Source organism: Dendrobates tinctorius, unplaced genomic scaffold (genome assembly GCF_039654945.1).
Source record: "Dendrobates tinctorius isolate UK_male_01 unplaced genomic scaffold, ASM3965494v1 ptg000035l, whole genome shotgun sequence".
NCBI classification, from domain to species: Eukaryota; Metazoa; Chordata; class Amphibia; order Anura; family Dendrobatidae; genus Dendrobates; species Dendrobates tinctorius.
Genome location: NW_027361703.1, coordinates 8,772,482 through 8,844,570, shown reverse-complemented (window position 1 = coordinate 8,844,570; position 72,089 = coordinate 8,772,482).

The window sequence follows — 72,089 nt, the reverse complement described above, 5'->3', positions numbered from 1 at the left end:
TTGATCACATTGCTGGTGTGTGTTCCTAATTTGCAGCAAGTGTTCCTCTCTTTTTTCTACAGTTACTAGCGTCACCTACAGTCTATACTAGATTCTTGGTACATAGAACTTTCCCGGGGGTACCTGGGCCTTTAGATACAGACTCTCACAAAAGCTGCCATATTTTTGTATGCTCCCCATTGCCCAATCAATCTGGGGTGAATGGAGGCGCAGCCAAGGTAACCCCAGAAGTACAGTACCTCATCCATACCCTCAGAGATTACTAGAAAGGAGATAATCTCCTGATGCTCTGGAGACACTGTGAGGGTAAGGGGTACAGTCCGATGGGAAATTGGGGTTGGCAAAATGTACCCATTAGCTACCTGAAAAGACATGGGGTTAGGTAGCATAACTAATGGGATAGCGTGCCGTTGGGCAAAGGTAGCGGACTTGAAATTGCCCTCAGGCCCAGAGCCATCGGAAGTCTGCGTTGTGAGAGTAGCCAACCCAAAAGTCAGCTGAACTGAATTTTATACTATTAGGATTTGTACTGTGTTTTTATGATACCTGAAGAAGGATATACACTGTATCCGAAACGCGTTGTATCTCTTTTTTAACCTATGAAATAAAAAAATATGGAATATCATCCTTGGATGTGAGTCCTGGGAAGCGCTGCCGTTCATGGGCTGGATGTGCCTTTCTTGATTTAACCCAAAAGTCAGAGACACTCCAAAAGCCAACTTGGGTGACACCTCAACAGGAACTAGTGAACCTCTCCCCAAGGCCACTTGTCGCTGTGACTCTTTCTGATGTTCGGTACATTTATTAGCAAAGTGACCGACTTGCCAACAGGCAAAACAAGTCGGCTGCAGACGTACAGAGCAGGAGATTGGCTCCACTCGAGAGATGTCCATGGGCTCTACAGGGTCATCAACCTAAGTTGGGGGACACATGGGATTGGCGAAGTTCGGAGCCAACAGAACCCTAGATTTAGTATGAGCTCGCTCCAAATCACGCTCAGCATGCCGCAGATCTATGTGAGTGGCCACTGATATTAAAATTTGATGGCAAACTGGCTTACCATGGACGAACCCTGAGTTAGAGCCAGGAACTGCAGTACGGTATCATGGGTTACTTGTGGCCCCCAACAAAACTCTTTCAAGGCCGCTAGAAAATGAGTGGCGTTAAGGACCAGGTGATCATCTTGTTCCCATAATGGCGTAACCCATTCCGATGCCCTGCCTGACAAAAGGGAAATTATAATTCCCACCTGGGTACACTCTGTTGGGAATCGTGAAGCCAGTAACTCCAGGTGGATTGAGCACTGCTTCACAAACCCTCTACAAGCCTTTCTGTCCTTGGAAAATTTTTCGGGCAGTGAAAAACATGGTACAGAGGAAACAGGAGCCGCACCAGTAACCTTAGTAGTGCTACCATAGTGGCAAGATCCACAGCTGAATTAGCCCGCTCGAGAGTGGTCAACCTGCTCTCAAGCTGCTGGACGTACCGCAGAAGACGCTGATCATCCGCCATTGCTAGCCAGGCCCTGGCGCAAGTATACTGTTAGGATTGGCGGAACGCACCAAATGTAAATAATAATAAGGTGCGTTCACAACCAGGGGTCCACCTTGCGGTGATGGCGAAACCGTAGCTAGAGGATAATGTCAGAGCGTAGCAACGAGTAAGCACCGTAAACACACCAAGTTAAACGTCACTCAGTGTGAACAGAGTGCAAAGTGCCTGACTCTGTTACTCCACAGAGCAGTAAAAACACTGAGAGCACTCTAAGCTATGCCCTGTTAGATGTCAGAGGAGCATAGAGGAATTAACACTAGTGGGGTCCCTATAACTCACCCCTCACTACGCTAGTGATTGAACCTGCTCTGATACACGGTGGCTTTGGAGCCCACACCTGAGGTTGCCAGGTGCAGACGCTAAGTTCATGTGTACACCAGTAGTCTCCATAGGCCTAGTTGGAGAGCCAGCAGTAATTACACATACAGCAGGAGCCTGGGCAAGAGGCTGGGACTGGAGTCTGTGCTGAGCAGTCATCCCAGCAGTTGAGCCTGAATGGGAGACCACTGCACCAGACAAGGCTTGGGATCTATCCAGTGCAGCAGGAGAATCCTGGCACCTAACACTACATAGTGTAAATCACAATATAAGGCCAGAGAAACATGACTAAGCTTGAAGCAGAAACTTGGGTACCTGTACTTATACATGTACAGTGTTGTGATACCTGCACAAGTGGAGATGCCTGTACAGTGTTGTGAATTTCCCAGGGGCTCTCTGTCTTGGTGTTGCTTCTCTGATATTCAAGATGGATGCTGTTCCTTGGTGATTATGTGAGTATATGTAGCTAATCTTTGTATGCTAAAATATATGAAAGTGTATGCAATAATACTATTCCTTTAATTTTGTACTTTGAAATAAAATTGCATCATATCGCAAGTAGTAGCCTTCTTTAAAGCCATATTCAAACCTTAGTGTTAAAACCTTGGCATTACAGGCTTGGAAGCAACATCAGGCGAAACATATTCAGAATTGAGAGTCCTCAGTGGTTGATACCTTTTAATGGCTAACTGAAAGGATGGTAACACATTGCAAGCTTTTGAGACTACTCAGGTCTCTTCATCAGGCATAGACTAATACAAAATCTGAAGAGTCACATGTGACTCTTCAGTCACAGGCGAAACAGTGATGGCTGGGGACTGTCTAACGAGAGACAAAATTTGATCACCTGTAGCAGGCCAATTTTGGTTTTTATTTCAAACCAACAAAATTTCACACATTGCAGGTAATACTGTATGCATGACAACAGTCAACTTGTGAAACAAAAATATTTTGTGAACTGTACTAGGCCAAGCAGTATTTAGAAATTTTAAACACCATAATTCTGCACAAAGCACGTTAAAATGTATGGCTGAGAATAGTTAATTTTTTTAGCAAAAATATTTTGAGAACTGTACCTGGCCATGCAGTTTTTAAAAATGTTAAACCACTGTACTTTTGCACAAAGCAAGTTAAACTGTATGGATTACTAATTGAATCCAGAAAAAAAAATGGAACACTTTTTTATAGTGTTACATACCACTGAAATATAAGCATGTAATACTCTATGGATGACTAATTGAATGCAAAAACATTTTGGAAAGCTTTTTGGACTATATATCACTTAAATTTAAAACAAAGCATGTAATGCTCTATGAATGACTAATTGAATCCAGAAAACATTTTGAACGCATTTTTGGAGTGTTATATACCACCAAAATGTAAAAAAAAAAAAAAAAAGCATGTAATACTCTATGGCTGACAAATTCAATCCAACAAAAATTTTTGACTGCTTTTTCAGAGTGTTGCAATGGAGAAAATAAGTATTCGATATACTGACGGGTTTGCAAGTTTTACCACCTACAAAAAATGGAGAGGTCTGTAATATTTATCGCAGGTACACTTTAACTGTGAGAGACAGAATGAAAAATTAAAACCAGAAAATCACATTGTATGATTTTGAAATAATTAAATTGAATTTTATTGCATGAAATAAGTATTTGACCCTCTACTAACTAACAAGAACTCTTGCTCTCACAGACCCGTTAGACTTTCCTTAAGAAACCATCCTATTCTGCACTCATTGCCAGTGTTAATTGTACCTCTTTGGACTTTTTACTTGTTTAAAGAACACCTGTTCACACACTCAATCAATAAAACTCCAACCTCTCCACCATGGCCAAGACCAGAGAACTGTCTAAAGACACAAGGGACAAAATTGGAGACCTGCACAAGGCTGAGATGGGCTACGGGACAATAATCAAGCAGCTTGGTGAGACGACAACAACTGTTGGCAAAAATATTAGAGAATCGAAAAAACACAAGATGACTGTCAATATTCCTCAGTCTGGGGCTCCATGCATGATTTCACCTCGTAGGTTAAGGATAATAGGTGGGAAAACTTGGAAAATTGTCAGCATATCAAATACTTTTTCTCCTCACTGTATATACCACTGAAATGTAATACAAAGTACGTAATACACTATGGATGACTAATTGAATCCTGAAATAATTTTGTACAGTTTTTTGGCCTGTTATATACCAACAAAATGTAAAACAAAGCATGTAATACTGTACAGATGACCAATTCAATCCCAAAGTTTTTTTTAACGCTTTTGAACGGTTTGTTGGAGTGTTATATTCCACTGAAATGTAAAACAAAGCACGTAATACACTATGGTTGACAAATTCAATCCAGAAACATTTTTAATGCTTTTTTGGAGTGTTATATACCACCAAAATGAAAAACAAAACACATACTGCTCTATGGTAACAAATTGAATCCAGAAAAAAGTTTAAACGCTTTTTTAGAGTTTTATATACCACCATAATATAACACAAAGCACTTAATACTCTATGAATGACAATATAATCAATTTTTTTCACCCAAAATAAAACAATGATCACGTGCACCAGATATACATTTAGCAATGGACTGCAAAGCCCTAAGCCCTGCCTAGAGGCTATATTCTGCCACTCTCCCTGCTACTGCAACTGCCCTTAGGCTAAATACATTGTATCTGATACAAACAGCAAAGCACAAGATTACCCCTTAGAAGGACTGTTAGTGTGATGGTTTAGTATCAGCACCAGTATCAACACTAGAAGACTGATAAGTTAAACTTTGCACACACAGGCCTGGATAACTGCTCTCCCCCTCTAATTAGAACCGTCCCTAAGCTGTGAAATGGCATCCTTGAGCCGAGCGTTTTGGCACCAGTCTTTTTATAACCTCTGATGAGGTAATGCAGCCAGCCAATCACAGTAATGCCACTACCAAGATGTCTACAGCATTAAGGTGACTGGCAGGCAATCCCTGCATACTTATTGGCTGCATAAGTGTCGCCAAACATGCGGAGCGGGGATTTCAGCTTCAAATCCAAGCACTGGCCAATGCTCGTCGAGTGCCAAGCATCCAGATACTTGAGTTATATCCTACTATCATCGAGCACATTCTCTCATTCCTTGTCCTCACCTGTCGAGGAGCTGTGGTATGATCAGACCATGTTCCTGCACTGTCAGACATAGCCACTACACTGTACATAGCATGACACAATTACAATATTATTTCAGCGCCGCAACAATTGTTTGACTCATCTGTTTGTGGAACTTATTTTTATTCAAAGATCTGTTGATTAAAATCTAGTTTATTCATGAAACAACAGTTTTAAGGGGAATCAATTGATCAGCATTTGGAGCAATTATACTTCACACTTGTGTCAAATAGAAAGCTAGGTTGTACGTCTGGTTCAGTTTTCTATTTCATATACAAGAGAAGCTGAATACATTCCCAAACTTGAATAGAGATATCAGTTAGTTATTAAAACAATACCTTTAGACTATATTAACCTTTTAACACATATTTTCTTCTATTTTTTGGTATTAGACAAGTTTACTGAAACGCAAAACATTTCACCTTGAATACTCCAATGAAATATCAATAAAAAGTCAGAAAGTTAGTGGGATTTCAGCAATTCAAGCCAAAAAGGAGCTTTGACTGGATTTATTGATTTTCAGATGGATTTAGTAAATCTGCTGTGAAGTACTTCAAGCTCTGAATAAGATTTCACTGGTATTTAAAATGAAATGAATTTCTTTTTTACCATAAAAAATGGATTTGCATCAGATTGAGGAGAAACCTGGCAGAGCAGATTTTTACTGTTCCAGCCAAATATCAGATGAAAATGCATTCATCAAGTTACAGTTGTGGCCAAAAGTATTGACACCCCTGCAATTCTGTCAGATAATACTCAGTTTCTTCCTGAAAATGATTGCAAACACAAATTCTTTGGTATTATTATCTTCATTTAATTTGTCTTAAATGAAAAAACGCAAAAGAGAATGAAGCAAAAAGCAAAACATTGATCATTTCACTCAAAACTCCAAAAATTGGCCAGACAAAAGTATTGGCACCCTCAGCCTAATACTTGGTTGCACAACCTTTAGCCAAAATAACTGCGACCAACCGCTTCCGGTAACCATCAATGAGTTTCTTACAATGCTCTGCTGGAATTTTAGACCATTCTTCTTTGGCAAACTGCTCCAGGTCCCTGATATTTGAAGGGTGCCTTCTCCAAACTGCCATTTTTAGATCTCTCCACAGGTGTTCTATGGGATTCAGGTCTGGACTCATTGCTGGCCACCTTAAAAGTCTCCAGTGCTTTCTCTCAAACCATTTTCTAGTGCTTTTTGAAGTGTTCTTTGGGTCATTGTCCTGCTGGAAGACCCATGACCACTGAGGGAGACCCAGCTTCCTCACACTGGGCCCTACATTATGCTGCAAAATTTGTTGGTAGTCTTCAGACTTCATAATGCCATGTACACGGTCAAGCAGTCCAGTGCCAGAGGCAGCAAAGCAACCCCAAAACATCAGGAAACCTCCGCCATGTTTGACTGTAGGGACCGTGTTCTTTTCTTTGAATGCCTCTTTTTTTCTCCTGTAAACTCTATGTTGATGCCTTTGCCCAAAAAGCTCTACTTTTGTCTCATCTGACCAGAGAACATTCTTCCAAAACGTTTTAGGCTTTTTCAGGTAAGTTTTGGCAAACTCCAGCCTGGCTTTTTTATGTCTCGGGGTAAGAAGTGGGGTCTTCCTGGGTCTCCTACCATACAGTCCATTTTCATTCAGACACCGACGGATAGTACGGGTTGACACTGTTGTACCCTCAGACTGCAGGGCAGCTTGAACTTGTTTGGATGTTAGTCGAGGTTCTTTATCCAACATCCGCACAATCTTGCGTTGAAATCTCTTGTCAATTTTTCTTTTCCATCCACATCTAGGGAGGTTAGCCACAGTGCCATGGGCTTTAAAATTCTTGATGACACTGCGCACGGTAGACACAGGAACATTCTGGTCTTTGGAGATGGACTTGTAGCCTTGAGATTGCTCATGCTTCCTCACAATTTGGTTTCTCAAGTCCTCAGACAGTTCTTTGGTCTTCTTTCTTTTCTCCATGCTCAATGTGGTACACACAAGGACACAGGACAGAGGTTGAGTCAACTTTAATCCATGTCAACTGGCTGCAAGTGTGATTTAGTTATTGCCAACACCTGTTAGGTGCCACAGGTAAGTTACAGGTGCTGTTAATTACACAAATTAGAGAAGCATCACATGATTTTTTGAACAGTGCCAATACTTTTGTCCACCCTCTTTTTTATGTTTGGTGTGAAATTATATCCAATTTGGCTATAGGACAATTCTTTTTGTGTTTTTTCATTTAAGACAAATTAAATGAAAATAATACCAAAGAATTTGTGTTTGCAATCATTTTCAGGAAGAAACGGAGTATTATCTGACAGAATTGCAGGGGTGTCAATACTTTTGGCCACAACTGTATATAACTTGTTTTATTTCAACCATTTAAAACTTTTTTGTAGTGCAAGAAATGTAGTGCAAACAGCTCATGAGACTCCTACAACAATTGAAAAAGCAGAGGACATCGACATCCAATTATCATGCTAGGACCATTCACAGAAGGTAAATTGTGTGCCTTTATCCTAGTACTATCAGTCAAATACAATATCGACTGAGCTTTGTTTTGTATTTATACAGGTTTTCTGGTATGAACGCATTGAAAAAAATGTTTCACTTGAATATATTTAAAAAGATAATCCAGTAAAAAAATAAAAAAAGGTTAAAGTTACAACTTTGTTTGATCCATGGTAAAATTAAGTCATGATAATTAGAATTGAGCGAATTTGTTCGGGTTCCCTCTTATTCGGCAAGTTTGCTGAATCGTGCCAGCTGAACAGCTAATCGGCGTCGCAGCTGCATGTGTCGCGGCTGTGTGATAGCTCAACAAACAGGCTCTCTCAGATTTAGTGTTAGGGACTCGCAAAATTTGGGGACCCTTGACGTTGGGTTGCGAGCTAATCTGCTTTGGCCAAAATAGTAACTAATACCCCATATCCTTTTATCTTTTTGCCATTTTTGCAGGATGCAGCTAGACCTCTTTATGTTGGCTTGGTTTTTTCTGTGTGATGCATATACAGTTGTGGCCAAAAGTATTGACACCCCTGCAATTTTGTCAGATAATACTCAGTTTCTTCCTGAAAATTATTGCAAACACAAATTCTTTGTTGTTATTATTATCTTCATTTAATTTGTCTTAAAAGAAAAAACACAAAAAGAATTGTCCTGAAGCCAAATTGGATATAATTCCACACAAAACATAAAAAAGAGGGTGGACAAAAGTATTGGCACTGTTCGAAAAATCATGTGATGCTTCTCTAATTTGTGTAATTAACAGCACCTGTAACTTACCTGTGGCACCTATCATATGTTGGCAATAACTAAATCACACTTGCAGCCAGTTGACATGGATTAAAGTTGACTCAACCTCTGTCCTGTGTCCTTGTGTGTACCACATTGAGCATGGAGAAAAGAAAGAAGACCAAAGAACTGTCTGAGGACTTGAGAAACCAAATTGTGAGGAAGCATGAGCAATCTCAAGGCTACAAGTCCATCTCCAAAGACCAGAATGTTCCTGTGTCTACCGTGCGCAGTGTCATCAAGAAGTTTAAAGCCCATGGCACTGTGGCTAACCTCCCTAGATGTGGACGGAAAAGAAAAATTGACAAGAGATTTCAACGCAAGATTGTGCGGATGTTGGATAAAGAACCTCGACTAACATCCAAACAAGTTCAAGCTGCCCTGCAGTCCGAGGGTACAACAGTGTCAACCCGTACTATCCGTCGGCATCTGAATGAAAAGGGACCGTATGGTAGGAGACCCAGGAAGATCCCACTTCTTACCCCAAGACATAAAAAAGCCAGGCTGGAGTTTGCCAAAACTTACCTGAAAAAGCCTAAAACGTTTTGGAAGAATGTTCTCTGGTCAGATGAGACAAAAGTAGAGCTTTTTGGGCAAAGGCATCAACATAGAGTTTACAGGAGAAAAAAGAAGCATTCAAAGAAAAGAGCATGGTCCCTACAGTCAAACATGGCGGAGGTTCCCTGATGTTTTGGGGTTGCTTTGCTGCCTCTGGCACTGGACTGCTTGACTGTGTGCATGGTATTATGAAGTCAGAAGACTACCAACAAATTTTGCAGCATAATGTAGGGCCCAGTGTGAGAAAGCTGGGTCTCCCTCAGAGGTCATGGGTCTTCCAGCAGGACAATGACCCAAAACACACTTCAAAAAGCACTAGAAAATGGTTTGAGAGAAAGCACTGGAGACTTCTAAGGTGGCCAGCAATGAGTCCAGACCTGAATTTCATAGAACACCTGTGGAGAGATCTAAAAATGGCAGTTTGGAGAAGGCACCCTTCAAATATCAGGGACCTGGAGCAGTTTGCCAAAGAAGAATGGTCTAAAATTCCAGCAGAGCATTTTAAGAAACTCATTGATGGTTACCGGAAGCGGTTGGTCGCAGTTATTTTGGCTAAAGGTTGTGCAACCAAGTATTAGGCTGAGGGTGCCAATACTTTTGTCTGGCCCATTTTTGGAGTTTTGTGTGAAATGCTCAATGTTTTGCTTTTTGCTTCATTCTCTTTTGTGTTTTTTCATTTAAGACAAATTAAATGAAGATAATAATACCAAAGAATTTACTTTTGGCCACAATTGTATATAGTGCTGAGCAGCCTGCCTGCTAATACTATGGGCGTCATTAATAGGCTGTTCAGACACTTTGCACCACACATATCTGTGTGACTGATGTCCTATGCAAGCCCTATTTGTGTGCATTTTTTCCACTAGGCAGCCAGACCCTCTTGGGTTACTGGCTGTTTTCATCTGTGGTTTGCACCTGTGATGCCCCAGCCTTTATCAATGGAGGTCTGCTGCATCCTGCTAGTGCATTAGTCAGGGTTTGGTGAGTCAACCTTTCAAATGTTTTTTTTTTTAATTTTTGCTAATTTTTTCCTTATGTGCGCTGTACATGTTTAATTAGTCAGCAGGTGGTGACCTTTCTCCTCCTTCCTATAAAAGGTCATCAGCTGCTGCAGATCACTGTTGGTAATACTGGTCATTTGCTAACCAACCTTGGTGAAGACTGGACCTACCTGGTACAGATGGTGATTCATCTTATTTGGAGCAGTGGTGTTGCTGCTGGATGCTGATCAAGTGCCTTTCTCTGCTGCTTGGAGCAGATAAAGCTAAGTTTTCGTTTTTAGTTGCTTTAACCCCGTGGTGTTTGTTTTATATTTTCCATTTGTGTTATTGGTGCAGTTCACTTTATTCCCTGTCTCACCTCCTAGGGAGTGGGTTGTGGTTTAGCTCAGGGCTAAACAGGAGATAGGGACAGGTCGGGGACTTGGGCCTCACTACCTTCAAGTGTACCCCCAAGTTAAGGAAAGTCAAGGCACCTCCTTAGCCTGAGGGGCAGTTCAGGGGCCCAGGTTCCACGTCTTCTGTTTTCCCACGACTGCCCCGTGACATTATTACCAACCATCCCATTTTTTCTGGTGAGCCTTGACCCAAATGCAGACCTGTCTCCAATTGCTGCAGACCCTCACTGAGGAGCGTGGGGTGCTGCGTGGTGTGGTGGAGCAGCTGCTGCAGCAGTTGGTGGGGTACGGGGCCTCAGCTCAGATGCAGGCTCAACCAGAGCCCAAGTTCTCTCTCCCAGACAGTTTTTCTGGAGGGAGAGAGAATGTTTTGTTTTTTCAGGAGGCCTGCAAGCTACACTTCAGGCTCTGACCTCGTTCATTAGGGAGTGAGGTACAGCGGGTGGGATTCATTATAGCCCTCCTTGAGCGCAGCTCCACTCAATGTTTAACAGCCACTGTCAGATACTTCAGTACAGCTCATATTCAAGAGAATAAGAGCTGTTCTACAGAAACCATTCGCAGCCGCCCACCACACATTGAATTGAGCTTGATTCAAACCGTTTAACATAACATAGCATAGTTTTGAAGGCTGAAGGAAGACCTTATGTCCATCTAGTTCAGCCTATTTTTTTTGCAGCTGTTCTGCATTGTTGATCCTGGGGAAGGCAAAAAACCCACAGAGTAGAAACCAATTTTCTCCATGGGGAAAAAAATTCCTTCCCCTAAGCTGGGTCAACCATCTACCTATAATATTCTGTTATCCGTAACCTTCTATACTGTTACTCACAAGAAAAGCATCCATTCCTTTCTTAAATTCATTCAGTGAGTTGGCCATCACCACTTCCTCAGGAAGAGAATTCCAGAGCCTCACTGCTCTTACCGTGAAGAACCCTCTTCTATGCTGGTGCAGAAATTGTCTTTCCTCCAAACAAAGAGAATGCCCCCTTGTTCTTGTCACAGTCCTTGGTACAAACAGTTCATTAGAGAGATCTCTGTATTGCCCTCTGATATACTTGTACATATATATTAAGTATCCCCTAAGTCTTCTCTTTTCTAGAGTAAATAGACCTAATTTTGATAACCTTTCTGGGTATTGTAGTGAACAACTCCATTTATCATTTTAGTAGCCCGCCTTTGAACCCTTTCAAGTTCAGTAATGTCTTTCTTGAGCACCGGCGTCCAAAATTGCACACAATACTCCAAGTGTGGTCTGACGAGTGATTTGTACAGAGGGAGAATTATGTTTTCATCTCGTGTCCCCAGACCTCTTCTAATGCATCCCATGACCCTATTTGCTTTGGTGGCAGCTGCCTGACACTGGGCACTCCAATTTAGCTTCTTATTGACTAAGATGCCTAAGTCTTTTTCCATGTCTGATTTCCCCAGCAGTTTCCCATTTAGTAAGTAATTATAGCATCTGTTTCTCCTTCCCATGTGCATAACCTTACACTTATCTGTGTTAAACCTCATTTGCCATTTTTCAGCCCAATTCTCCAATTTACTCAAGTCTGTCAGTAGTTGCAAACTGTCCTCCTTTGTGTTAACTACCTTACATAGTTTTGTATCATCTGCAAATACTGATATTTTACTGTGTAAGCCATCCACTAGATCATTAATAAATATATTAAAAGTAGGGGGCCCAATACAGAATCCTATGGTACCCCACTAGTAACCCTGGCCCAATCTGAGTATGCACCATTAATAACCACCCTTTGTTTTCTATCACTAAGCCAGCTACCTACCCATCTACACACATTTTCCCCTAGCCCAAGCTTTCTCATTTTACTTACCAATCTTTTATGTGGGACAGTGTCAAATACTTTAGAGAAGTCGAGATAAATGACAATCAATGATTCTCCTTGCTCCTTGGTCCATTTGAGATCTTACATCCTCATAGAAGCTGATCAGGTTAGTTTGACAGGAGCGATCCTTCATAAATCCATGTTGATATGGAGTTAAACATTTATTAACATTGAGATATTCCATAATGGTATCCCTTAGAAACCCTTCAAAAATTTTACCCACAACAGATGTTAAGCTTCCCGGCCTATAGTTTCCAGGTTCCCTTTTACACCCCTTTTTGAATATTGGTACCACATTTGCTTGTTGCCAATCAAAAGGAACAGACCCTGTTTCTATAGAGTCTTTAAATATAAGGAATAGAGGCCTGTCTATCACATTACTTAACTCCCTTAATACCCGAGGGTGAATGCCATCAGGGCCTGGTGATTTGTCAATTTTAATCTTACTAAGGTGGTTCTGCACTTCTTTGTGGGTTAGGCAGGTAATACTTAATGGGGAGTTTACATTATCACTCTGCATTTCCACTGGCAAATCCTTTTCCTGTGTGAACACTGTTGAGAAAAAAGTATTTAAAACATTTGCTTTTCCCACATCGCTCTCTATGATTTAAATCGAGTAGCCACCCTACGAAATAAGTGCTCATCATTGGGGGTGCCAGGCCCACACATATGAGGGAGTGTTGGTCCACACCAATCTTTTATTGATGATGACCTATTATATGGATAAGTTATCAATATATATTGACTGGAAAACCGCTTTATTAATTAAACCAGTTTTATTTGTGAAATCTGGTGACAGATCCACTTCTGTATATACACATGTGGTGAAAATTGCTGGTACTCCTTGTTTAATGACAGAAAAACCCACAATGGTGACAGAAATAACTTGAATCTGACAAAAGTAATAATAAATAAAAAATCTATGAAAATGAACAAATGAAAGTTAAACAATGCTTTTAAACCATGCTTCCACGGAATTTAAAAAAAGATAAAACTCATGAAATAGGCCTGGACAGAAATGATGGTACCCTTAACTTAATATTTGTTGCACAACCTTTTGAGGCAATCACTGCAATGAATTGATTCCAGTAACTGTTAATGAGACTTCTGCACCTCTTGACAGGTATTTTGGCTGACTCCTCGAGCAAACTGCAACAGTTGTCTCGTGTTCGAAGGTTGCCTTTTGCAGACGGCATGTTTTTCAGCTCTTTCCAAAGATGCTCAATATCAATAGGATTTAGGTCAGGACTCATAGAAGGCCACTTCAGAATAGTCCAATGTTTTCCTCTTAGCCAATCTTGGGTGTTTTTAGCTGTGTGTTTTGGGTTATTATCCTGTTGCAAGACCCATGACCTGCGACTGAGACCAAGCTTTCTGACACTGGGCAGCACATTTCTCTCTAGAATTCCTTGATAGTCTTGAGATTTCACTGTACCCTGCACAGATTCTAGACACCCTGTGCCAGATGCAGCAAAGTAGCCCCAGAACATAACAGAGCTTCCTACATGTTTCACAGTACGGACAATATAAAACTGGGGAAAGAAAGAGCGCAATAGGGTCTTATCTGGGTAACAGATGAAATAAATTCAAAAGAATCTACTCACCTTTTCCAGGAAGGATAAAAGCATGTAGGTCAATGTCAGCCTGCTGCACGCCCGAGGTTCACGTCCGTGACCACAGAGAGAAATCCTTTTGGATAAATTATTTAGGCTTACTTGTGCGCTGCTGAGACCAGGATAAAGTCACCACATGAGAAACTTTTTAACTCTTTATTCCCAACGCGTTTCGAAGTGGAAAATCACTTCTTCATCAGGGGATGACATAGAGTCCCCTGATGAAGAAGTGATTTTCCACTTCGAAACGCGTTGGGAATAAAGAGTTAAAAAGTTTCTCATGTGGTGACTTTATCCTGGTCTCAGCAGCGCACAAGTAAGCCTAAATAATTTATCCAAAAGGATTTCTCACAGTAGGGACAATGTTCTTTTCTTGATATGCTTCATTTTTCTGTCTGTGAACATAGAGCTGATGTGCCTTGCCACAAAGTTCCATTTTTCTCTCATCTGTCCATAGGACATTCTCTCAGAAGCTTTGTGGCTTGTCAACATGTAGTTTGGCAAATTCCAGTCTTTTTTTTTCAACAATGGTGTCCTCCTTGGTCATCTCCCATGAAGTCCACTTTGTCTCATACAATGATGGATGGTGCGATCTGACACTGATATTCCTTGAGCTTGAAGTTCACCTTTAATTTGTTTAGAAGTTTTTCTGGGCTCTTTGGTTACCATTCGTATTATCCGTCTCCTTGATTTTTCATCAATTTTCCTCCTGCAGCCTCCTGCAGCCATGTCCAGGGAGGTTGTCTACAGTCCCATGGAGCTTAAATTTCTGAATAATATGTGCAACTGTAGTCACAGGAACATCAAGCTGCTTTTACCTTTAACATGTTTAGCTATAATTTTATTTCTAATCTCCTGAGACAACTCTTTCCTTTGCTTCCTCTGATCCATGTTGAGTTTGATACCCACTGTCATGATCTCAGTGCGGGTTTGACTCTCATACGTGGGGTTAATGTCTGGAACCAGTGCTGATGACTGGCATTTCTGGGGTTAACGGTTGTGATCCCGGTGCAGGATTACCTGCACACCTGGGGCTATGATTGTGGCCTCTCCCTGGTTCTGGGAGAGGCTTCTTATAGCCTCAGGACGCTCCCGTCCCTGTCAGTTATACTCTTCTCTGAATATTGCTTTGGATTCTGCTTGGTACCTTCTATGTCTGTTTGGTATTGACTGCTGCTTGGCCCTGACTATCTGCTCTGTCTCATCCTTGGTACGTTACGGCTATCTCTGTGTATGAACCCCGTTTTGCCTGACTCTGAGTAATTCTGTATAGTGTCTTTCCATCTCACTAAGCAGGACGCTAAGCCCCGCCCCCTTTCAGTCACATGACCGTAGGTCCCGTGTCTGTTTGCTAAACTTCAGCATCCACAGGTCCTGTGCATCGGTACTTTCTGGCTGTACCTGACCCCGGTACCCCTACAGTGCGGGTGAGTCCCTGCTCAGCGGAGGCTGCACGCTGGCGCTGACAGGATCCTGACACTCAGGACACGCGCACTGGCTCAGTGAGCAAGTACAGTGCGGTGTTCCTGACACCCACCATGTCACCAAACAGCACAGTGAGTGTCCGTAGCCCTCTATACAGGCCCACTCACTGATTCCAAGACTGTAGACACCTGTGATGCTAATTAGTGGACACACCTTGATTTAACATGTCCCTTTTGTCACATTATTTTCAGGAGTACCATCATTTCTGTCCAGGCCTATTTCATGAGTTTTATTTTTTTTTAATTCTGTGGAAGCATGGTTGAAAAGCAATGTCTGACTTTCCTTTGTTCATTTTCATAGATTTTTGATTTATTATACTTTTGTGAAATAAAAGTTTTTTCTGTGACCATTGTGGGTTTTTCTATCATTAGACAAGGGGTACCAACAATTTTGACTACGTGTGTAATATCTTGCAGCAAACATCCACCAATCATTGACCCAATTTTCAGGAATATGAAAAATTTGCTTAAGATAATTTTTATTATTATAACTTGTCCAGACACAGATGATTTTGTACATGTATAATATGCAATTGGTTGCGTGTTATTTGAAGAAGAATTATAATTAGCATCTGATTCAGTTTTCAGAATAAAGTACACAGAAATAATAGATGATATGTACCAAACTACAAGATTTCTTTATTAAAATGAATTTGTTGCTTTGGAACCTATTTTTTAGATTAATTTGTTATTTAAAATAAGCTCATAATCTTCACCAGTGGTGTAACTGCATTGAAAACCTAATAATGTATGTCCTGCTTTCATAAGTCATTTTGGGTCTGCTGTGGCCTAGATCTGTCTAAGAAATATGAACAAGTTCCTTGTGGCTACAAAGTAGCCAATAGTCAATCCTTTAGAATATGCAGCTAAGCGACATTTGTGATGTCTCATTAAATCCTTGTAATTACTAATGTAGGTTTAGTACAATCAGCCAACTGAAATCCAGATGTGATCATTATAATATTCTAACTAATTAAAACTCTATTCCTTGTTATGTATTAAATTAGATTACGGAACTTCTTTGGCCTTGATGATATCTAGTCTATTGGACTCTTAGGTGGCTTCTCATATCCACATTTAGTTTCAAATAATTACGTTATTAAGCCTATTCACCATTGTCAAAAGAATGTACATATGTATACCATTGTGCTATATAAATTATGCATTTATCTACTATTTAATATTTGGATGTGGATATTTATACATTAATATGTGAAATGCAAGAATTGACCTTCCATTTTAATGTATCATACTTGTTATTTAAAAAAAGTGAAAAAGCAGCACAAAAAACAGACATCGGGTGCACGCCTTCCAGGTATATACCAAACCTCAAAATAGTCCTTCAAAAGATAAAAGCAGCACACCATGGTAACTTCAATAAAAGTGCAATTTTATTTGCCCATCTGGTGACGTTTCAGTCCCAAGGGTATGCTTGAAAAAGGTCCATACCCTTGGGACCGAAGTGTCACCAGATGGACAAATAAAATTGCACTTTAATTGAAGTTACCATGGTGTGCTGCTTTCATCTTTGAAGGACTATACTTGATATTTAAGGATGAATGAACGTGCTCAGTGATCACTCAAGTATCTGGGTGCTTGGCATTCTAAGAGCATTGGCTGGTGCTCAAATTTGAAGCTCGATTCGCCACCCCGCTTGTTTTGCACCTGTTACACAGCCAATAAGCATGCCAGGATGGCCTGCCAGTCACTGTAATTCCATAGCTATTTTGGTAGTAGCATTACTGTGATTGTCTGGCTGCATTGCCTCATCAGAGGTTATAAAAAGGCAGCCATACTCAGCACACTGATGGCATTGCACAGCTCAGTGGCAGTTGTGATTGGAGGGAGAGCGCAGTTATCCAGGCCTACCTGTGCACAGTTTAACTAATCAGAGTCCTCTGGTGTTGATACTGGAGCTGAATCATACTAAGGCTATGTCCACACGTCCGGAATTCCCGTGTAAATTTCAGCGGCAATTCCGCAATTCCCTGCAGCGGGAAATACGTGAGAAATCCGCATGCGGAATTCCCACGTAATTCCCACGAAAAACTAGCGTAATTAGCCTGCAGAATACTAGCGTTTTCCAAGCAATCTGTAGCATTTCTTGGAAAACTGACTGACAGGTTGGTCACACTTGTCAAACATAGTGTTTGACAAGTGTGACCAACTTTTTACTATTGGGGCTGCCTATGCAGCATCAGTAGTAAAAAGACATAATGTTAAAAATAATAAAAAAAACTAAAAAAATCATGATATTCTCACCTTCCGGTGTCCCACGCAGCGTCCCCAGGCCTTATCGATGCTCCCAGCAAGTCCCGTTCCCAGCGATGCCTTGCGACAATGACGTTTGATGACATAGCGGTCTTGCGATACTGTAGCGGTCTCGCGAGACCACTACATCATCAAAGGTCATTGTCGCAAGGCATCACTGGGAACGGGACTTGCCTGGAGCATTGCTGTGGCCAGGTGACGCTGCGTGGATGCCGGAAGGTCAGAATATCACGATTTTTTATTTTAATTCTTTTTTTAACAGGGATATGGTACCCAGAGGCTGGAAGAGATTCTCCTCTCCTCCAGACCCTGGGTACCATCCGCACATTTTCCTCTTAGTTTGCGCATGGTGGGCATAGCCACATGCGGAAAGTAAGCGGAACAATGCATTCCTATAGGTGCGGAATTCCTGCGATTCCGCAAAAAGAATGAGCATGCTGTGTATTTTTCTGCGATGCAATTCTGCCACGGAAAAATACGCAGCATTAGCACAGCATGTGCGGAATGCCATTGAATTCAATGGGTTACTTATTTTATGTGTTTTGCAGTGAAAAAATGCAGCAAAAACATAAAATCCACGGGAATTCCGGATGTGTGCACATAGCCTAATAGTCCTTCCAATCTTGCTCTTTGCTGTTTGTATCAGATACATTTTGTATTTAGCCTAGGGACAGTTTCAGGAGCAGGGAGAGTGGCAAAATACAACCTCTAAGCAGGGCTTAGGGCTTTGCAGTCCATTTCTAAATATATAGCTCCTGCACATGACCATATTTTTTTTATTTTGGGTAAAAAGTTGACTATATTGTCATCCATAGAGTATTACGAGGTTTGTGTTACATTTCGGCGGTATATAACTAGAGATGGGCAGACACCTGGATGTTCGAGTCTAGTGGGTTCGGCCAAACAGTTACAAAAACTTCTTATTCAGGTAACAAAATAGTACCCGGACCAGAACCCAGAACTCATTCACTTGAATGGGGGGACCAAACATCCAAGCTGTCTTGTGCATGACAGCGTGGCAAACACCACTTTTAATTGGCAGTAAAATCATCACCACCGGTCAGACAGCTGCAGTTCTGACAGAGTGAGCGCACAGCTGTGATCGGAGGTATAAAGTTTACTGCTCCCAACAGCCAACGCCTGTTGCCGCTAATAAAAGTCAGAGCAGGAGTGGCTGATGCGAGTATTCATCAGCCGGCACCTGCACTGCACTGTAAATAAATAATTAAAAAAAAAAGTGTGGGTTCCCCTGTATTTTTGTCAACTGGCCAGGCAAAAACACTCAACTGTCAGCCTCAGCAAGGCCGTTTATCAAGAATAGAGGGGTTCCCACTCCATTTTTTTTAATTATTTAAAAATAATTGTTGTATGGTAAAAATAGACACAGCCAGAATAAAGTCCTTTATTTGAAATAAAACAAAACACACTTTTCCATTTTTATTCAAAAATAACAAACACAGTTATACTCACCTATTGCCCATTCCATTGCAGCGTCTTTCTGCATTGTGCAGACCGGTAAGGAGGGCAGGAAGGAGTGAGAAGAGGGTGGAAAATGAAGAAGGAGATTATGAGGTCCTAGATCCCACATGGAACAGAGGCAATCATAGTGACATGCAGAGTTCAAAAGAAGAGAGAAAAGGAGGTGGCCTCACTCCTCCAGCAACACAGCAAAAGAGGGAGCAGCATGCAAAGACACAGCGGATGGACCCTAGCCAGTATGTCAGCTGCTACTGCCCCCTTTGCCACTGAAATCAGCACACCAAAGCCAGCTCAAAAGAGCTCCTTGTCGTGCCAATTCTTCAGCGAAAGTGCTGATGACAAGCAATGTGTAGTTTACACGTTATGCCATCAAAGACTGAAGCGAGGCATAAATCTTCTGAACCTCGGCACCACCTGTATGATGAGGCATCTGTATTCCATGCACAAGGGGCAGTGGAGTGGAGTACACACTTTAAAAAGCATGACTGATCTGAGCCTCCTCCTGCTCCCTCTTCTGCTGCAGTCTCGGCCTCTTTCTCCTGCTCACAATCAACAGGACCATCTGCCTCCACACAAAGAGAGGATGTGACAACACCACCAGTGTCGTCAAACATCTCCGCACAGTCCCATGAAAGTGTTCAGCTTTGTATCCCTCAAATCCTAGAGAGAAAGAGGAGGTACCCCCCTAGTCACTCATGAGCCATTGTCCTGAATAACAGCATTTCTAAATTGCTGGCCTTTGAAATGCTGTCTTTCCGGATAGTGGATAGACAGATAGACAGAAAGTTTAAAAACTGATGGCGGTGACTGTCCTGCAATACGTTCCTTCCTAGCCATCACTACGTTGGGCCATCTCTGCCCTGGGTTGCCCTTATTGTTATCAGTGCAGATTACTGAGTGACCACCCTTTTGGATTCTTGCTGCAAGGTATCATCATTACTTCCATCACTGGAGCAAGATCGCAAAATTCGTGAAAACAAGCACACGCTCATAAAAAAACTGCTGATGGCTTGCCCACCTGACAGCAGGGGCTCAGCGGACATAGTAGAGGGGAATGAGGAAGTCGCCAATGCAGCTGGGGCACTGCCAGCACCTCCAAAGACAGGGTTAGCATGGCCAAAATGTGGCAAAATGTTATGAGCACACCACAACCACCATCCGATGCAGTCCATTTTAGCAGGAGGCAGCATTACAACAACATGGTGCTAGTGTATCTGTCCACATCTCCACATACTAACTAATGCGTCTGCCCCATTCAACTTTTGGGTCTCCAAATTGGACACATGGCCTGAGCTTGCCCTTTATGCCTTGGAGGTGCTGGCCTACTCTGCGGTAAGTGTACTGTCAGAACGTGTGTTTAGCATGGCAGGGTGTGTGATCACAAACAGGCGCATCCGCCTGTCTATATCCAAGGTCGAGAAGCTAACATTCCTTTAATTGAATCATTCCTTAATCCTGCAGAACTTGATCATACCTTTGATGACTAGACAACTATACTAGCCGCACACAGACAGTCTTTAACTCTATTTGCTGTTCGTTTCATTTGGGTGCCTATTCCTCAAATAAAAAAAACTGTTTTGGCTACCTCCTCCTCCACCCCTTCCACCTCCTCCTCCAGTTGGACCATCCCCCTGGTTGTACATTGTTAGTTCTTTTGGCTCATTCTTTTCGGTCAGTTCCCTAAAAAGAAATAAAAAAAAACAGTGTTGAATTACTCCTCCCTTGCATCTTTCCACCTATACCGCCACCTCTTCCTCCACTTGGACCTACACCTCCTGGTTCTAGATTGATAGTTTTAGTTTTGTTAATTCTAGGATGTTATAAGTCAGTTCTATAAAAAAAAGAATAATAATATTAAAAACAAAACAAATAAAAGTGTTGCATTACTCCTCCCTTGCTCTTCCACCTTTACTGCCAAGTCCTTCTCTTCCTCTACTTGGACATATGCCTCCTGGCTCTAGATTGTTAGGTTTTTTTGGTTAATTCTAGATTGTTTTAAGTCAGTTTGACAAAAAAACTTTAAGAAAAATAAATATATAGAAAATATAAAAAAATAGTTCCATAAATTTAAAAAAAAAATATATATAAAAAACGAAAAATATTACAAAAGAACAGTATTGGATTACTCCTCCCTTGCCTCTTCCATCAATACTGCCAAGTCCACCTCTTCATTCACTTGAACCTATACCTCCTCTTTGTAGATTGCTAATTTTAGTATTGCTAATTTTAGCTTGTATTTAGTCAGTTCCGTAAATAATTCAAAAAATAATACATAAAAAAATAAAAGGAAAGAAAAAAACAATACAAAAAAGACTCCTTAAGTGTACTCTGCACCCATGTATGTAATAGTACTGTGCGTACACAAAGCTTTTATAGTTTACAACCATGTTGATGAAAGTCATTTGCATCAAAAAAATTTTTTACTCCTATGCACCCATGTCAGTGATAGTACTGTGCCAAATAGCCATTATGTGTATTAAGCACCTATAACTGTGGGAGTACTGTGACAAAATGCTTCTGTGTGTACTGTGCAGCCTCGCTTTTGGGATTACTGTGCCTGTAAGACTCTGGGTGTACTCTGCTACCTCATCTGTGGGAATACTGTTGCAAAAACCCTTTGTTTACCATGCAGCTGTGTCTGTTCTAGTTATGTGCCCAAATAAATATTCTACCCTGCAGCCGCCTTTTTGGGAGTAGTGTGTTTAACAGAAATTCTGCTCTACAGCAATCTCTTTCCCATTTGTAGGTCAAAAAGCTTCTTTTTCTACTTTACCATGAAGCCTCTTTTTATACTGTACCAAAAAAACATCTATTTGTACTGTTCCAAAAACATATGGGTGTACTGTGCCAAAAAGCCTCTGTGTGTACTGTGCCAAAAACAAATTTTTGTACTGTACCAAAATAGGGACCATATCAGATGATGGTGCTGGATTTTTCAACGTGCTGAGTAAGGTTTTCCACATTTCTTCCATGCTAACCATCCCTTCAGAGGTGTTTCAAGTGCCCATAGCTATGTTGGTGACTTCATCCTCCTCTTCCTTGACTTTCCACTGATCCCCCACTATCAGGTGAGGTGCATCTATCAGCTTGTGCTTATTTTCCTGTATTTTCAGATCTTGCTCTAGTGACAGAAGTAAGGATGGCACATTGTGCTTGTAGTGGGGATCCAGAAAGGTGGCCAGTCAGTAATCAGCACTTGCAAAAATCCAGGCAACTTGGTGGTCTTTGTTCAGACACAGCTGCTTGTATTGCCTCATGTCTCCTAGGCTGCCCAGAGGTAAAGACAAGCCATACTCAGTGGGAGATGTATTGTCTGGGTCCTCAGTGTCGTCTGTATATCTCCAGCCATGCTCGAGTGATGTCGATGAGCTGCTTTGATTGCCACCCTGCTGTGAACGTGGTTGTTCCTAATCCTCCTCATCCCCCAAAACTGTGCCCTTGCTAGATATTTGTGTACCTGGCTTCTGTTGGTTCAGGAACTTATCCTAGAAAGACATATGTGGACGACTGGCGTGATAATGGTGTGAATGTTCCCTATTCCACCTACTCTCTCTTGTGCCATCACCTTATCTAGCATCGTCTAGAGCTTTTTTTAGAAGGCATATACGTGGGATAGTAACACTGATGATGGTGTCATCTGCACTGGCCATGTTCGTGGAGTATTCAAAACAGCGCCAAACAGGACACACTTCCCGCATGGAGGCTCACATTTTGGTCATGAAGTTTTGTTGTTCCGCAGAGCGACTAATCTGTGCATGCAGCACCACAAACTCCAGTATTACCTTCTGCTGCCCACACAGTCTCTTCAGCATCACCTGCCACTGCTTGCACAGTTTCTCCAGCATGTGCAAGGTGGAGTTCCACCTTGTTGGTACGTTGACGGGGAGTAGAAAGGCAGAAGTGATGATGCAATGCAGACAGACAATCAGTGGCAGGGTGAGAACGACAAAAGCATGCACAGACAGCCCGTACTTTTTGACCAGATGAGTAGACTTTGAAGGAAGCAGAGTAAGAGGAGGAGGAAACATGGACATAAAAAACGCTAGGGGCCATCCACAGCAGCAGCCAACATAATGGCTAAAGGCTGGCCTTTGAGCTTTTGCACCTTGCTCCCTCATTTGCTGTGCAGGTGGGACAGTGTGAACACTACCTCTTCCTCTGAACTGCACACATCACTCGGATAGCCTTGACTTCATGTGAGGTCTAGGACCTCATCATTTCTGGTCGCATCATCACACCTCTCCAGTCTGTCTGAAACTCTACTACCCTAGTAATCCACTTTTGTCTTTGCTACTCCTCCACTTCTCTGTAAAACCTGGAAATTCCACAACGCATCAACTTCAAGCTACTAACCTACAAAACCATCCATAATTAGCCTCCCCCATATATCTTTGAAATAATCTCCCACCATGTAATCTCTAGTACTCCCAAGACCTCTTTCTCTCCTCCACAATCTTACATTCCTCATACAATATCCTGCAATACTTATTCTGAGTATCTGCCATCCTGTAGAATTCTGTGGCCCTACATATGCTATTATACCCTGCATTTAGAATTTTCTAGCGGAACTTGAAAACTCATGTCATCAGAACAGCTTACTGCCTGCAATGACCCTGCTGCCACCATCACCAAAGCTGTTACAACCCCCAAGTCTATTGTCTCCTTCCCCATTATCCTGTAGAATGTAAGGCTGCAGGGGTAGGGTCCTTTACCCTCTGTACTTGTCTGTCACTATTAGTTTGTTCATTGTAATTTGTATTTGTGTTTTGCATGTAATGTAACCCCTCTTCATATACAGCACCATAGAATCAATGGTGCTCTAAAAAATTTTATAACAATAATCCTCCGCATGATATTCCACCCAGTCCTCACCCCTGCCCTTCTTGACAGACTACACACAGCAGAAAGCTGCCGCAGTTGGCACATGTGTTTCTTCATCATTAGACATGTGCAGCGGTGTTCAGCTGACTATTTGCACTACCCCTACCACATCCAACAGAGCAAGTGTTTGGGCATTAGTGCACTCAATCTCTCCCAATTATTGGCCACAGCCAGGTGGATGGCCAATGGAACCACAGCTGGAAGACTCATGAAAAAGCAGAAGTGAATGCTGCATGACCTGGGACTCAGACTGCTTGCCTGATTTGCAAGGGGGTGAGGTGGAAGACAGATGCCCATGGGTCGCAGGTGCAAAATTTGCGCTTTTAGCAAGGGACCAGGTGGTAGACAAAGTGAAAGAACAGAAGGCACTCTCAGCCAACCAATCTAAAACCACCTCTACTTTTATTGGCCTCACCATTCATCCAGAGGTACTCGGGCCTACGAAATTAAGCAGAATGTCCTGTCGTCTGCTTGCACCAGAGGGAGTTGTATAATTTGGGCGCATAGCAGGCAGAGATCAACCACTGCCTCTTTCTCCCTTCAGCACCTATATCACCATCAGCTACATGGACATAGCTCTTATTTGATGCTCTCCTCATTGTTTTCAACCAAAAAAGACAAGAGTATTACATGGCCTGCATACAGAGATAGTGTCCAGCAGATTATTACACTCGTTGTTATCAGAGTATCCCTCAAAAAATCAATTAAAAAATAAAATTCAAAAACAGTATTGGATACCTCCTCCTTCTACACCTCTCCCACATACACTGCCACCTCCTCCTCAACTTCCTCCTCCACTTGGACCTCTGCCTCCTGGTTCAAGATTATATATAATGTTTTCTTTTTTTTAATTCTATGTTATTTTAAGTTATTTCCCCATTCAAGTTTGTTTGCTGGGCAATTATCCTGCTCTTACCACCATTTAGATTCCTTTTGCAGCTCCCTAGCCCTTACTATGACCATTTTACGGCCATTTTAATGCACCGAAGTTAGGATTCCCATTGACTTGTATGGGTTTTGAGTTCGGGGTCAAGTTCTGGGTCAAGTTCATATACCAAGCTGAACTTTTAACTCTAGATGAACCGGAACATCCATGGGTCCACTTATCTCTTGTTGAAACCTTGAACTATTTGTACTGTTCTTTAGGGCTGGCATTATGGGCAGGCAAACTAGGTCTCCAGCCGCTAATAGCACGTGGTGACTGTAATACTGGACGACTATCGGGTGTTCATTATACTATATGGGGCCAGCTTTATACTATATGTACTCTATGGGGCTATATTATACTCTATGGGACTGCATTATACTCCATGGGGCTGGATTATACACTATGGGGGCAGCATTATATTTTACGGGGCTGCATTATACTATATGTACTATATGGGAGCTGCATTATACTCTATCAAGGATTATGGGGAGTGCGTTATATAATGGGGAGTGCATTGTACTATGTGGAGAACTATGGAATGTGAATTATACTATATTAAGGACTATGGGGAGTGCATAATACTTTGTGCACTATATGGAGACTGCATTATACTATATGGGGGCTGCATTATACTCTATCAAGGACTATGGGGAGTGCATTATACTATGTGTTCTATATGGGGGCTACATTATATTATCTGGGGGCTGCATTATACACTATCAATGACTATGGGGAGTGCATTATACTATGTGTACTATATGCGGGCTGCATTATACTGTATCAATGATTATAGGGTGCATTATACTGCATGGAAAACTATGAGGAGTGCTTTATACTATATGGAAGATCATGGGGAGTGCATTATACTGTATGGAGGACTATGGGGAGAGCATTATACTGTATGGAGGACTATGAGGAATGCATTATACTGAATGAAGGACTATGGGGTGCATTATACTATGGGGAGTGCAATGTAATATATGTTGGATTATGAGCCTTGGGCTTTCAATATTGTCACATATTTCATTTCTTGGTCCACTTTTGGCAATTACTACCTGGAAACAACAAACAAATCATCCTGTTTTGGAGATTCCCTGAGCCAGATATCTAGCCATCACAATTTGGTCTGTATAAAATTCTCTCAGATCATTATGCTTTCATGTTTCCAACATGTCAATTTAATTTATTAGGAAGCAAGTGAACTGTTGCAAAATGTATGAGTCAGTCTTGGGTCAGGCTAGAGATTCAGCAGATTCACTAAAGGACTCCTGGTTGCATCTGCAGGGTAGCCACAGACCACATGAAAAACATAAGTGAAAATTCAGAAAATCAATAACAAGAGCAGAATAAGAACCAGAATAAAGGGTAGCCATTTCAGAGGCAAGGAAGAATAAACAACTATAGAGTAGTGAAGCAGTTGAAGAACAAATCCCAAAATATTTTGGGGTTAATCTGGAAGAATAGTCAAGATTAGAGAGGAAAGGAAAGTGTATGAAAATGTTGTATGTTCTAAGAGAAACAACCACAAAGTTTTGCACTCCCTACCCACTGCACATACTTCTCACTACATTATTTTTCAGCAAAAGTTCATTTTCAGTGGTGGTCTCCCTCGTTGAACTGTGCAACATCTCATCCTGGCCAAAAAAAGTCACTTGCATCATGCAGTCTGCAAGAGAGTAGAGCCCCTAGAGTGTTAAAGTCCATACACCCAGTCAGGACCCCCATTCTTATGTAGCGTGTCGGGGCACTGAAGACGAGCACCTTGCCCACGGCTGCCAACCCTGCGACACGTAGCATAGCAACCATCATCCTTGCCCTGCAGCCAAGTGCAGTGCATCTGATAGAATTCCCACATTCTATGTTTTTAACAAATTAAACCTATGAAAGTTAAATATATTCAGAAAATTGTTGCCACAATAAATACAGATCAGTCTCCATTACTACCTATGTATAGTTCAAAACGTTTCTTCTGCCTTTGGTATGAATAATGTGGAAAGACAACCCATAAAAAGCAAGATGCAAAACTTTAAAAACACTTCACCTGCAGATTCATTTGTTGAATATCCAATGAACAGAAAGTTTGCATACTCTCAGTAAAGTAGTTTATAGAATTGTCCATATTTTGAATAGATACAAAGTTGTGCCAGACTAGAGATCATGAATTAAAGCATAAATGTGTCATAACTCTGGAAATTGCTATGGCTATCTACCATATTTTTCAGACTGTAAGATATATCAGATCATAGCATACCAAGGTTTTATAGAAAAGGAAAATAGAAGAAAAATATTGAAGCAAAAAACGTGGTCATGATTATTATCATTATTAATATTTATTTATATAGCACCATTGATTCCATGGTGCTGTACATGACAAGGGGTTACATACAAATTACAGATATCACTTAATCACAGACTGATATAGAGGGGAGAGAGGACCCTGCCCTTTTGGGCTTACATTCTACAGGATGGTGGAGAAGGAGACAGTAGGTTGGGGGGGTCGCAGCAGCTCCAGTGATGGTGAGGCGGTAGCTCCAGTAGTGGTGAGGAGGTAGCGGGGTCATTGCAGGCTGTAGGCTTTCCTGAAGAGATGGGTTTTCAGGTTCCGTCTTAAGGATCTGAGTGTGGTTGATAGCCGGATGTGTTGGGGAAAAGAATTCCAGAGGATGGGGGTTATTCGGGAGAAGTCTTGGAGGCGGTTGGGTGAAGAGCGAATAAGTGTGGAGGAGAGAAGGAGGTCTTGGGAGGATCCGAGATTACGTGAGGGAAGATATTGGGAGATTAATTCAGAGATATATGGAGGAGACAGGTTATAGATGGCCTTGTAGGTCAGTATTAGTAATTTGAATTGGATATGCTGAGGGAATGGAAGCCAGTGAAGAGATTTGCAGAGGGGAGAAGCGGAGTAGCGAGGAGTGAGATGAATTAGTCGGGCAGCAGAGTTAAGGATGGACTGGGGAGGTGCGAGGGTGTTAGCAGGAAAGCCACAGAAAAGGATGCTGCAGTAGTCGAGATGCGAGATGATGAGGGCATGCACAAGCATTTTAGTAGAGTGAGGGTTGAGGAAGGGACGGATTCTGGAAATATTTTTGAGCTAGAGGCAGCAGGAGGTGGAGAGAGCTTGGATGTGTGGTTTGAAGGACAGGGCAGAGTCAAGGGTTACTCCGAGGCAACGGACCTCCGGTACGGGGGAAAGCGTGATGTCGTCAATTGTGATAGATAGGTCAGATAAGGAGGATCTGTGAAATGGGGGAAAGATGATCAGTTCAGATTTGTCCACATTCAGTTTGAGGAAGTGGGAGGAGAAGGAGGATGTGGCTGATAGACACTCCGGGATTCTGGACAGCAGAGAGGTGACGTCTGGGCCAGAGAGGTAGATCTGAGTGTCATCGGCATAAAGATGGTACTGGAATCCGTGGGACATTATGAGTTGCCCCAGGCCAAGTGTATAGATTGAGAAGAGTAGGGGTCCTAGAACAGAGCCTTGGGGGACTCCAACAGAGAGAGGGTGGGATGATGAGATAGTGTGGGAGTGGGAGACGCTGAATGTGTGGTTGGAGAGATATGAGGAGATCCTGGATAGGGCAAGGTCTTTAATGCCAAAGGAAGAGAGGATCTGTAGTAGGAGGCAGTGGTCAACTGTATCGAAGGCAGAGGACAGGTCTAGAAGGAGGAGTATAGAGTATTGTCCGTTCGCTTTGGCTCTAAGTAGGTCGTTAGTAATTTTGGTCAGGGCTGTCTCAGTGGAGTGATGGGGTGGAAACCAGATTGTAGATTGTCAAAGAGCAGGTTAGATGAGAGATGGGAGGAAAGTTCAGCATGGACGTGCTGCTCCAGGAGTTTGGAAGCGAATGGGAGCAGCGATATTGGGCGATAGCTGGACATAGCGGTTGGGTTGAGGGTTGGCTTTTTGAGGATAGGCGTGATTGTAGCATGTTTGAAAGCAAAAGGGAAGGTACCGGAAGTTAGTGATAGGTTGAAGAGGTGGGTCAGAGAAGGGATAAGAGTGGGGGCGAGGTTGGGGAGGAGGTGGGATGGGATGGGGTCAAGTGCACAGGTGGTGAGGTGTGATTTAGAGAGAAGATGAGCAAGCTCCCCTTCAGTGATATTGGATAAGGAGGTTATGGGGTTTGGGCATTGGTCTGGTATACAAAGGGGTTGTGGTGGTTGAATAATAAAGACCTGCCGTGTTTGGTCTATCTTGTTTTTGAAGTGCATGGCAAAGTCCTCTGCAGAGATTAGTGAAGTTGGAGGGGGCAGTCAAAAGTATTGAACAACTGTTTGGGGTTGTGGGGTAAGGAAGATACAAGGGATGTGAAGTAGGCCTGTTTAGCAGAGGTGAAAGCTGATTTCAATGCGAGTGTTACTTGTTTGAGTGCAGTGAAGTCGTCTTGGGAATGCGTTTTCTTCCAGCGCCGTTCAGCAATTCTAGATGCTTGCCGAAGCTTTTTAGTGGTGTTATTTTGCCAGGGTTGTCTATTGTACTCTGTTATGCATGACAGGGGCAACCTACCTGATTGCTCTACCTGCCCCACTTCACTTCTCATGGGTTTTGTATTGTGCTGATTTGTATGTGTGGTTATCATTTGGGGTGGTTATGGAGATTTTCTCTGTCCACTTAGACCCTCTGTAGCCCCTAATGGTCTGGCTAATCTGGTCCTTGATGTTCCCTATGCCTGTTCTTGGGCTGGGGTACCTCTACGCATATATGAGGTCTATTTAGTGTGCATTTCTATCTTTTTTGTACACCTCATAGTGATCAGCATCTTCTTGGGTTTACATTATCCCTTGTACTGTTTTTTGTAATGATTGGGTTGGAATTGCATCATTTTTTCATTGTATTTGTATATTGTTTCTGACTCATATGCTCTATATTACCTATGTGTGGGCTTACTAATTCTCCTATTAAGAATCCTGTTTACATGGACCTAGGGACATAGGCATCATTCTCGGTGAGGGTGATAGTTGGTAGCAGGTGGGTTGCTCTGTTATGAGCATTGCATTATTTGTGTATGTGTCACATTTGTGACCATTTTTAATGTTTTTTTGCTGTGTTTAATAAAATTTGTATTATATATGCTATGTCCTTTTCAGGGTGATCCCCTGCTCATGGCCTATTTCTTTCTCTCCTTTTTATCAAACATATGTACTATTTAGGTCTAGGTTAGATCCCCTTAATTATCCTTTAAGTGGTGCCCCCATTTCTTTATTTCTCAGTGCACCTTGTACACATGCAGCTCTGCTCCGTGCACCTTGTACACACGCATATCTGCTCTGTACACCTTGTACTGAGCTCTGCAAAGGAATACGTGGATTTCGTCCGTGCTGCCCAAATGATGAAATTCCAGAAGGTTAATAAAGTTTGACAGTGGTTTATTCTACGCATGTCAAGGTTTTTTGCAACATATCCTTCAGGAAATACCACATGAAGCATACATAGGTGGTGCATTAAGTACACACAGATTTTAAAAAAATTAGCTTCAAACAGTCAGATGACAGTCAGATGACACATGTCAAAGTTCATAGTTAGCAGACAGTATAAAAATTCATAGTAATAGTTGGAAGCTGTTCTTATATTGACATGTCTATTTTAATTTCACAGGTTGTTGAGCAAAAGGAAAAAAAAATATATGGAAAATTAAAAAACACATATATACTGAGCAAGAAAAGCAAATCTCGGACACGAACTACTAAAGATACGCCTCAGCTACCTCCAGATGTGCTGTCTGACAATTAGACCACTCGGCTATACTAACAAATTCCTGCAAGTGTATCCAATGTGGAAGAGACATATGTTGAAATAAGCCATAAGTTAAAAATTAAATTGTAAGGATCTAAATTTTAATCAATTAAAAATAAATGTTTTATTAATAAAAAAATAAAAAATATAGAATATATATTTTTTTAAAAACTTAGGTTCGGCTTATTATTCCTATTTAATGATGAATTAGAATAAAGGGGAAAAAAAAAAGGGGGAATCACTCATCTGCCAAAGCTCAGTGGCAGAGTGGGAAGGACAATGTGCTCCACACCGGCAATATTCATACACCTTCAGGATCGTACCACAGGAGGAGCACACAGCGCTTCTGGAAATACCACATGGCTGTTAAAAACTCCAGCACAGAGTCAAATTATACAGCGACCAGTGCTAGTATAAGTCACATACCAAAGTTTAAAAAAAAAAAATCACTCCTTCAGCGGCGTTATTAACACCACCTGAGGATAGCAAATCATGCACACATGCGGCTGCGCTCACCTTGTACACACATGGCTCCGCTCCGTACACCTTGTATGCACATGGCTCCACTCTGTACACCTTGTACACACATGGCTCTGCTCCGTACACATGCTGCTCCGCTCATCCGTACACCTCATACATGTATGCATATCTCTGCTTCGTACACCTTCTACACACACGGCTCTGCTCTGTACACCTCATACACCCACAGCACTGCTACATCCACCCTGTAAACCCCTCCTGACTCCACACAGAAACTTCACCTCATCCAGCACCATGACAACCAGCACAGCAGAGTCCTGCAGCCACTGAAGCCCCTGATCATGTGACCCCTGACTCCTCCCCTCCTGTGACCTCATCACAGGTCCTGTACGCACAGAATAGCCCAGGACGACATTGCTGGCTGTGAGGTGGGGGGCCCACTGCTGGCACCGGGGACCCCACCGCCTTCTCAGGGGCACATAGCAGCCGGGCGGCAGAGTAGGGAGATCGAGTCTCCCTGCTCTGCCGCAGAATGTAACTGTATGGGCGCTCTGTGCACGCCGATACAGTTACAGTAGTGTATCTCCGGTGGGCCCCCTCAGAGCGTGGGGCCCGGGGCCACCGCCCCCCTGCCCCCCCCCCGGTAACTACGCTACTGATTAAAATAAATAAAAGAATGTTGGATCTGTTACTCACTTTCGTAGTCTGTGATACCCTTCAATACACATACAGTTGCAACCAGAATTATTCAACCCCTATTGCAAATTAGTTTCTTTAGCAAAATCTTCAAACTTTCTGTTGTTTGCAATAAACCAATGAAACGAGAACAATTTAAATGCTCAACACAACTAATAGAACAAATAGTTTCTTTAAATTCAACCAACATAAAATGCCACTTTTATTGGCTATTGCAGTCTCTGAATTATTTAACTCCTTCATGACAGCATCCTTAGTACTTTGTAGAACATTCTTTGATTGCTATAATCTGCTGCAAATGTGATGCATAGTCAGACACCTGCTTCCAGAAGTGTTCCTGAGGAATCTTAGGGTATGTGCACACATTGCAGATTGTTGTGCGGAATTTTCTGCGCGGAATCTGCATCTCTTGGCAGAATCTGCAGGTCTAAATCCGTGCGTTTTTATGTGGATTTCCTGTGGATTTTGTGCGTATTTGGCATGCGTTTTTACACCTGCGGATTTCTATAATGAAATGTGTGTAAAAACGCTCCGGAATCCGAACAAAGAATTGACATGCTGAGGAAAGTGAACCGCTGCGGATTCCGTGTGCAATTTTCCGCAGCATGTGCACAGCCAATTTTTTTCCCCATAGGTTATCATTGGACTGTACATCACTTGTGGATCCGCAACAAATCGGCAATGTGTGCACACAGCCTTAGACTTTTCTCAGGGGCAATGGCCTTCAGTTCATTAACATTCTTGGGTTGACAAGAGTAGAGATCATTGCTTTTCACAAATAAGGAAAAGGATACTTAAAGATAGATAGCCACTGAATGCTCCTAGAGATACTATTAGGGCTCATACTCATTTGCGAGACATATGGGCGAGTGCAATCCGATAAAAAATCGGATTGCGCTCTGACCAATGTTATTTAATGACTTACATCTAGTGTTGAGCATTCCGATACCGCAAGTATCGGGTATCGGCCGATATTAGCGGTATCGGAATTCCGATACTTAATTCCGATACTTTTTTCATATCGGATTCCGGGATCGGAATCGGAATAGGAAGTTCCCATCATGCTATGAGCCTGCTTGCTTTGATTAAGCCAATGGGAATCCTCCGAAGTGTGGGCACATCCTGTTAGGCATGTAGGCATGTTAACTATTGGCATGGCTGTGATTGGCTGCCGAAATGATGTCATGATGCACTATAAAAGCCACCGCAGCCGCCATTTCTGGTCACTCTGCTGTGAATTCAGTTAGGGACAGGCTGCTGTAGAAGACTGTGAGGGACAGTTAGAAATAGCGATTCCACCAAACATCTAGTGCTTTACCCAGGCTACATAAACCACCACTGTAGCCTTCTTTGCCCTAGCAGCAGTGTTCACAGCTGTCTGCAAGGGCTGTGTGAGTGCAGCTCACGCTGTGGAGTGGGTCCTGCAGCCACGTCAGGCTGTAGGCCACCCAGTGTGATCACTGCTGCCTCATACATCTTTTATTTTTTGAGCTGCATTTTTTAAATAATTTCAATCTAGTGTGCTTCCATCCGTATCCATATACGTTGGTTGCAAACACTAGTAGTAGACAGCGGAGCCTTTCTGCAGCCTTTCAGTGCTAGTGTCCACTTTGCTGCACTGTTCACGGCTGTCTGAGAGGTCTCTGACTGTGTGTGAGTGCAGCTCACGCTGAGTAGTGTGTCCTGCAGCTACGTCTGGCTGTAGGACGCTCAGCGTGCGTCACTGCCTCACACATATTTTTATTTGAGTGCAGCTCATTTTTTCTTCTATTAGTGTGCATCCATCCATCTCCATCTACGGTGGTTGCAAACACTATATAGGAGTACACAGCGGAGCCTTTCTGCAGCCTGTCAGTGCCAGTGCCCACTTAGCTGCACTGTTGACGGCTGTCTGAGAGGTCTCTGACTGTGTGTGAGTGCAGCTCACGCTGAGTAGAGTGTCCTGCAGCTACGTCTGGTTGTAGGACGCTCAACGTGCGTCACTGCCTCACACATATTTGTCTTTGAGTGCAGCTCATTTTTTCTTCTCCTATTAGTGTGCATCCATCCGTATCCATCAACATTGGTTGGTTGCAAACACTATATAGGAGTAGATAGAGGAGCCTTTTTTTCTGGCTTGTGCCCTGCCGGCGCAGCCAGATTAGTATTACCCAATTTTTTGGGAGCCTCATCTTTTGCATTGTAGGTTACCTGCCTGCATTGTAATAGCTCCAAAAAGTTGGTGATACTATCAGTTTCAATTCTTTGTTCTCATACTTTGAGTTTGTTTCAAACAAAGAAACCACATAAAAAGTTCACCAAACACTACATTTTGAACTTGTGTAGGCCACATCAGCTCCTATTAAAGTCTAGTCCACACACACACACTTCATAAAATTAGTGTTTCTTGTACCTGTAACCAGCTGTTCAGGAATAAGCACACTAAGGCCCCCCTTTGTACTTTTTTGCCTATCTTAAGCAGTCTTGCAAGATGAAGAAGGCAGGGAGTAAGGCGCGGGGGCGTGGGCGTGGGCGTGGAGTTTCAGCAGGGAGAGGACGTGGGGATTCTGCAGGGAGAGGACGTGGGGATTCTACAGGTAGAGGACGTGGGGATTCTGGGCCTGCTGCGGGCACCAGTGGATCAGCATCCCCCAGTTTTAGCAGGCAACAGTCCTTTATGCGCAGCTTTGTAGGACCTCAACGTACCCCACTGCTGCGGGAGGAACAAATTGAAGCCGTTGTCGGATGGATGGCAGCTAACGCATCGACTTCAATTACTTCCGCATCCTCTCAGGGTCAGAGCACCGAAGAGCAACCATCTGTCTCTTCACCACCTGCCAAAGTGCCCAGGCAGTCAGAGAGACATGGACAGGAGCCATCACAGTCTCTACTTCTGTTCTCGGAATCTGTTGGCTTGGAAAGAGGGGGCCAGCCAAGCAGCATTCCTGAATGTGAAGAAGAGGGAGTATGCAGTGATGCGCAACTTCTTTGTCCCTCTGAATCTGAAGAGGCGAGTGGGCCAGTGCCTATGGTCAGCACACCTCAGTACGCATCAGATGATGACGAGACTCAGTTGCCACTTTCTGGTGCGTACGGTGCTGGCGAGACAACCCCGGAGAAGCAGCTGTTTGAAGAGGGGAGGGAAGATGATGAGGTCCTTGACCCATCATGGCATGAGCAACAGGAAGGTGGTGGGAGCAGCTCGGAGGAAGAGATTCCCCTACCGGCCAAAACAGGAGGCAGAGGGAGGGGGAAGACTTGGTTGCCTGTACCCTCCACTTCGGCACCCGTTAGGAGCATTCCTCCTTCCAAAGGCAAACCGGGCGCTCACAAGAGTTGCAGTGCGTGGTCCTTTTTTGACACAGTTGCAGATGACATTTGCTTTGTCAAATGCAAGCTGTGTCATCAGAGAGTCAAAAGAGGGAGAAATGTCAGCAACCTCAATACCACAAATATGTGGAAACATGTGCGCACCAAGCACGAGTTGGAGTTGCAGAGACACCCTGAAGACGTAGGCCAACGTACAGCACCACCTACCACCTCTTCAGTTCGTGTTGGGCCCTCTTCCTCCAGCTCACACACTGCTGGTTCGGCTTCCTCACAGGATCGCCAAGGAAGAACCTCTGCCACTGTTGTCTGGAGACCCTGTCAGATTCCACCCATAACAGCACGTTCCCATCCATCACAGCCATCGGTAGCACAGGCATGGGATAAAAGGCGCCCTTACTCGGCAAACCATCCCCGAGCACAGTCTCTGAATGCTGGCATTGCCAAACTTCTGGCAGTTGAAATGCTGTCATTCAGGCTGGTGGACACTGACACCTTCCGGGACTTAATGGCATTGGCAGTCCCCCAATACAACGTGCCCAGCCGCTTTTATTTCAGCAGGCGAGCCGTCCCTGCCCTGCAGAAACATGTTGAGGGCAAAATAAAACATGCGCTACTAAACGCCGTTAGTAGCAAGGTCCACCTGACCACCGATGCGTGGACCAGTAACCATGGACAGGGATGATACCTTTCCCTCACTGCCCACTGGGTCAATGTTGTGGAGCCGGGTACGGATCTGGAGAGTGGCGCTGTACGTGTTCTTCCAACGCCACGGATTGCAGGACTCCAGTCTGTACACATAGACTCCTCCTCCTACTCAAGTTCCTCAGAAACAGCAGAGCAGGAGCCTGTTACGACCGATATGAGCACAGCCGTGGCCAAACGTCAACAGGCTGTACTCAAATTAATTTCTTTGGGGAATCGAAGCCACACAGCGCAGGAGCTCTGGAATGCTATCAAGCTGGATAGCGATGTGTGGTTTGGGCCAGCGAATCTCCAGCCGGGCTTGGTAGTGTGTGACAATGGCCGAAATCTGGTGGCAGCTCTTGGCCTAGGCAACCTCACACACATCCCATGTCTGGCACATGTTCTTAACTTGGTCGTGCAGAGCTTTCTGAGGGACTATCCGGATCTTGATGCACTGTTGCACAAGGTCCGCATAGAGTGCGCTCACTTGCGACGTTCCAGCACGGCAAGCTCGCGCCTCGCTGCTCTGCAGCGACGATTTGGCCTTCCGGAACATCGCATCATATGTGACCTACCCACCCGGTGGAATTCAACGTTACATATGTTGGAGCGGTTGTGTGAGCAGCAGGCAGCAGTCATGGAGTACCAGCTGAATCAGGCGCAAACAAGTCGCACTGTGCGCCGTTCACACTTCAGCACCATTGAGTGGGCCTCTATGAAGGACATCTGCCTCGTTTTGCGTGCCTTCGATGAATCCACGCGGATGGCGAGTGCAGATGATGCACTAGTCAGCATGACTGTCCCCCTTATCTGCCTGCTTCAACAAACACTGCAAGCACTAAGGGATGAGGTTTCAGAAGAGGTGGAGGATGAGGAGTCCCAAATGCCATCTGCTTCTGGACAGTCTGCGCTACGTGTTTCCTCACAAAGGCCTAGGCAGGGGACACTTTGTGAGGAGGATGAGGAGGAGTCGATGGAGGAGGAAGACATCTCTCCAGAGGAGGGAGGTACACAAACCTCTACTCAGTATGTACAGCGAGGGTGGGGTGATGCAGAGCAGGTCGAGGTCACGCCTCAAACAGGGGACAGCGGTTCTTTGGCAGTTGGGAGTCTGCAGCACATGGTTGATTTCATGCTGCAGTGCCTGAGAAACGACCGCCGCATCGCCCACATTCTCGTCTCGGCTGATTATTGGGTGTACACCCTCCTAGATCCTCGCTACCGGGACAGCGTACAAAGGCTCATACCAACGTTGAACCGGGAGCGTAAAATGCGGGAGTACGAAGAGTCACTGGTGCAGTCCATAATGTTTTCCATTCCACCCGACAGCATTGTTGCTAGTGCTTTACAAAGCTCTCTGTGCGTCGAGGCAGTGGAGGAAACTCTGCACAAAGAGGGAGCAGAGGCAGTGCCGCAGCACAAGGCAAGACCACTATGGCCCAAATGTGGCAAAGTTTTGTGTGTCCACCACAATTGTCTACACCATCAGCGACGCCTCGAGTCAGCAGGAGGCAACGCTTCCGTCAGATGGTGTCAGACTACATGTCTTGCCCTGTCGCTGTACTCCCAGATGGCTCTTCCCCCTTCAAGTTTTGGGTCTCTAAGCTGGATACATGGCCAGAGCTTAGCCAGTATGCATTGGAGGTGCTGGCTTGCCCTGCTGCCAGTGTATTATCGGAACGTGTCTTTAGTGCCGCAGGTGGTGTACTAACAGACCGTCGCACGCGACTATCTTCCGATAATGTTGACCGGCTGACTTTTCTGAAAATGAACAAGGCCTGGATCTCCAAAGACTTTGCCATTCCTCTTACAGACTAAATTAGTGGTTGGCAACTGTATCCAGGTCTGTTGGTGTGTTCATTTTTCTACCACCTGAACTATAATCCCTGTGCTTCAACACAGCCAGTTGTCGCTCAGATGTGTCGTCTGCACAGAGAAACACACTAGCTCCTGTGTTACTGGGGTTCAGTAATGCCAGCTGATCCCCTGCTGTGTGGACGGCAGAGTCACCAGCTCCATCAACATTCAAACCACTACTGATTTTTAACCGTGCCCAACTTAGGTCTCTGGCTCCACTGTCTCTACTATTTCCCCTGACCTCCAACCCCGCCATCTACATCTCTGAAGTGGCGTCAGCACAATCTACACTTGTTCCTGTGTTCCTGTGGCTCAGTCCCATCAGTTTATCCCCTGATGTGTGTCTGGCAAGGTCTCCTGCTCTGTCCACATTCCCATAACCAGTAGTGGGAATGAGGACAGAGCTGGCGAACTTGCCGGACAAACATCAGGGGATCAACTGATGGGACTGAGCACCAGTAACACAGGAACAAGTGTAGATTGTGCTGACGCCACTTCAGAGATGTAGCTGGCGGGGTTGGAGGCCAGGGTAAATAGTAGAGACAGTGGAGCCAGAGGCCTAAGTGGAGCATGGTTAGAATCAGTAGTAGTCCACAACCTCCATAAAAACCGATGCCCATTGGCCTCTGCATGCGGCATGCGTAATCCTGGGCTCCAACAGCATCAGTTGGTGTTCAGAAGTGTCGTCTCCACAGAGCCAAACACATTCGTTCAAGTGTTAGTGGGGTTCAGCACTGTCAGCTGTTCCCCTGCTGTGGAGATGGCAAGTCTCCTGCTGCCTTCACCTGCCAAAATCCAGTAGGCCCCAGCCTGCTCCTCGCCTAATCCTGGGCTCCAACAGCGTCAGTTGGTGTTCAGAAGTGTCGTCTCCACAGAGCCAAACACATTCGTTCAAGTGTTAGTGGGGTTCAGCACTGTCAGCTGTTCCCCTGCTGTGGAGATGGCAAGTCTCCTGCTGCCTTCACCTGCCAAAATCCAGTAGGCCCCAGCCTGCTCCTCGCCTAATCCTGGGCTCCAACAGCGTCAGTTGGTGTTCAGAAGTGTCGTCTCCACAGAGCCAAACACATTCGTTCAAGTGTTAGTGGGGTTCAGCACTGTCAGCTGTTCCCCTGCTGTGGAGATGGCAAGTCTCCTGCTGCCTTCACCTGCCAAAATCCAGTAGGCCCCAGCCTGCTCCTCGCCTAATCCTGGGCTCCAACAGCGTCAGTTGGTGTTCAGAAGTGTCGTCTCCACAGAGCCAAACACATTCGTTCAAGTGTTAGTGGGGTTCAGCACTGTCAGCTGTTCCCCTGCTGTGGAGATGGCAAGTCTCCTGCTGCATTCACCTGCCAAAATCAAGTAGGCCCCAGCCTGCTCCTCGCCTAATCCTGGGCTCCAACAACGTCAGTTGGTGTTCAGAAGTGTCGTCTCCACAGAGCCAAACACATTCGTTCAAGTGTTAGTGGGGTTCAGCACTGTCAGCTGTTCCCCTGCTGTGGAGATGGCAAGTCTCCTGCTGCATTCACCTGCCAAAATCCAGTAGGCCCCAGCCTGCTCCTCGCCTAATCCTGGGCTCCAACAACGTCAGTTGGTGTTCAGAAGTGTCGTCTCCACAGAGCCAAACACATTCGTTCAAGTGTTAGTGGGGTTCAGCACTGTCAGCTGTTCCCCTGCTGTGGAGATGGCAAGTCTCCTGCTGCATTCACCTGCCAAAATCAAGTAGGCCCCAGCCTGCTCCTCGCCTAATCCTGGGCTCCAACAACGTCAGTTGGTGTTCAGAAGTGTCGTCTCCACAGAGCCAAACACATTCGTTCAAGTGTTAGTGGGGTTCAGCACTGTCAGCTGTTCCCCTGCTGTGGAGATGGCAAGTCTCCTGCTGCATTCACCTGCCAAAATCAAGTAGGCCCCAGCCTGCTCCTCGCCTAATCCTGGGCTCCAACAACGTCAGTTGGTGTTCAGAAGTGTCGTCTCCACAGAGCCAAACACATTCGTTCAAGTGTTAGTGGGGTTCAGCACTGTCAGCTGTTCCCCTGCTGTGGAGATGGCAAGTCTCCTGCTGCATTCACCTGCCAAAATCAAGTAGGCCCCAGCCTGCTCCTCGCCTAATCCTGGGCTCCAACAACGTCAGTTGGTGTTCAGAAGTGTCGTCTCCACAGAGCCAAACACATTCGTTCAAGTGTTAGTGGGGTTCAGCACTGTCAGCTGTTCCCCTGCTGTGGAGATGGCAAGTCTCCTGCTGCATTCACCTGCCAAAATCCAGTAGGCCCCAGCCTGCTCCTCGCCTAATCCTGGGCTCCAACAACGTCAGTTGGTGTTCAGAAGTGTCGTCTCCACAGAGCCAAACACATTCGTTCAAGTGTTAGTGGGGTTCAGCACTGTCAGCTGTTCCCCTACTGTGGAGATGGCAAGTCTCCTGCTGCATTCACCTGCCAAAATCAAGTAGGCCCCAGCCTGCTCCTCGCCTAATCCTGGGCTCCAACAACGTCAGTTGGTGTTCAGAAGTGTCGTCTCCACAGAGCCAAACACATTCGTTCAAGTGTTAGTGGGGTTCAGCACTGTCAGCTGTTCCCCTGCTGTGGAGATGGCAAGTCTCCTGCTGCATTCACCTGCCAAAATCCAGTAGGCCCCAGCCTGCTCCTCGCCTAATCCTGGGCTCCAACAACGTCAGTTGGTGTTCAGAAGTGTCGTCTCCACAGAGCCAAACACATTCGTTCAAGTGTTAGTGGGGTTCAGCACTGTCAGCTGTTCCCCTGCTGTGGAGATGGCAAGTCTCCTGCTGCATTCACCTGCCAAAATCAAGTAGGCCCCAGCCTGCTCCTCGCCTAATCCTGGGCTCCAACAACATCAGTTGGTGTTCAGAAGTGTCGTCTCCACAGAGCCAAACACATTCGTTCAAGTGTTAGTGGGGTTCAGCACTGTCAGCTGTTCCCCTGCTGTGGAGATGGCAAGTCTCCTGCTGCATTCACCTGCCAAAATCAAGTAGGCCCCAGCCTGCTCCTCGCCTAATCCTGGGCTCCAACAACGTCAGTTGGTGTTCAGAAGTGTCGTCTCCACAGAGCCAAACACATTCGTTCAAGTGTTAGTGGGGTTCAGCACTGTCAGCTGTTCCCCTGCTGTGGAGATGGCAAGTCTCCTGCTGCATTCACCTGCCAAAATCCAGTAGGCCCCAGCCTGCTCCTCGCCTAATCCTGGGCTCCAACAACGTCAGTTGGTGTTCAGAAGTGTCGTCTCCACAGAGCCAAACACATTCGTTCAAGTGTTAGTGGGGTTCAGCACTGTCAGCTGTTCCCCTGCTGTGGAGATGGCAAGTCTCCTGCTGCATTCACCTGCCAAAATCAAGTAGGCCCCAGCCTGCTCCTCGCCTAATCCTGGGCTCCAACAACGTCAGTTGGTGTTCAGAAGTGTCGTCTCCACAGAGCCAAACACATTCGTTCAAGTGTTAGTGGGGTTCAGCACTGTCAGCTGTTCCCCTGCTGTGGAGATGGCAAGTCTCCTGCTGCATTCACCTGCCAAAATCAAGTAGGCCCCAGCCTGCTCCTCGCCTAATCCTGGGCTCCAACAACGTCAGTTGGTGTTCAGAAGTGTCGTCTCCACAGAGCCAAACACATTCGTTCAAGTGTTAGTGGGGTTCAGCACTGTCAGCTGTTCCCCTGCTGTGGAGATGGCAAGTCTCCTGCTGCATTCACCTGCCAAAATCCAGTAGGCCCCAGCCTGCTCCTCGCCTAATCCTGGGCTCCAACAACGTCAGTTGGTGTTCAGAAGTGTCGTCTCCACAGAGCCAAACACATTCGTTCAAGTGTTAGTGGGGTTCAGCACTGTCAGCTGTTCCCCTGCTGTGGAGATGGCAAGTCTCCTGCTGCATTCACCTGCCAAAATCCAGTAGGCCCCAGCCTGCTCCTCGCCTAATCCTGGGCTCCAACAACGTCAGTTGGTGTTCAGAAGTGTCGTCTCCACAGAGCCAAACACATTCGTTCAAGTGTTAGTGGGGTTCAGCACTGTCAGCTGTTCCCCTGCTGTGGAGATGGCAAGTCTCCTGCTGCATTCACCTGCCAAAATCAAGTAGGCCCCAGCCTGCTCCTCGCCTAATCCTGGGCTCCAACAACGTCAGTTGGTGTTCAGAAGTGTCGTCTCCACAGAGCCAAACACATTCGTTCAAGTGTTAGTGGGGTTCAGCACTGTCAGCTGTTCCCCTGCTGTGGAGATGGCAAGTCTCCTGCTGCATTCACCTGCCAAAATCCAGTAGGCCCCAGCCTGCTCCTCGCCTAATCCTGGGCTCCAACAACGTCAGTTGGTGTTCAGAAGTGTCGTCTCCACAGAGCCAAACACATTCGTTCAAGTGTTAGTGGGGTTCAGCACTGCCAGCTGTTCCCCTGCTGCGGAGATGGCAGTCTCTCCTGCTGTCTCCGCATTACAAAGACAGTAGGCCTCTGCCTACACCCTCCTATTTCCTGGGCTTCAACACAGCCAGTTGTAGCTCGCAAGTGCCGTCCACACGGAAAGAGACACTTGCTCCCGTGTCTCAGTGGGGTTCAGTAACGTCAGCTGATCCCCTGCTTTGTGGATGGCAGTCTCTCCTGCTGTCACCTCATTCAAAATACAGTAGGCCTCTGCCTACACCCTCCTATTTCCTGGGCTTCAACACAGCCAGTTGTAGTTCGGAAGTGCCGTCCACACGGAAAGAGACACTTGCTCCCGTGTCTCAGTGGGGTTCAGTAACGTCAGCTGATCCCCTGCTGTGTGGATGGCAGTCTCTCCTGCTGTCACCTTATTCAAAATACAGTAGGCCTCTGCCTACACCCTCCTATTTCCTGGGCTTCAACACAGCCAGTTGTAGTTCGGAAGTGCCGTCCACACGGAAAGAGACACTTGCTCCCGTGTCTCAGTGGGGTTCAGTAACGTCAGCTGATCCCCTGCTGTGTGGATGGCAGTCTCTCCTGCTGTCACCTCTTTCAAAATACAGTAGGCCTCTGCCTACACCCTCCTATTTCCTGGGCTTCAACACAGCCAGTTGTAGTTCGGAAGTGCCGTCCACACGGAAAGAGACACTTGCTCCCGTGTCTCAGTGGGGTTCAGTAACGTCAGCTGATCCCCTGCTTTGTGGATGGCAGTCTCTCCTGCTGTCACCTCTTTCAAAATACAGTAGGCCTCTGCCTACACCCTCCTATTTCCTGGGCTTCAACACAGCCAGTTGTAGTTCGGAAGTGCCGTCCACACGGAAAGAGACACTTGCTCCCGTGTCTCAGTGGGGTTCAGTAACGTCAGCTGATCCCCTGCTGTGTGGATGGCAGTCTCTCCTGCTGTCACCTCATTCAAAATACAGTAGGCCTCTGCCTACACCATCCTATTTCCTGGGCTTCAACACAGCCAGTTGTAGTTCGGAAGTGCCGTCCACACGGAAAGAGACACTTGCTCCCGTGTCTCAGTGGGGTTCAGTAACGTCAGCTGATCCCCTGCTTTGTGGATGGCAGTCTCTCCTGCTGTCACCTCATTCAAAATACAGTAGGCCTCTGCCTACACCCTCCTATTTCCTGGGCTTCAACACAGCCAGTTGTAGTTCGGAAGTGCCGTCCACACGGAAAGAGACACTTGCTCCCGTGTCTCAGTGGGGTTCAGTAACGTCAGCTGATCCCCTGCTGTGTGGATGGCAGTCTCTCCTGCTGTCACCTTATTCAAAATACAGTAGGCCTCTGCCTACACCCTCCTATTTCCTGGGCTTCAACACAGCCAGTTGTAGTTCGGAAGTGCCGTCCACACGGAAAGAGACACTTGCTCCCGTGTCTCAGTGGGGTTCAGTAACGTCAGCTGATCCCCTGCTTAGTGGATGGCAGTCTCTCCTGCTGTCACCTCTTTCAAAATACAGTAGGCCTCTGCCTACACCCTCCTATTTCCTGGGCTTCAACACAGCCAGTTGTAGTTCGGAAGTGCCGTCCACACGGAAAGAGACACTTGCTCCCGTGTCTCAGTGGGGTTCAGTAACGTCAGCTGATCCCCTGCTTTGTGGATGGCAGTCTCTCCTGCTGTCACCTCTTTCAAAATACAGTAGGCCTCTGCCTACACCCTCCTATTTCCTGGGCTTCAACACAGCCAGTTGTAGTTCGGAAGTGCCGTCCACACGGAAAGAGACACTTGCTCCCGTGTCTCAGTGGGGTTCAGTAACGTCAGCTGATCCGCTGCTGTGTGGATGGCAGTCTCTCCTGCTGTCACCTCATTCAAAATACAGTAGGCCTCTGCCTACACCATCCTATTTCCTGGGCTTCAACACAGCCAGTTGTAGTTCGGAAGTGCCGTCCACACGGAAAGAGACACTTGCTCCCGTGTCTCAGTGGGGTTCAGTAACGTCAGCTGATCCCCTGCTGTGTGGATGGCAGTCTCTCCTGCTGTCACCTCATTCAAAATACAGTAGGCCTCTGCCTACACCATCCTATTTCCTGGGCTTCAACACAGCCAGTTGTAGTTCGGAAGTGCCGTCCACACGGAAAGAGACACTTGCTCCCGTGTCTCAGTGGGGTTCAGTAACGTCAGCTGATCCCCTGCTTTGTGGATGGCAGTCTCTCCTGCTGTCACCTCATTCAAAATACAGTAGGCCTCTGCCTACACCCTCCTATTTCCTGGGCTTCAACACAGCCAGTTGTAGTTCGGAAGTGCCGTCCACACGGAAAGAGACACTTGCTCCCGTGTCTCAGTGGGGTTCAGTAACGTCAGCTGATCCCCTGCTGTGTGGATGGCAGTCTCTCCTGCTGTCACCTTATTCAAAATACAGTAGGCCTCTGCCTACACCCTCCTATTTCCTGGGCTTCAACACAGCCAGTTGTAGTTCGGAAGTGCCGTCCACACGGAAAGAGACACTTGCTCCCGTGTCTCAGTGGGGTTCAGTAACGTCAGCTGATCCCCTGCTTAGTGGATGGCAGTCTCTCCTGCTGTCACCTCTTTCAAAATACAGTAGGCCTCTGCCTACACCCTCCTATTTCCTGGGCTTCAACACAGCCAGTTGTAGTTCGGAAGTGCCGTCCACACGGAAAGAGACACTTGCTCCCGTGTCTCAGTGGGGTTCAGTAACGTCAGCTGATCCCCTGCTTTGTGGATGGCAGTCTCTCCTGCTGTCACCTCTTTCAAAATACAGTAGGCCTCTGCCTACACCCTCCTATTTCCTGGGCTTCAACACAGCCAGTTGTAGTTCGGAAGTGCCGTCCACACGGAAAGAGACACTTGCTCCCGTGTCTCAGTGGGGTTCAGTAACGTCAGCTGATCCGCTGCTGTGTGGATGGCAGTCTCTCCTGCTGTCACCTCATTCAAAATACAGTAGGCCTCTGCCTACACCATCCTATTTCCTGGGCTTCAACACAGCCAGTTGTAGTTCGGAAGTGCCGTCCACACGGAAAGAGACACTTGCTCCCGTGTCTCAGTGGGGTTCAGTAACGTCAGCTGATCCCCTGCTGTGTGGATGGCAGTCTCTCCTGCTGTCACCTCTTTCAAAATACAGTAGGCCTCTGCCTACACCCTCCTATTTCCTGGGCTTCAACACAGCCAGTTGTAGTTCGGAAGTGCCGTCCACACGGAAAGAGACACTTGCTCCCGTGTCTCAGTGGGGTTCAGTAACGTCAGCTGATCCCCTGCTGTGTGGATGGCAGTCTCTCCTGCTGTCACCTCTTTCAAAATACAGTAGGCCTCTGCCTACACCCTCCTATTTCCTGGGCTTCAACACAGCCAGTTGTAGTTCGGAAGTGCCGTCCACACGGAAAGAGACACTTGCTCCCGTGTCTCAGTGGGGTTCAGTAATGTCAGCTGATCCCCTGCTGTGTGGATGGCAGTCTCTCCTGCTGTCACCTTATTCAAAATACAGTAGGCCTCTGCCTACACCCACCTATTTCCTGGGCTTCAACACAGCCAGTTGTAGTTCGGAAGTGCCGTCCACACGGAAAGAGACACTTGCTCCCGTGTCTCAGTGGGGTTCAGTAACGTCAGCTGATCCCCTGCTGTGTGGATGGCAGTCTCTCCTGCTGTCACCTTATTCAAAATACAGTAGGCCTCTGCCTACACCCTCCTATTTCCTGGGCTTCAACACAGCCAGTTGTAGTTCGGAAGTGCCGTCCACACGGAAAGAGACACTTGCTCCCGTGTCTCAGTGGGGTTCAGAAACGTCAGCTGATCCCCTGCTGTGTGGATGGCAGTCTCTCCTGCTGTCACCTCTTTCAAAATACAGTAGGCCTCTGCCTACACCCTCCTATTTCCTGGGCTTCAACACAGCCAGTTGTAGTTCGGAAGTGCCGTCCACACGGAAAGAGACACTTGCTCCCGTGTCTCAGTGGGGTTCAGTAACGTCAGCTGATCCCCTGCTTTGTGGATGGCAGTCTCTCCTGCTGTCACCTCTTTCAAAATACAGTAGGCCTCTGCCTACACCCTCCTATTTCCTGGGCTTCAACACAGCCAGTTGTAGTTCGGAAGTGCCGTCCACACGGAAAGAGACACTTGCTCCCGTGTCTCAGTGGGGTTCAGTAACGTCAGCTGATCCCCTGCTGTGTAGATGGCAAAGTCTCCTGCTGCCTACACAGTCATACCACTACTGATTTTTAACCGTGCTCCAATTAGGCCTGTGGCTCCACTGTCTCTCGTATTTCCCCTGTCCTCCAACCCCGCCAGTTACAGCTCCGAAGTGGCGTCTGCACAATCCACACTTGTTCCTGTGTTACAGGTGTTCAGTCCGGTCAGTTAATCCCCTGATGTGTGTCCGGCAATGTCGCCTGCTCTGTCCACATTCCCATTATGGGAATGTGGACAGAGCAGGCGACATTGCCGGACACACATCAGGGGATTAACTGACCGGACTGAACACCTGTAACACAGGAACAAGTGTGGATTGTGCAGACGCCACTTCGGAGCTGTAACTGGCGGGGTTGGAGGACAGGGGAAATACGAAAATCAGTGAAGCCACAGGCCTAAGTGGAGCTTGGTTCAAATTAGTAGTCTACAACCGATCTTAAAATTTCTTCAATGCAGCCTCAGCCTGCTCCGTGCTTGTCCCTGGGCTTCAACACAGCCAGTTGTTGCTCGGAAGTGCCGTCTTCACAGAGTAAAACACTAGCTCCTGTGTTTGTGGGGTTCAGTAACGTCAGCTGTTCCCCTGCTGTTTTGATGGCAATCTGTCCTGCTGCCTCCCAATTGACAGCACATCAGGCCTCAGCCTGCTAAGTGCTTGTCCTGGGCTCCAACATCGCCAGTTGCTGCTCATAACTGACTTTGGCACGGGTACTCCCTCCTGCCCAGCTTGGTTCCAGCCCTGCCTGCTGTTTCCGGGAAGTGTCAATGTCAGTTTGCCACCCCAAGTTGCCATGTCGTGTTGCGGTTGGGTTAGCCGAGGCTAGGGTGCCAGCAGTTTAGGTGCTTCCTATGTGGACTGCGGGTTCTGGTAAGAAAGGCTTGTTCCATAGTGCCAGTAGGACAAGCACCCCCTGTAGGACTGTGTGATTCGGTAACTGCGGCCAGCTTGCGGCATGCCAACTTTGCTTTTCAGGGGTAACTTCTGATACCCCTCCGTGTTCCAGCACCGTCAGCTGGTTCTCGTCAGAGCCTTTGGCCTAGGTGCCTCCATCTCGGTATCCGAGTTCCGGCAACGTCTGCTGGTCCTTGGTAGTGCTTTGTAGCACAGGTACCTCCTGCTTAGTAACCGTGTTCCAGCACCGTCAGCTGGTCCTCGGTTGTGCCATTGGCTCTTATTCCTTCTGCTGCCCCTCCGGGTGCCAGCACTGTCAGCTGGTCCTCGCTATTTCCATTTGCTCTTGCAGCTTATGCTACCCCTCCGGGTTCCTGCACCGTCAGCTGGTTCTCGGCAGAGCCTTTGGCCTAGGTGCCTCCATCTCGGTATCCGAGTTCCGGCAACGTCTGCTGGTCCTTGGTAGTGCTTTGTAGCACAGGTACCTCCTGCTTAGTAACCGGGTTCCAGCACCGTCAGCTGGTCCTTGGTTGTGCCATTGGCTCTTATTCCTTCTGCTGCCCCTCCGGGTGCCAGCACTGTCAGCTGGTCCTCGCTATTTCCATTTGCTCTTGCAGCTTATGCTACCCCTCCGGGTTCCAGCACCGTCAGCTGGTTCTCGTCAGAGCCTTTGGCCTAGGTGCCTCCATCTCGGTATCCGAGTTCCGGCAACGTCTGCTGGTCCTTGGTAGTGCTTTGTAGCACAGGTACCTCCTGCTTAGTAACCGGGTTCCAGCACCGTCAGCTGGTCCTCGGTAGTGCCATTGGCTCTTGTTCCTTCTGCTGCCCCTCCCGGTGCCAGTACCGTCAGCTGGTTCAAGAGGACAAAGAACAGGAAGACAACCACCAAGATGCAGAACAACAAGAGAGAGAAGACCAAGAAGCATAAAAAAAACAAAGCAGAAGAACATTAAGCATAAGACTAATACTCTGAGCAAATGATATTATCTTATTTATAAGCAGAAGAAGACTAAGCAGTGTATGGGGGTGAGTCCGTTCCTCCTCGTGGTGCCCCTGGAAAAGGCCTGCTGCTGCAGGCCAAACTGAACGCGGACAAATCCTGTTGTAAATCTTTTGTGACAGGCAGAACGGAAGGTGTAAACTTCTAACTTTTCCAGATAACAACTACAGGAATGCCTGACACAAACAAGAATATGATGAAGAAGAATAGGAAGAAGATGAAGAAGTTGAATATGTAGAATAATAATTGTTGAATAAGAAGAATATGAAGAATGTAAGAAAAGGAAGAAGAAGAAGAAGAATGTAAAAAAAGGAAGTAGAAGAATTTAAAAAAGGAAGAAGAAGAAGAAGAATGTAAAAAAAGGAATAAGAAGAATAATGTAAAAAAAGGAAGAAGAAGAATGTAAAAAAAGGAAGTAGAAGAATGTAAAAAAAGGAGGAAGAAGAAGAAGAAGAATGTAAAAAAAGGAATAAGAAGAAGAAGAAGGTAAAAAAAAGGAAGAAGAATAAGAAAGAAGAAGAAAGAAGAAGAAGACATACATGTCTGGCAAAATATAAATGAGGCTAACATAGTCAATATCTTTGTAACTCCTAACATCTTTAAAAAAAAAGTTTAATTCCTGCTATTCCATTTGATTGGGCTAAACCTCTATGGCTTTAATGTCTCCTCCACCTCCCACAATACATTCTACATTATTCTTAGTTGTTTTTCTTCATGTAGAATTAACCTACAAGGAAAGAAAGGTTTTTTTTTAATTCCGATATTTTGGCCCCATTGACTTGCATTGGTTCCCGGTATCGGAATCGGCGATACCGATACTTTTTTTTAAGATCGGCCGATCCATTCCGATCCGATATTTTCAAGTATCGGCTGGTATCGCTCAACTCTACTTACATCTCATCTGCAATTTTTTTTTCAGCTGAAATCAGACTGAGAAAAAAATCGCAGCATGCTGTGTATTGCTGCGTATCTTGGACTACACTCGCCAATGCAAGTCAATGGATGTGAGAAAAAAATCACTTGTCTGTTTTTTACGCACCGGTGTCCTTTGAAAAGCCAGCAATTCATACGTGGCTACATTAAAATCACACTGACTGGTTATAATAAAATAGAATAGATATATACACATAGAATACATATATACAGTGTATATATATATATATATATATATATAAACATGTCAGTGAAACACACACACATATATATATGTATTTATATTACATATATGACTTCTGAACCGTGGGAAAATGCCAGTGAAGAGGTCGCCGCAGTTCAAGCTCAGTGTCTTCATAGCAGATCACTGTGAGAAAGTATATGTGTGTGTTTGAAGAATATATTGTTTTAAAACGATGTGTAAAGGACAGAGAACTGCTGTACAGTTGTGGCCAAAAGTATTGACACCCCTGCAATTCTGTCAGATAATACTCAGTTTCTTCCTGAAAATGATTGCAAACACAAATTCTTTGGTATTATTATCTTCATTTAATTTGTCTTAAATGAAAAAACACAAAAGAGAATGAAGCAAAAAGCAAAACATTGATCATTTCACACAAAACTCCAAAAATGGGTCAGCCTAATACTTGGTTGCACAACCTTTAGCCAAAATAACTGCGACAAACCACTTCCGGTTACCATCAATGAGTTTCTTACAATGCTCTGCTGGAATTTTAGACCATTCTTCTTTGGCAAACTGCTCCAGGTCCCTGATATTTGAAGGGTGCCTTCTCCAAACTGCCATTTTTAGATCTCTCCCCAGGTGTTCTATGGGATTCAGGTCTGGACTCATTGCTGGCCACCTTAAAAGTCTCCAGTGCTTTCTCTCAAACCATTTTCTAGTGCTTTTTGAAGTGTGTTTTGGGTCATTGTCCTGCTGGAAGACCCATGACCTCTGAGGGAGACCCAGCTTTCTCACACTGGGCCCTACATTATGCTGCAAAATTTGTTGGTAGTCTTCAGACTTCATAATGCCTTGCACACGGTCAAGCAGTCTAGTGCCAGAGGCAGCAAAGCAACCCCAAAACATCAGGGAACCTCCACCAGGTTTGACTGTAGGGACCGTGTTCTTTTCTTTGAATGCCTCTTTTTTCTCCTGTAAACTCTATGTTGATACCTTTGCCCAAAAAGCTCTACTTTTGTCTCATCTGACCAGAGAACATTCTTCCAAAATGTTTTAGGCTTTTTCAGGTAAGTTTTGGCAAACTCCAGCCTGGCTTTTTTATGTCTCGGGGTAAGAAGTGGGGTCTTCCTGGGTCTCCTACCATACAGTCCCTTTTCATTCAGACGCCGACAGATAGTATGGGTTGACACTGTTGTACCCTCGGACTGCAGGGCAGCTTGAACTTGTTTGGATGTTAGTCGAGGTTCTTTATCCAACATCTGCACAATCTTGCGTTGAAATCTCTTGTCAATTTTTCTTTTCCGTCCACATCTAGGGAGGTTAGCCACAGTGCCATGGGCTTTAAACTTCTTGATGACACTGCACACGGTAGACACAGGAACATTCAGGTCTTTGGAGATGGACTTGTAGCCTTGAGATTGCTCATGCTTCCTCACAATTTGGTTTCTGAAGTCCTCAGACAGTTCTTTGGTCTTCTTTCTTTTCTCCATGCTCAATGTGGTACACACAAGGACACAGGACAGAGGTTGAGTCAACGTTAATCCATAATAAATCACTTATGAAAATGCCTCTGTAACAAGAAGTAAATACCATAAACAATGACATAAATCACGATGTCCACCCTGAAAAAGTGAATAGACCAGGGCTGAAGACCAGTTGGTATTAAAAGATGTATTTTTATTTTTATTTAACAAAAAATTAAAAATATTTGACTAGAGAGATGTACATATCAATGAAGGGACGTTGCAAACCCATAGGTTTCTCGCATCTATCAACCACCCAAATGATAAACCATTATCAAAACAGTAATGAATAAAAATTGCTGCACATCACTTATCCTATAAAAACATCCACATAAATGCGAATAATTTATAATATGTTATGATAAATATCCATAAGTCAACTAATAAGATAAGGACTCTCAAAAATGTCATTACTGCAACATGCCAAAAACCGCCAGTAATCTGGACTGTGCCAATTCCCATAAATGAGTGTCAACAAGGCATATATAATTACCATCTGTATGGCAGTATCATCCTTTATTCGCGGTATTACAAACCGCTCTACAAAAAAAAGCCAAGAACCTCAGCCTAATACATATAGATCTATAATACCCATGAAAACACTATGTAAAAAGCGGTAGCCACCCTCTTTTGCGGTGTAAAACACCGCTTGGAAAAACGGGCCAAAATCAGCCTATTATGCATAGTGACCAGCATGGGATATAAACCTTTAAACCGGCATTGTTGCAGAAATCATATGACAATGAAGAAAATAATAATATGCAGCAAGGCAGCCATTACCAGTGATCGACATGGAGTCTCCCCGGGCGTCCCTCTGCCCCGACGCGCGTTTCGCTTTTGCTTCAACGGGAGGCATGATTAAGGAGGGGAAATCCCCGTTTATATAATCCTCTTACAAGCTGCAATCAATTTCAATGCTAGTGTGTCATGACGCATGCCCAGAAGCAGGCACTCCAACCATTAGAAAGTTTAACCCATAGTACCACTTGAGGTGAATCACTGGATCTTAGCAGACAGTATTTACTTTCTAAATCTAAGCGTTATAATAAATAGTATTTGGAAAGGTAGATAATCATAATATATAGATCACTAATACAGTGGGGAAAAAAAGTATTTAGTCAGTCAGCAATAGTGCAAGTTCCACCACTTAAAAAGATGAGAGGCATCTGTAATTTACATCATAGGTAGACCTCAACTATGGGAGACAAACTGAGAAAAAAAAATCCAGAAAATCACATTGTCTGTTTTTTTTTCATTTTATTTGCATATTATGGTGGAAAATAAGTATTTGGTCAGAAACAAAATTTCATCTCAATACTTTGTGATATATCCTTTGTTGGCAATGACAGAGGTCAAACGTTTTCTGTAAGTCTTCACAAGGTTGCCACACACTGTTGTTGGTATGTTGGCCCATTCCTCCATGCAGATCTCCTCTAGAGCAGTGATGTTTTTTGCTTTTCGCTTGGCAACACGGACTTTCAACTCCCTCCAAAGGTTTTCTATAGGGTTGAGATCTGGAGACTGGCTAGGCCACTCCAGGACCTTGAAATTCCTCTTACGAAGCCACTCCTTCGTTGCCCTGGTGGTGTGCTTTGGATCATTGTCATGTTGAAAGACCCAGCCACGTTTCATCTTCAATGCCCTTGCTGATGAAAGGAGGTTTGCACTCAAAATCTCACGATACATGGCCCCATTCATTCTTTCATGTACCCGGATCAGTCGTCCTGGCCCCTTTGCAGAGAAACAGCCCCAAAGCATGATGTTTCCACCACCATGCTTTACAGTAGGTATGGTGTTTGATGGATGCAACTCAGTATTCTTTTTCCTCCAAACATGACAAGTTGTGTTTCTACCAAACAGTTCCAGTTTGGTTTCATCAGACCATAGGACATTCTCCCAAAACTCCTCTGGATCATCCAAATGCTCTCTAGCAAACTTCAGACGGGCCCGGACATGTACAGGCTTAAGCAGTGGGACACGTCTGGCACTGCAGGATCTGAGTCCATGGTGGCGTAGTGTGTTACTTATGGTAGGCCTTGTTACATTGGTCCCAGCTCTCTGCAGTTCATTCACTAGGTCCCCCCGCGTGGTTCTGGGATTTTTGCTCACCGTTCTTGTGATCATTCTGACCCCACGGGGTGGGATTTTGCGTGGAGCACCAGATCGAGGGAGATTATCAGTGGTCTTGTATGTCTTCCATTTTCTAATTATTGCTTCCACAGTTGATTTCTTCACTCCAAGCTGGTTGGCTATTGCAGATTCAGTCTTCCCAGCCTGGTGCAGGGCTACAATTTTGTTTCTGGTGTCCTTTGACAGCTCTTTGGTCTTCACCATAGTGGAGTTTGGAGTCAGACTGTTTGAGGGTGTGCACAGGTGTCTTTTTATACTGATAACAAGTTTAAACAGGTGCCATTACTACAGGTAATGAGTGGAGGAAAGAGGAGACTCTTAAAGAAGAAGTTACAGGTCTGTGAGAGCCAGAAATCTTGATTGCTTGTTTCTGACCAAATACTTATTTTCCACCATAATATGCAAATAAAATGAAAAAAAAACAGACAATGTGATTTTCTGGATTTTTTTTTCTCAGTTTGTCTCCCATAGTTGAGGTCTACCTATGATGTAAATTACAGACGCCTCTCATCTTTTTAAGTGGCGGAACTTGCACTATTGCTGACTGACTAAATACTTTATTTCCCCACTGTATATCTCCACATTATGGCGCTACAATGATGCCGGTCCAAAGGTCTGTAGTATGTTGATACAACCTTATATCTGCACATGCAGAAATAGAAATACGAATTCAGACTCATATTCACTCGAGATTTTATAACCAAAAATATGATGGACCGCTAAACAGGGCACGCTTGATTAAAAAATAATAAAAATGGAGCCCCAACATCCATCAAGTGTAAAGCGGCGCATGGGGGAGTTGAACTTGGTTCACTATTATCAATAAGAGAAGTGTTTGTGTGCTCTTATGTCGGTCTCCACCGGTCATCATCAGATGACCCAGGAAAACGAAACGCCATAATGGGAGCATCACACTCTTCTCTGGTGAACCAAGACCCACTCATGCGCACTCACGAGGATGTATGCAATGTAGGGTACTTCAAAAACACACTAAAACCCCCCTAGATAAAGGTATGATGAATAAAACTCATAATATCCATATAGGGAATATAACATATAAGAGATTGCACATAATCATGCTATGCTGACAACTGAAAAGAGGGCATAATAATAAGGATTATAACACGAGGAAGAACCAATAATGAAATAGATTTTTCTTCAGATCTTCAATCTTCAATTGATGCACCATAATCTTCTCTTCCATTATCACACTGGAATAGTCATTCACGACAAAAAGATAAACTGAAATTAAAAAGACACGATATTAGTATCTCACTATAAAACAAAACCCACCCTAAAAAATCATCATCCCCATGGAGTAAAGCCATGAATGTGTGTAATCAATCAAAATCACAAGAAAGCACCAAAACCAAAACTTTCATTAAGTCCCTGAGGGGTTAACGTGCCCAACCGAAATATCCACTGGCACTCCTTTTTAGCAAGTCTTCTACCTACATCTCCTCCTCTAAGACCCAAATCAATATGATCAATGTCTTTGACTTGAAGTAGCCTTGAATTACTCTGATGGAATTTTTTAAAATGTCTAGGTAAGGTTTTCAACGAGGCAACATCCTTAATCTTTTTGGCTTTATCAATGTCAAGGCAATGCTCCCGAACTCGAATCTTAAGCTCCCTACTAGTCATCCCAATATAGTTTTTCTGGCATGGACAAGTGGCATAGTAGATCACTCCTTTAGTTGAACATGTGATGTAAGTTCTAATATCAAAACATCTAGATTGATGAAAATTACTACTTTTTTTCATATTAGCACATGCCTTGCACATTCCACAGGGAAAAAATCCCAAATGATCCATATTCCTCCTACCCCTCTCTTTCCGCTTAGGATCATATTGACTATGCATCAGTATGTCTCGCAGATTAGGAGCCCTTTTTGCCACAAATGAGGGGCTTGATGGTAAAATCTCCCTCAACACAGGATCGGTCAATAGAATCTGCCAATGTCTCTGTACTATATTTTTCACCTCAAACCATTTGTTATTGAAGTTTGAAATGAACCTTACCTGCTGTTCCTTATTCACAGTCTTGGAGGGAATCACATTTTTATGTAAAAGTTGCTCTCTAGGAACCCTTTTTACCCTCATATATCCTCTCTGAATGGACTTCCGATTGTATCCTCTATCTTGAAAGCGTTTCCTAAGGATAGAGGACTGTTCTTCGAAAAGCCCTTCGTCAGAACAGATTCTCTTGATACGCAAAAATTGGCCAATGGGAATCCCATCTATAGTGGATTTTAAATGTGCCGATGAGGCATGGAGTAACGAGTTTGTTGCCATGGGTTTACGATATACTGTAGTTGATAGCCTACCATCAGATAGAACTGTAATGGATAAATCCAAAAATTCAATACTACGTCCATATTTATACGTCAACCTAATATTTTGATTATTATTGTTTAGTTCATTCATTAAGCACCTCAATTCCTCAACTGATCCTTCATAAATAAACAAAATATCATCTATGTAACGGATCCAATTATGGATCCGTTCCATACCCATTATCTCACTTTCCTGGAAGATGTCTCTTTCCCAAGCCCCCATAAACAGGTTCGCATATGAGGGGGCACAAGCCGCCCCCATAGCTGTACCTTGCTTTTGGAGAAAAATTTTTCCATTAAAGGAAAATGCATTATGAGTTAGTACATATTGCAACAAAGTAAGAACAAAATTGGCCATATCACGATCCACATTACTGTGTAAAAGGAATTTACCCACGGCATTAAGGCCATCTTGGTGACGGATCGATGAGTATAACGCCTCAACATCCGCTGTAACAAGGATCATATTGTCAGTAAGTTGCATATTTTCTAGATGTCCAAGTGCAGCTGTAGTATCCTTAATATATGAGGGCAACTGAGTCACCAAGGGTTTCAAAAAATGATCTATCACATTACATATGGTCTCACAGAGACCCTCATTGGCTGCCACTATAGGTCTTCCCGCTGGATCCTGGGAATTTTTATGAACCTTTGGTATTAAATAGAACGTTGCTAACCTAGGGCTAAGCTTTTGATGAATTTCTAATAATTTCTTAGGCACAATGTGGTTTTCAACTGCGGCCATCAAGATGTCAATCAATTCCAATTTAAATTGTCCCATAGGATTAAAAGTAAGCAACTTATACTCCTGGGTATTGTTTAACAATTTATTGGCTTGGGCCTCATACATAAAATTCGGCCATATCACTATGTTACCTCCTTTGTCGGCCAATTTGAAAATCACATCGTCCCATCCCTTAAGTTCTCTCAAAGCACTCCTCTCCTGTATTGACAAATTGTTATAACCAAAATGACTGGTTTTCTTTAGATTATCAATTTCAGATGACACAATCTTAGTAAACGTTTCCACTGCCGGTACTAATGTTAAAGAGGGAAATTTGGTAGATTTATTAATTAATTTCACAGGGAAATTACTTACATTTGATGTATTTTCATCTATCAGGGACTCAAGAATCTCAAGAGCCTCATTTTCCTCCCTACTAGAAAAATCACCATCACTTTCTTTTTTATGATGTAACCTCTTCAAGACCAGTTTTCTGGAGAAGAGATGTAAGTCCTTTATTGCCGTGAACGAGTCTAAATCAGATGAAGGGGAAAACGTTAACCCTCTTTGTAACACCCTTGTTTGTGCGTCTGTTAGTATATGACTAGATAAATTAATAACTTCAACAGTATCACTCACTTGGTTTTTGGGAGCGGCATTTTTTTTATAATGCTGTTGAGTCCTCGGTTTATAACTGGCTTCAAAAGTACTGCTTCCAACATCACTAACAGAGGAATTAGATGTAGATAGATCCCTAAACAGATTCCTAGGATTAGGGTCCTTTTTCCTTGGCATTTGCCATTTAAAGATTCTCTTCGACTCAAAATCAGCCCAATCCCTTTCATACTTCTTCTGTTTATTTAGACTAATATGGTTCTCCCATTTTTCAATATCTTTATCAAGTTTTGTGACAAATTCCTGAAATTCCTCTTTTCTCATCTCATGTAGTAAAATTTTTTGAAGATCCTCAATTTCAGTCTCTATATTTTTAAGAATGATGGAATTCTTTTCAATGATTATTCTAATAAATTCCAATGAACAGGTGTTAGCAGCAGCAATCCACCTATTAATTAGACTTTCTTCTCCCAAATCAAAAGTAGGATATATGTTGACCCTCAAACCTATTGGAACGATATTCTGTGCCACGTAATTTTCCAAAGTAATTTTTGTCCACCATACTTTAATTTTTTTATTCAATGCTCTCTTGTACTTCTGTGCATTTTCCTGACTCACATGGGAAGTGAAACTAGATGATGACGTAGCACCTCTCTTAAACATACTAGTGGCCTTGGCTTACCAGGAGCTTTCCTTGGCTTTGAAATCCATAATACGGCTCTGTTTAAACAACAGTCAATAATAATAAATCACTTATGAAAATGCCTCTGTAACAAGAAGTAAATACCATAAACAATGACATAAATCACGATGTCCACCCTGAAAAAGTGAATAGACCAGGGCTGAAGACCAGTTGGTATTAAAAGATGTATTTTTATTTTTATTTAACAAAAAATTAAAAATATTTGACTAGAGAGATGTACATATCAATGAAGGGACGTTGTAAACCCATAGGTTTCTCGCATCTATCAACCACCCAAATGATAAACCATTATCAAAACAGTAATGAATAAAAATTGCTGCACATCACTTATCCTATAAAAACATCCACATAAATGCGAATAATTTATAATATGTTATGATAAATATCCATAAGTCAACTAATAAGATAAGGACTCTCAAAAATGTCATTACTGCAACATGCCAAAAACCGCCAGTAATCTGGACTGTGCCAATTCCCATAAATGAGTGTCAACAAGGCATATATAATTACCATCTGTATGGCAGTATCATCCTTTATTCGCGGTATAACAAACCGCTCTACAAAAGAAAGCCAAGAACCTCAGCCTAATACATATAGATCTATAATACCCATGAAAACACTATGTAAAAAGTGGTATAATCCTCTTACAAGCTGCAATCAATTTCAATGCTAGTGTGTCATGACGCATGCCCAGAAGCAGGCACTCCAACCATTAGAAAGTTTAACCCATAGTACCACTTGAGGTGAATCGCTGGATCTTAGCAGACAGTATTTACTTTCTAAATCTAAGCGTTATAATAAATAGTATTTAGTATAGTATATGTATGTAGCATGCATGTAGTATGTATGTAGTATGTAGTATGTATGTAGCATGCATGTAGTATGTATGTAGTATATATGTGGTATGTATGTAGCATGTAGTATGTATGTAGCATGCATGTACTATGTATGTAGCATGCATGTAGCATGTAGTATGTATGTAGCATGCATGTAGTATATATGTAGTATATATGTGGTATGTATGCAGCATGTAGTATGTATGTAGCATGCATGTAGTATGTATGTAGCATGTAGTATGTATGTAGCATGCATATAGTATATATGTAGTATGTATGTAGTATGTATGTAATATATATGTAGCATGTAGTATGTATGTAGCATGTATGTAGTATGTATGTAGTATGTATGTAGCATGCATGTAGTATATATGTAGTATGTATGTAGTATGTAGTATGTATGTAGTATGTATGTAGCATGTATGTAGTATGTATGTAGCATGTAGTATGTATGTAGCATGCATGTAGTATGTATGTAGTATGTATGTAGTATGTATGTAGCATGTAGTATGTATGTAGCATGCATGTAGTATATATGTAGTATGTATGTAGTATGTATGTAGTATATATGTAGCATGTAGTATGTATGTAGTATGTATGTAGCATGCATGTAGTATGTATGTAGCATGCATGTAGTATATATGTAGTATGTATGTAGTATGTATGTAGTATGTAGCATGCATGTAGTATATATGTAGTATGTATGTAGTATATATGTAGTATGTATGTAGCATGCATGTAGTATGTATGTAGCATGCATGTAGTATGTATGTAGCATGCATGTAGTATATATGTAGTATGTATGTAGTATATATGTAGCATGTAGTATGTATGTAGCATGCATGTAGTATGTATGTATGTAGTATGTATGTAGCATGCATGTAGTATATATGTAGTATGTATGTAGTATGTATGTAGTATGCATGTAGTATGTATGTAGTATGTATGTAGTATGTATGTAGTATATATGTAGTATATATGTAGCATGTAGTATGTATGTAGCATGCATGTAGTATATATGTAGTATGTATGTAGCATGTATGTATGCAGTATGTATGTAGCATGTAGTATGTATGTAGCATGCATGCAGTATGTATGTAGCATGCATGTAGTATGTATGTAGTATGTATGTAGTATGTATGTAGCATGTAGTATGTATGTAGCATGCATGCAGTATGTATGTAGCATGCATGTAGTATATACAGTCATGGCCAAAAGTATTGACACCCCTGCAATTCTGTCAGATAATACTCAGTTTCTTCCTGAAAATGATTGCAAACACAAATTCTTTGGTATTATTATCTTCATTTAATTTGTCTTAAATGAAAAAACACAAAAAGAATTGTCCTAAAGCCAAATTGGATATAATTCCACACCAAACATAACAAAGAGGGTGGACAAAAGTATTGGCACTGTTTGAAAAATCATGTGATGCTTCTCTAATTTATGTAATTAACAGCACCTGTAACTTACCTGTGGCACCTAACAGGTGTTGGCAATAACTAAATCACACTTGCAGACAGTTAACATGGATTAAAGTTGACTCAACCTCTGTCTTGTGTCCTTGTGTGTACCACATTGAGCATAGAGAAAAGAAAGAAGACCAAAGAACTGTCTGAGGACTTGAGAAACCAAATTGTGAGGAAGCATGAGCAATTTCAAGGCTACAAGTCCATCTCCAAAGACCTGAATGTTCCTGTGTCTACCGTGCACAGTGTCATCAAGAAGTTTAAAGCCCATGGCACTGTGGCTAACCTCCCTAGATGTGGCCGGAAAAGAAAAATTGACAAGAGATTTCAACACAAGATTGTGCGGATGTTGGATAAAGAACCTCCACTAACATCCAAACAAGTTCAAGCTGCCCTGCAGTCCGAGGGTACAACGGTGTCAACCCGTACAATCCGTCGGCGTCTGAATGAAAAGGGACTGTATGGTAGGAGACCCAGGAAGACTCCACTTCTTACTCCGAGACATAAAAAAGCCAGGCTGGAGTTTGCCAAAACTTACCTGAAAAAGCCTAAAACATTTTGGAAGAATGTTCTCTGGTCAGATGAGACAAAAGTAGAGCTTTTAGGGCAAAAGCATCAACATAGAGTTTACAGGAGAAAAAAGAGGCATTCAAAGAAAAGTACACGGTCCCTACAGTCAAACATGGCAGAGGTTCCCTGATGTTTTGGGGTTGCTTTGCTGCCTCTGGCACTGGACTGCTTGACCATGTGCATGGAATTATGAAGTCTGAAGACTACCAACAAATTTTGCAGCATAATGTAGGGCTCAGTGTGAGAAAGCTGGGTCTCCCTCAGAGGTCATGGGTCTTCCAGCAGGACAATGACCCAAAACACACTTCAAAAAGCACTAGAAAATGGTTTGAGAGAAAGCACTGGAGACATCTAAGGTGGCCAGCAGTGAATCCAGACCTGAATCCCATAGAACACCTGTGGAGAGATCTAAAAATGGCAGTTTGGAGAAGGCACCCTTCAAATATCATGGACCTGGAGTAGTTTGCCAAAGAAGAATGGTCTAAAATTCCAGCAGAGCATTGTAAGAAACTCATTGATGGTTACCGGAAGCGGTTGGTCGCAGTTATTTTGGCTAAAGGTTGTGCAACCAAGTATTAGGCTGAGGGTGCCAATACTTTTGTCCAGCCCATTTTTGGAGTTTTGTGTGAAATGATCAATGTTTTGCTTTTTGCTTCATTCTCTTTTGTGTTTTTTCATTTAAGACAAATTAAATGAAGATAATAATACCAAAGAATTTGTGTTTGCAATCATTTTCAGGAAGAAACTGAATATTATCTGACAGAATTGCAGGGGTGTCAATACTTTTGGCCATGACTGTATGTAGTATGTATGTAGTATGTATGTAGTATGTAGCATGTATGTAGCATGCATGTAGTATATATGTAGCATGTAGTTTGTATGTAGTTTTTTTTTTTGTTTTGTTTTTTTTTTTACATTTAACACATTAGCCGGATGATGGGACTACTACTGTCCCATCATTGGCTAATGTGTCAATCACTGTCATGGTAGCAGGCATCGCCCGATGGGACTTGTAGTCCCATCGGACGATGCCTGCACAGACTACCGGAGCCTGCACAAACCCCCCGGCAGGCCGGTACAGCCCCCCGGCAGGCCAGCACAGCCCCCCGGAGCCTGCACAGACCACCGGCAGGCCGGTACAGACCCCGGGCAGTCCGCACAGCCCACCAGCAGGCCGGCACAGACCCCCGGCAGGCCGGCAGAGACCCCCGGAAGGCCCGTACAGACCCCGAGAGTCTGTACAAGGGCAGGAAAGGGTTTTTCCAATTCCGATACCGGAAGTCTCATAGACTTGAATGGGACTTCCGGTATCGGAATCGGCGATACCGATACTTTTTTTAAAGATCGGCCGATCCATTCCGATCCGATATTTTGAAGTATCGGACGGTATCGCTCAACTCTAGTAATAATAAATCAAAAATCTATGAAAATGAACAAATGAAAGTCAGACATTGCTTTTCAACCATGCTTCCACAGAATTTAAAAAAAAATTAAAACTCATGAAATAGGCCTGGAGAGAAATGATGGTACCCCTGAAAATAATGTGACAAAAAGGACATGTTAAATCAAGGTGTGTCCACTAATTAGCATCACAGGTGTCTACAATCTTGGAATCAGCGAATGAGCCTGCATAGAGGGCACCAGATACGCACTGTGCTGTTTGGTGACATGGTGTGTATCACACTCAACCCGGACCAGAGGAAGCGAAGGAAAGAGTTGTCTCAGGAGAAAATTATAGACAAACATGTTAAAGGTAAAAGATATAAGACCATTTCCAAGCAGCTTGATGTTCCTGTGACTACAGTTGCTCATATTATTCAGAAATTTAAGCTCCATGGAACTGTAGACAACCTCCCTGGATGTGGCCGCAGGAGGAAAATTGATGACAAATCAAAGAGATGGTTTGGTGAGGCTATTTTTTATTATGTGTTTTTTTGAGTTTCTCTATGTTAGCTGTTTGAAATTAGTGTTAGGACTCACAAGTTAATGAGGACCCTTGGCATTGGGTTGCGAGCTTATCTGTTTTGGCCAAAATAGTAACCAATACTTCATTTAATGTATTTATCATATGTATTATTTTTTCATCTTTTTATTGCACTTTTCATCATTTTTTTGCAGGATGCAGCTAGACCCTGTTATGTTGGCTTGGTTTTCTGTGTGGTGCATATATAGTGCTGAACAGCCAGCCTGCTAATACTATGGGTGTTATCAATAGGCTTTTATCCAGACACTTTGCATCACACTTACCAGTATGACTAGCGTCCTATGCAAGCCCTATTTGTGTGCATTTTTTCTACTAAGCAGCTACCCCTCCATGATTTAGGTGAGTGGATGGTTGTTCTCATCAGTAGAGTGCACCTGTGCTTCTCCATCCTTTATCAATGGGGGCCTGCTGCATCCTGCTAGTGCATTTGTCATTTGACAAGGTTTTGGTGAGGCTATTTTTTATTATATGCTTTTTGAGCTTCTCTATGTTAGCTGTTTAGTAACAAAAGAGCCCAGAAAAACTTCTAAACAGATGAGAGGTGAACTTCAAGCTCAAGGAACATCAGTGTCAGATGACACCATCTGTTTTGGCATGAGACAAGGTGGACTTCATGGGAGATGACCAAGGAGGACACCATTGTAGAAAAAAATCATAAAAAAGCCCAACTGGCATTTGCCAAACTACATGTTGACAAGCCACAAAGCTTCTGGGAGAATGGTTTATGTACAGATGAGACAAAAATGGAACTTTTTGGCAAGGCACACCAGCTCTATGTTCAAAGACGGAAAAATGAAGCATAGGCTGCCCAGTGTCAGAAAGCTTGGTCTCAGTTGCAAGTCATTGGTCTTGCAACAGGATAATGACCTAAAACACACAGCTAAAAACACCTAAGAATGGCTAAGAGGAAAACATTGGGCTATTCTGAAGTGGCCTTCTATGAGCCCTGACCTAAATCCTATTGAGCATCTTTGGAAAGAGCTGAAGCATGCCGTCTGCAAAGGGCAACCTTCAAACACGAGACAACTGAAGCAGTTTGCTCTTGAGGAGTCGGCCAAAATACCTGTCGAGAGTTGCAGAAGTCTTATTGACAGTTACAGGAATCACTTGATTGCAGTGATTGCCTCAAAAGGTTGTGCAACAAAATATTAAGTTAAGGGTGCAATCATTTCTGTCCAAGCCTATTTCATGAGTTTTATTTTTTTTTTACAAATTCCGTGGAAGCATGGTTGAAAAGCAATTCTTGACTTTCATTTATTCATTTTCATAGATTTTTGATTTATTATTACTTATGTCAAATTCAAGTTATTTCTGTGACCATTGTGGGTTTTTCTGTAATTAAACGAGGGGTACCAACAATTTTGACCACGTGTATATGTAATATATCTAAAGGGATTCTGCTCTTTGGAGGGATGAAAGAAAACTGGAACTTTTGAGGTGTATGGATCAGTGGTACATCTGAAGGAGGAAAAATGAAGCATTTGCTGAAAAGAACACCCTGAATATTGTAAATCATAGTGGTAGTTCTGTGATCATCCAGTACTGCTTTGCTTAGCATGGCACTGAAAACCTGGAGGGCAAAATGAATTCAATCAAGTTTCCAGAAATCCTAGAAGAAACTATCCCTTCTTTGAGGAAGCTGAAACTTGGACGACATTGAATCTTTCAACAGGATGATAAATGCCATAGTAATCTGTCTTAAATGGCAAGAAAAATCTGTATTGACATTTGAAGAAGGTGGTTGCAAGAACTACACCCAACAATATTAGTGAACTGGAGACCATTTCTCATTATGAATGCCATATTATTCCTCAGGAGCACTGCCAGAAGCTGATGTCTGGCTTTGGATGATGTTTGCAGCAAGAAAGACATAACAGCCAAATTGTATGTTACTAAGTAATAATGATACTTTGTCATGAAGGATTGAACAATTCTGAGACTGCAATAGTCATTAACCCCTTAGTGATGGAGCCAATTTGCAGCTTAGTGACCAGGCAAATTTTCACAATTCTGACCAGTGTCAATTTATGAGGTTATAATTCTGGAACGCTTTAACGGATCCCGCTGATTCTGAGAATATTTTTTCGTGGCATATTTTACTTCACGTTAGTGGTAAAATTTCTCTGATATGACTTGCGTTTATTTATTAAAAAAATGGAAATATGGCAAAAAAATTTAATATTTTGCAATTTTCAAACTTTTACTGTTTATGCCCTTAAATCAGAGAGCTATGTCACACAAAAAAACTTAATAAATAACATTTCACACATGTCTACTTTACATCAGCACAATTTTGGAAACAATTTTTTTTTGCTAGGAACTTATAAGGGTTAAAAGTTGACCAGCGATTTCTCATTTTTGCAACAAAATTTACAAAACCATTTTTTTAGGGACCACATCAAATTTGAAGTCACTTTGAGGGGTCTATGACAGCAAATACCCAAAAGTGACGCTATTCTAAAAACTACACCCCTCAAGGTGCTCAAAACCACATTCAAGAAGTTTTTTAACCCTTTACATTCTTCACAGGAACTGAAGCAATGTGGAAGGAAAAAAAATAACATTTAACGTTTTTACAAACATTTTAAATTCAGAGCCAATTTTTTTTCTTTTCACAAGTGTAAAAATAGAACATGAACCCCAAATTTGTTGCTCAATTTCTCCTGAATATGCCAAAACCCCATATGAGGGGGTAAACCACTGTTTTGGCGCACGGCAGGGATTGGAACGGAAGGAGCGCCGTTTGACTTTTTCAATACAGATTTGGCTGGAATTGAGATCGGACGCCAAGTCGCATTTGGAGAGCCCCTGATGTGCCTAAACAGTGGAAACCCCAAACAAGTGACACCATTTTGGAAACTAGACCCCTTAAGGAACTTATCTAGATGTGTGGTGAGCACCCTTATTCATGTTTTCACCCCCAAATATTAACTTTCACAAGGGTAACAGGAGAAATGGGACCATAAAAATTGCTATGCAATTTCTCCTGAGTACGCTGATACACAATATGTTTGGGCGCATGGCAGAGCTTGGAAGGGAAGGAGCGCCGTTTTGGAATGCAGACTTTGATGGAATGGTCTGCGGACATCATGTTGCATTTGCAGAGCCCCTGATGTGCCTAAACAGTAAAAAAATCCACAATGACCCCATTTTGCAAACTAGACCCTCCCAAGATGCTTATCTAGATGTGTGGTCAGTAGTGTTGAGCTTTCCGATACCGCAAGTATCGGGTATGAGCCGATATTAGCTGTATCGGAATTCCGATACTGACTTCCGATACTTTTTTCATATCGGATACCGGAATCGGAAGTTCCCATAATGCTATCAGCCTGCTCGCTTTGATTCAGCCAATGGGAATCCTCAGAAGTGTGGGCACATCCTGTTAGGCATGTAGGCATGTTAACTATTGGCATGGCTGTGATTGGCTGCTGAAATGATGTCATGATGTACTATAAAAGCCACCGCCGCCGCCATTTCTGGTCACTCTGCTGTGAATTCAGTTAGGGACAGGCTGCTGTTGAAGACTGTGAGGGACAGTTAGAAATAGCGATTCCACAAAACATATAGTGCTTAACCCAGGCTACATATACCACCACTGTAGCTTGCTTTTCCCTAGCAGCAGTGTTCACAGCTGTCTGCAAGGGCTGTGTGAGTGCAGCTCACGCTGTGGAGTGGGTCCTTCAGCCACGTCTGGTTGTAGGACGCCCAGCGTGCATCACTGCTGCCTCATACATATTTTTCATTTTGAGCTGCTTATTTTTCTTAAATTCTATCTAGTGTGCTTCCATCCGTATCCATATACGTTGGTTGCAAACACTAGTAGTAGACAGCGGAGCCTTTCTGCAGCCTTTCAGTGCTAGTGCCCACTTAGCTGCACTGTTCTAGGCTGTCTGAGAGGTCTCTGACTGTGTGTGAGTGCAGCTCACACTGAGTAGTGTGTCCTGCAGCTATGTCTGGTTGTAGGCCGCTCAGCGTGCGTCACTGCCTCACACATATTTTTCTTTAATTGCAGCTCATTTTTTCTTCTCCTATTAGTGTGCATCCATCCATATCCATCTACATTGGTTGGTTGCAAACACTATATAGGAGTAGATAGAGGAGCCTTTTTTCTGGTTTGTGCCCTTCAGCTGCAGCCAGATTAATATTACCCAATTTTTTTGGAGCCTCATCTTTTGCATTGTAGGTTACCTGCCTGCATTGTAATAGCTCCAGAAAGTTGGTGATACTCTCACTTTCAAATCTTTGGTCACATCCTTTTAGTTTTTTTCCCCCCCCAAAAAAACAACAAAGTTCACCAAACACTACATTTGAAAGTTGTGTAGGCCACTTTAGCTCCCATTAAAGTGTAGTCGACACACACACTTCATAAAATTAGTGTTTCTTATACCTGTAACCAGCTGTTCAGGAATAAGCACACTAAGGCCCCCCTTTGTACTTTTCTGCCTATCTTTCTCAGTCTAGCAAGATGAAGAAGACAGGGAGTAAGGCACGTGGCCGTGGGAGTGGAGTTTCAGCAGGGAGAGGACGTGGGGATTCTGCAGGGAGAGGACATGGGGATTCTGTGCCTGCTGTTGGCACCAGTGAGTCAGCATCCCCCAGTTTTAGCAGGCAACAGTCCTTTATGCGCAGCTTTGTAGGACCTCACCGTACCCCACTGCTGCGGGAGGAACAAATTGAAGCTGTTGTCGGATGGATGGCAGCTAACGCATCGACTTCAATTACTTCCACATCCTCTCAGGGCCAGAGCACCGAAGAGCAACCATCTGTCTCTTCACCACCTGCCAAAGTGCCCAGGCTGTCAGAGAGCCCTGGACAGGAGCCATCACAGTCTCTACTTCTGTTCTCAGAATCTGTTGGTTTGGAAAGAGGGGGCCAGCCAAGCAGCATTCCAGAATGTGAAGAAGAGGGAGTATGCAGTGATGCGCAACTTCTGGATCTGAAGAGGTGGGTGGGCCAGTGCCTATGGTCAGCACACCTCAGTACGCATCAGATGATGACGAGACACAGGTGCCACTTTCTATTGCGTACGGTGCTGGCGAGACAACCCAGGAGAAGCAGGTGTTTGAAGAGGGGAGTGTAGATGATGAGGTCCTTGACCCATCATGGCGTGAGGAACAGGAAGGTGGTGGGAGCAGCTCTGAGGAAGAGATTCCCCGAACGGCCAAAACCGGAGGGAGAGGGAGGGGGCAGACTTGGTTGCCTGTAGCCTCCACTTCGGCACCCGTTAGGAGCATTCCACTTTCAAAAGGCAAAACGGGCGCTCCCAAGACTTGCAGTGCGTGGTCCTTTTTTGACACAGTTGCAGATGACCTTTGCTTTGTCAAATGCAAGCTGTGTCATCAGAGAGTCAAAAGAGGGAAAAATGTCAGCAACCTCAATACCACTAATATGTGGAAACATGTGCGGACCAAGCATGAGGTGGAGTTACACAGACACACTGAAGACGTAGGCCAACGTACAGCACCACCTACCACCTCTTCAGCTCGTGTTGGGGCCTCTTCCTCCAGCTCACACACAGCTGGTTCGGCTTCCTCACAGGATCACCAAGGAAGAACCTCTGGCACTGTTGTCCGGAGACCCTGTGACATTCCACCCACAGCACCACGTTGCAAGTCATCCTCACACTCTCAGGCCACTCGACAGCCATCGGTAGCACAGGCATGGGAGAAAAGGCAGCCATACTCGACAAACCATCCCCGAGCACAGGCTGTGAATGCTGGCATTGTCAAACTACTGGCATTTGAAATGCTCTCATTCAGGCTGCTGGAGACTGACACCTTCCGGGACTTCATGGCATTGGCAGTCCCAAAATACACCGTGCCCAGCCGCTTTTATTTCAGCAGGCGAGCCGTCCCTGCCATGCAGAAACATGTGGAGGCAAACATAAAACATGCGCTTAGAGGTGAGCAAAACGGGTCGAAAAAATTCAAAAGTCGCCGACTTTTGGCAAAGTCGGGTTTCATGAAACGAAACCCGACCCTAGGATGAGGTCGGCCACGAGGTCGGCGACTTACGCGCCAAAGTCGCGTTTCAAAAGTTTGTTTTGCGCTCTTTTTCAGCCAATCAGGATCCACGGACACTGTGGGCAACGTGATGACCTAGGCACGGGTCACCACCATCTTTCAGAAGGGCATGCAAGTGATTGGCTTGCTTTGGTGGGCGTCACAGGGGGTATAAAAGGGCGTGCACTCCGACCGACATCTTACTTCTGCCGATCTTAGTATAGGGAGAGGTTGCTGCTGATTCTGTAGGGAGAGCGTTAGGCAGGGAAGAAGACAAAAAAACTGCTTCTGCTGCTAGCGATTTGGCCTGCAAAACACACAAGTCACTGTGTGTGTGTGTGCAGTGCAAGGGGAGGCTATATTGTGGTGTATCAGTGGTGTTGGTTGTTGGGCTGCCTTTTAAGGCTTCCTGACACGCTGGCATTGCTGTTTACCCACTGCTCCGCAAACTGCTTTTTTAAAAGCAATCCAATCTCCCTTATCCTCTAGTCACTTTTGTCACAGCTGTGCCATTGAGCGTGTCACATAGCGCTCAGATATCAGTGGGCCTCACACAATCCACAAGTGTCCAGTGTCCAAAAGTGTGCGCAGAGATTCAAAATCTCCATTATCCTCTCGTCACTTTGGTCACAGGCAGCTGTGCCATCGAGCGTGTCACATAGCGCTCAGATATCAGTGGGCCTCACACAATCCACAAGTGTCCAGTGTCCAAAAGTGTGCGCAGAGATTCAAAATCTCCATTATCCTCTCGTCACTTTGGTCACAGGCAGCTGTGCCATCGAGCGTGTCACATAGCGCTCAGATATCAGTGGGCCTCACACAATCCACAAGTGTCCAGTGTCCAAAAGTGTGCGCAGAGATTCAAAATCTCCATTATCCTCTCGTCACTTTGGTCACAGGCAGCTGTGCCATCGAGCGTGTCACATAGCGCTCAGATATCAGTGGGCCTCACACAATCCACAAGTGTCCAGTGTCCAAAAGTGTGCGCAGAGATTCAAAATCTCCATTATCCTCTCGTCACTTTGGTCACAGGCAGCTGTGCCATCGAGCGTGTCACATAGCGCTCAGATATCAGTGGGCCTCACACAATCCACAAGTGTCCAGTGTCCAAAAGTGTGCGCAGAGATTCAAAATCTCCATTATCCTCTCGTCACTTTGGTCACAGGCAGCTGTGCCATCGAGCGTGTCACATAGCGCTCAGATATCAGTGGGCCTCACACAATCCACAAGTGTCCAGTGTCCAAAAGTGTGCGCAGAGATTCAAAATCTCCATTATCCTCTCGTCACTTTGGTCACAGCTGTGCCATCGAGCCTGTCACATAGCGCTCAGATATCAGTGGGCCTCACACAATCCACAAGTGTCCAGTGTCCAAAAGTGTGCGCAGAGACTCAAAATCTCCATTATCCTCTCGTCACTTTTGTCACAGGCAGCTGTGCCATCGAGCCTGTCACATAGCGCTCAGATATCAGTAGGCCTCACACAATCCACAAGTGTCCAGTGTCCAAAAGTGTGCGCAGAGATTCAAAATCTCCATTATCCTCTCGTCACTTTGGTCACAGGCAGCTGTGCCATCGAGCGTGTCACATAGCGCTCAGATATCAGTGGGCCTCACACAATCCACAAGTGTCCAGTGTCCAAAAGTGTGCGCAGAGATTCAAAATCTCCATTATCCTCTCGTCACTTTGGTCACAGGCAGCTGTGCCATCGAGCGTGTCACATAGCGCTCAGATATCAGTGGGCCTCACACAATCCACAAGTGTCCAGTGTCCAAAAGTGTGCGCAGAGATTCAAAATCTCCATTATCCTCTCGTCACTTTGGTCACAGGCAGCTGTGCCATCGAGCGTGTCACATAGCGCTCAGATATCAGTGGGCCTCACACAATCCACAAGTGTCCAGTGTCCAAAAGTGTGCGCAGAGATTCAAAATCTCCATTATCCTCTCGTCACTTTGGTCACAGCTGTGCCATCGAGCCTGTCACATAGCGCTCAGATATCAGTGGGCCTCACACAATCCACAAGTGTCCAGTGTCCAAAAGTGTGCGCAGAGACTCAAAATCTCCATTATCCTCTCGTCACTTTTGTCACAGGCAGCTGTGCCATCGAGCCTGTCACATAGCGCTCAGATATCAGTGGGCCTCACACAATCCACAAGTGTCCAGTGTCCAAAAGTGTGCGCAGAGATTCAAAATCTCCATTATCCTCTCGTCACTTTGGTCACAGGCAGCTGTGCCATCGAGCATGTCACATAGCGCTCAGATATCAGTGGGCCTCACACAATCCACAAGTGTCCAGTGTCCAAAAGTGTGCGCAGAGATTCAAAATCTCCATTATCCTCTCGTCACTTTGGTCACAGGCAGCTGTGCCATCGAGTGTGTCACATAGCGCTCAGATATCAGTGGGCCTCACACAATCCACAAGTGTCCAGTGTCCAAAAGTGTGGGCAGAGATTCAAAATCTCCATTATCCTCTCGTCACTTTGGTCACAGGCAGCTGTGCCATCGAGCGTGTCACATAGCGCTCAGATATCAGTGGGCCTCACACAATCCACAAGTGTCCAGTGTCCAAAAGTGTGCGCAGAGATTCAAAATCTCCATTATCCTCTCGTCACTTTGGTCACAGGCAGCTGTGCCATCGAGCGTGTCACATAGCGCTCAGATATCAGTGGGCCTCACACAATCCACAAGTGTCCAGTGTCCAAAAGTGTGCGCAGAGATTCAAAATCTCCATTATCGTCTCGTCACTTTGGTCACAGGCAGCTGTGCCATCGAGCCTGTCACATAGCGCTCAGATATCAGTGGGCCTCACACAATCCACAAGTGTCCAGTGTCCAAAAGTGTGCGCAGAGATTCAAAATCTCCATTATCCTCTCGTCACTTTGGTCACAGGCAGCTGTGCCATCGAGCGTGTCACACAGCGCTCAGATATCAGTGGGCCTCACACAATCCAAAAGTGTCCACTGTCCACAAGTGTGTGCAGAAATTCTAAATCTCCCCTGTCCTATAGACACCTTGTACCTTGTTTTACATTACTATATAGTTTGTTGGATTTTGTCTACATTTCTACCAAAAATGAGGAAGGCTGGTGGAAGAGGCCGTGGAATTGGGCGGGGGTTGGCAGCTGGTAATGATGGTGTTGGTGGTGGATCTGATGGTAGTGGCAAGAGCAAAATAGGACCGAATGCAGGAGGTGCTGACCCTACGTCATCGTCTGGCTACATAAGGCCTCGAACGCTTAGTTTTCTAGGAGTTGGCAAACCGCTTTTAAAGGCAGAGCATCAGGAAAAAGTTTTGTCTTACATTGCTGACTCAGCCTCCAGCTCTATCGCCTCCTCTTCTTCAGTTGTAAAAAGTAAAAGCACTGAGTCGTCATTGGAGGCTCATGTTCATGAACCACACCTTTCCTTGTGTCCTTCACCCCAACCAAGATTGAAGGATGATGCAGGCCATACTACTGATTACTCCATGGAGCTGTTTTCACATACCATGCCTGGATTATCAAGTCAAATGGTGAATTACCCAGGCCAAGATGAATTGTCCTCGCAGTGTACAGAGCCAGATTTTGACCCTGATGAGACTCAGGTGCCCCTTCCCGCACACTATACCACCATACACGGTGACACAGAGAAAGGTGCACATGACATAGAAGAGGAGGTGATGGATGACCCAGTTGTTGACCCAGATTGGCATCCATTGGGGGAAGAGGGTGCTGCTTCCAATAGCTCAGATGAGGAGCATCCACAGCAGACATCGACATCGCAACAGCTGTTATCTGGCAGGCTCGGAGCACTCCAAAGACAGGTTCCAAACATCAAAAGAGTTGCTGGACAGTTTGTCCAGAGGGTCAAAAGATCACAGCGTGCTAGGCCGCAAAATGTCTGACAAAGTAGGAAGAGTGCAGTGTGGCACTTTTTTGAACAAAATCCTCATGATCAGGCCAAGGTTATCTGTAAGAAGTGCGCAAAGACCTTTAGCCGAGGGAAAAATCTGAAAAATTTGAATACCAGTTGCATGCTTAGACATTTAACCAGCATGCACTTGCAAGCGTGGACACAACACCAAACCTCAAGTGCCACATGTGCAACTGATCACAACGAAGGTAGTCAGCAACGCTACATTGTTTCCCCCACTGTAAGCCCACCGGTTAGCACAGCAGCA